This window comes from Argopecten irradians, chromosome 11 (assembly GCF_041381155.1).
Source record: "Argopecten irradians isolate NY chromosome 11, Ai_NY, whole genome shotgun sequence".
Lineage (NCBI taxonomy): Eukaryota > Metazoa > Mollusca > Bivalvia > Pectinida > Pectinidae > Argopecten > Argopecten irradians.
The window spans coordinates 31,132,919-31,202,740 of NC_091144.1; the positions used below are offsets into that span (position 1 = coordinate 31,132,919).

The 69,822-nt window shown below is 32.6% G+C and overlaps 5 protein-coding genes, 1 long non-coding RNA gene and 1 pseudogene across 6 annotated transcripts; 3 read left to right on the forward strand and 4 right to left on the reverse strand.

Moving 5' to 3' along the window:
- Nucleotides 1-1,035: 1,035 nt before the first annotated feature.
- Nucleotides 1,036-1,673, reverse strand: LOC138334566 (uncharacterized). Its single transcript, XM_069283218.1, has 2 exons — nt 1,490-1,673; nt 1,036-1,331 (listed from the first exon to the last, which is right to left on the reverse strand). Exons 1-2 carry the CDS (start codon nt 1,671-1,673, stop codon nt 1,036-1,038), a joined length of 480 nt encoding a protein of 159 aa, XP_069139319.1.
- Nucleotides 1,674-9,444: 7,771 nt separating this feature from the next.
- LOC138335294 (tetraspanin-33-like) lies at nt 9,445-24,148 on the reverse strand. Its single transcript, XM_069284315.1, has 7 exons — nt 23,396-24,148; nt 19,443-19,643; nt 18,811-18,984; nt 17,820-17,951; nt 17,361-17,405; nt 16,737-16,850; nt 9,445-16,048 (listed from the first exon to the last, which is right to left on the reverse strand). Exons 1-7 carry the CDS (start codon nt 23,474-23,476, stop codon nt 15,956-15,958), a joined length of 840 nt encoding a protein of 279 aa, XP_069140416.1. The 5' UTR covers nt 23,477-24,148; the 3' UTR covers nt 9,445-15,955.
- A 3,600-nt stretch (nt 24,149-27,748) lies between these two features.
- On the forward strand, nt 27,749-29,998 carry LOC138335795 (uncharacterized). The gene is made up of 4 exons (XM_069284957.1): nt 27,749-27,879; nt 28,290-28,483; nt 29,096-29,197; nt 29,630-29,998. Exons 2-3 carry the CDS (start codon nt 28,297-28,299, stop codon nt 29,152-29,154), a joined length of 246 nt encoding a protein of 81 aa, XP_069141058.1. The 5' UTR covers nt 27,749-27,879; nt 28,290-28,296; the 3' UTR covers nt 29,155-29,197; nt 29,630-29,998.
- A 15,811-nt stretch (nt 29,999-45,809) lies between these two features.
- On the reverse strand, nt 45,810-47,051 carry LOC138335306 (uncharacterized). Its single transcript, XR_011210257.1, has 2 exons — nt 46,575-47,051; nt 45,810-45,968 (listed from the first exon to the last, which is right to left on the reverse strand). It is a non-coding gene; the product is annotated as an uncharacterized lncRNA (long non-coding RNA).
- A 5,208-nt stretch (nt 47,052-52,259) lies between these two features.
- On the forward strand, nt 52,260-54,762 carry LOC138335295 (5-hydroxytryptamine receptor 1F-like; annotated as a pseudogene).
- A 350-nt stretch (nt 54,763-55,112) lies between these two features.
- LOC138335296 (uncharacterized) lies at nt 55,113-57,509 on the reverse strand. The gene is made up of 3 exons (XM_069284316.1): nt 57,377-57,509; nt 56,624-56,913; nt 55,113-56,165 (listed from the first exon to the last, which is right to left on the reverse strand). The coding sequence occupies exons 1-3, from the start codon at nt 57,397-57,399 to the stop codon at nt 55,447-55,449; spliced, it is 1,032 nt and encodes a 343-aa protein (XP_069140417.1). The 5' UTR covers nt 57,400-57,509; the 3' UTR covers nt 55,113-55,446.
- Nucleotides 57,510-61,987: 4,478 nt separating this feature from the next.
- On the forward strand, nt 61,988-64,901 carry LOC138335631 (integrator complex subunit 11-like). Its single transcript, XM_069284796.1, has 4 exons — nt 61,988-62,060; nt 63,902-64,013; nt 64,298-64,414; nt 64,767-64,901. The coding sequence occupies exons 1-4, from the start codon at nt 62,020-62,022 to the stop codon at nt 64,899-64,901; spliced, it is 405 nt and encodes a 134-aa protein (XP_069140897.1). The 5' UTR covers nt 61,988-62,019.
- The last annotated feature ends 4,921 nt before the right edge of the window (nt 64,902-69,822 follow it).

Genomic DNA, 69,822 nt, shown 5'->3' on the forward strand with positions numbered 1-69,822 from the left:
GTCACATGTAAGACAGTTTAGTGAAAATACTTTCTTTAATGTACCTGTTTATCTTACAGGATAAGTAAAACCAGGGCCTAGTTTCATGAACATTTCTTAACTTTAAGGAATACCTTAACTTAAATTTCCCCCATAGGAAAGCATTACAAAAGATAAGGAAAACTCTGAAGTTAAGGAGCCCTCCTTGAATCTAATGATTTCCAATGGAGAACTTTAAGATAAGGGATTCCTAAGGAACGTTCGTGAAACTAGGCCAAGGCTGTATAAACTCATTTAATCACTCTTCCAGGTTCAAATACTGGTTTTCAAATGGATACTCGTGTGAATGAAAACGTGACATACATATATCTCACGTGTGGCCGGCCGGGGAATCCGTTTTGGTAAAATTTGATTTCCTTAACGCTTATCAAATGAGTTCTATAATAATATATTCATTATTCCATAAACATACATGTAACATACGACGAAACACGGACATAGACAACTAATACATACTAGTATTACATATTACCAAAAGGTGATATCTACTTACAATTAAAGTTTCGCTTTGGTTCAAGTAACACATAAACATCAAATGTGAAATATGCGTCTGTGAGAATAACTTTTGGCTTTAAAGCGCTTTGATTCTACATTAAAACCACGTTATATCGCCACCTTCTGTTTCATTGCATTTTGGCGATGTATCGAGTTTGGCGGTATATCGGATTCGTCGTAGGATTTATCATGTGCACGTAACGCAGAGTATATATGACAGTGAACAAATAACATGAAGACGTACTCTCTATCAAAAAACATTATATTCAGCTGAAATACATGTTTATCAATTTGAACTTGATGATAATTGAAATTTCAACATCTTGAATATAAGATTATGATCACGTAGAATGATCATTCAAAGTCTCGTCGCAAAACATAGATAACAGTTACACATATGACATAATAGGAAAACGGACAGCAAGTGCTTATAGTCACATGCTCGACTGAAAAAAGCGTTGGTGGTTGTTTGCTTTGCCTTAATGTGACCAACTGATTGAATTAATTGTTGAGTTCAAAACATTTTTTAACATCAGACTCTGTTGTTAATTTCTCGTGTTCAAGGGAATTGACGACGGTGTCAATCGCCAGCTTTGCTTCGGCTACAAATGGGGGCGAGGCTAAGTAAATGTCAGTCTCGTCATCATCCCCATCAGGGTCATCGCTAGTGTTTGTGGTTACTGAGTTCACAATCTCACCTTCCTCGACCATTTCGCTCGGTGCTAATAGTTTGTCTAAGTCAACAAACTGCCTTACTGTCAGTCGCAAATCTGGATCTAGGTCCAGTTCGTCCTGAACTTTTTTTCAGCAAATTATGCAGATCTGCATCCGGGGTTTCTGGTGGCTGTGCATGCGCGCATGCTTCATCTCGAAGAAGAATACCGCTATGATTCCAACATTTAAGGATCGTCTCTGGCGATGTTAACAAAACGAACTGTGGTATCGAGGAACAGACTTGGGGGTTCCTTTTTGTCTATAAAATCGGCCAAATGTGCTAACTGCTTTTTCCGATAGTGACTTTTAAAGTTTTGAATGATTCCAGCATCGAGCGGCTGACGATGACTAGTTGTGATAGGAGGGAGAAAATGAGCTTTCACATTAGATAATTTAGGAATAGCATGGCTTGGAGCAATGTCCATGATCAATAGAACGTTTCTTCCCTGTTGAGCAATGTGTTTATTAAAGTTTTGTAGCCATTCCGAGAAAAATCACAGAAGTCATCCATGCTTTTTTATTAGAGCAATAGTCAACGTAAAGCTTAACATTGAAATTCTTGAAAACCCGAGGATTTGCCGATTTTCCAATCACAAATGGTTTATGTATATGTTTTCGCATGGTGTAGTTTTTATCAATAACAAAAACAGCACATTTAAAATGGGAAAAAAATAAAAGCGTATAGACAATAAAGATTTGCTTTAAAATAAAATCGATTTTGCGATATAACGTAATACTATGAAAGTCTGCATGGGAGGTCATGTAAAATAATTCGGGGAATAGCATTAGGTGTTCCGGAAATGTCTGTGACTCTTAACGCTCCGTTGGTGACATCTGCCATTGGAATATATGTAAAATACTAGTTATATCACAGTCACAAACCCAAACGCCAGTGTTAAAATACAAGACCAGCCGTAGGTAAGAAAACATAACGGCAATTACTATCGCAAAAGAAAATCAGGTCTAAAAAAGTCGACTGCAACATCTTCAAGGTCCATTTTAAGTAACGATTTCTTGTTATCAGTTTTGCACTTGGATAATATTTACCATAGAAAATATAATTTGTATATCCTTTTGGTTTATTTTATGGAGTAAGGAAGTAATCATTACCAAAGATTTTTTTTTCAAGTCACAACAGGAAAAATTAAAAAATTCCAGTATAAAAGAGAAACACAATACGTCTGTACTAAGTCTTTCAAAACCACACACGCACAGCAGACACGTAACACGTCGCATACACGAGAGGCTTCTCTTAAATGACCCTAACTGTTGGTGTAGTCAAGCAACCAACCTTCCAGTTGTGTGTGCTTGTTCAGCGTCGTTATCAGCATGATTCAGTGTGGTAGCACTATGAAAAGGGTAAAATACAAATAGACACAACACTAATACATGTATACCTCAGCCTCCCAAAGCATAGACACATAGAAGTTGAATACCTCTGGCTATCAATGGAACGGTAATATAAAAAACCAAATTAAGCATGACAGTTTTAGAGTCTGCGGATATCTTTCTGGACATTGCCATATACTGCTATTAGCAATTGTCCATTGTTATTATGAAACCTTATTATACAGGTACTTTACAGGTATACTGTTTGAAGAAGTTTTACCTAGAAACGTATAGATTTCGCGTAGGAGTATCAAAAGTGTCGACAGCAAATTATCCGAGTAAACAGCGCGTGCCTGATGAAATAAACATGGCTGACCAAAGGGTTAATGGCGAATAAATAGGGATTGATTCAATCATGATCTTTTTATTTCAAAATCGATTTCACTTTTAGCAACATCTTTCTAGAACATTAACGGAGAAGTGAAAAGTAAATTATACCGCTTTACAACCGGAAGTGAGCCGAGCACATAAAAAGGACGTATTGGCCTCCGTAAAGTTCTCGTGATGTCACGCGAGATGTCTCGGGAGGACAGAACACGTTCGTTATCACATTAAGTGAGAATTAAACGGTAAATTGTGAACAATTCTCTGAAGAATTAGTTTGGCAATATAGCAGAGCCCTCGATAATGGTTCTTTATAATACTAAGCGACAGGTCAAAGACTGTCCGTGTGACCGCATTTAGACTATCTGCTCTACATAGTGGAGACGACAGCAGTAACGTATCATAATGTCATGTGACTGTCGATCACTTTATTTTCGCGAGAGATATCTCGAACGCGAATTTTCAATATCTCGCGAATAATTTTAAGAATGAATATAAGAATGCACTTCATTGTCAATAAGGACCTTTGACCGCGAATTTATATATTTGTGAATACATTGAAAATAACAATGACGCTTACAATATAAATATTCAAATGTTTTCTTCAATAATGTGAAACTGATAGATAAATTAGCATGTAGCCATAAAGTGCTAAATATCTTATTTATCTGTCAGCGAAATGTCATTTAGATCAACTATATACCATATATAGTACTACCATTTAACAGTTCGCTTACGCTTAGACATTGTAAATCTCATAGACAAACACAAATTAAAATTTTAAAATGTACCATAGTTATCAAGTTATACATTATATTGGTAACATTACGTTGACGTTATTATCATTAGTTTCAAATGGATGAAGGATTAATTAGAAAAAAAAAAGAAAAAAAAACCTTCAGCAGTTCAAACCAATAACTACACTGTCGCACTGATTGACAGTGGTAAAGACTGTTGCACTTGTTAGAAACTAATTACAGGACGAACAAGTCAGCTCTCGGTAATAAAATCTGGTATTGCTCACACAATAATTACATCAAGACACAATTAATAATCCTTATTTTTCGTGAAAGCAATCGCTTTCATCGAATGTGACATTTTTTTCTGAATGAAAAATTCGTTTTCTATTACACTATTAAGTACAAAATGGTTTTCCATAAAGTGTAGAAATGGCCAAATTAATTATATAAAGTTTATAATTTACAAACTGTTTTTAACAGAAGCTGTGAACATTATATTTTGAATAAACATGAGAAATGTAGAATCCATGTAGAGGCTATCTAATATATCTGCCGGTTTAAAGAATGAATAGATCGAGTTACGTCCCCTAGCTTAGAGGACGCCAATTAAGTCATAATGTCATACACGCCATAGCTAACAATCCAAAGTTATCCTCAATTTATGTACTTCATAGCTAAAAAAAACTCTGTAATTTTGTGTCCTGCTGAAGCCCTAATAGTGGCAAAACCAGTTGACCAATAAAGATGAAACATTGAGGTTTCCTTTGCCTGTTATGATTTCACTTACCTTCTTTATTGAAACACATACATTACAGATTCGGAATAATAACACTTTCATTGCCCTTGTATAAAGGGAGACATAAAGATTGTTTCCCCTTGATCCCCATCATGCCTCCCTCATACCAGTGCAATACATGTATATCACTCACCTTTATGATCACTAGGAAGCGAAGAGCTATCCAACCATATACCTTGCTATATTAGCTTCTTATACATTCTATACAATAGTATAAACATGTATTGTCGTTAGGATTACCAAAGATACCCGAGTCACCCTACCCATGGTCAATACTATGTACAATATATAATATGTATTTATCAATCCGATACAACAAAGACAATGACAAGGCGGATAAAAGAGATGCGTAGCAGAACGTCTGAACTACTGGACCTCTTAAGCCACTTAGGGATTCACGGGTGTGATATTTAGGAAAATAAAGGAAAATTAAGACTAAGCGAATTTCTCACAGGCATCCATGTTTAATGACCGTAATACTGCCAATAAAAAATATTTAAACGATTCGTTCTTTCTATCGCGAGTTTAAAAACGATACTTAAATCAACTTTCTATCGTGGCTATTTTTTTCAACTTACATTTCTTCCTTTTTGTAGGTATCGAATCAGTTCGAGGCGATTAACTTTCGCATATTTAAGAATCGAATTATTTTCATTATATTTCCATGTCAAATAGCGGAAATAGATATGAATTCGCGAATTTACGTGGATCACATAATTAGCGAAAGAAAGTTGGTTTATAGAATTTGAATTGCCAAGTACTAAGTTGATAATTTCGCCAGATATTTCTGGAGCATCAACAACATAACAGGTCCTTAATGGATTTTGTTTATAGGACAAGACCAAGATAAACTAAACCACACACTGTCTGTTCCTGTATAAATACCCGCAGTTCCAAAATTACGTTTCTAACTATACATTAAATCTGGTCGCCCAGCGTTTCAATGATCGCTTTAGGTTTTGCCTGGTACTGTCATTTAAGTTTGACAAACCGCGACAAAAAGGTATCCCTTAAACTACTATAATTATTTTCATTACAGGCGGAAGGATGACGATATGGCTGAATTTTTCAAACTCTGAATTGATGGCTTTGAGTAGACGGCATTGCACAGTTCCTCAATAAAACAAAGGGAAGCAAAATGGACCTATGGACATTTACTCAGCTCAGAATTGAAGAGGCACAATAATGTACCAATTACTCATATACCAGGGACTGTTGTTTGAATTTTCATTCAGTAAGGCAATATCATTCAAACCTCAGCCAGACGGACGAAGGGAGGTAAGCGATCCAACACATCATTATCAAGTTCTAGTTGGTCAGGCAAGTATAGATTAAATTCCGTTAAGCTCTATGCACACTTCGTGATCCTAAATCGACTAAATTGGTACTTTGTTTCTGTATTGCTACGAAACCAACTTTTTCTAATGTCACAAACGACCTTTAATCACTGAAATGGTCGCGTTTCGATTAACATCTCTAACAATAGCATTTTTCGTTCTATAGAGAGCAACCAACTAAAAATTTTTACATAGACCACAATATTAAAGTTTTTAGTGCGAGTGTACTCGTACTATTATTTTCCTTGTTGGTCGTAGAGTCTGTGTACATCCGTTATACTGAGATTTCAACTGCGCACGCGATACCGGAAGTCAGTGTCTTATAACGTTTAATAGATTTCGCCGTGATTTAGTGACACCAAAAACATATATTAAGATATACTTGTCAGCTATAATCTACTATAGATTAACAACAGTGACATTTCAGAGTGCTAAACGCATATGTTTTGTGTAAACTTCAAGCGGCGTATCATACAAACTCTTGCAACGGTCACGATATTCTAAGCATCTGATCGACTTTGGAATTTCTGGAACAATACAATGCAATTCAGGTTTATATAGTCAATAAAAGAAAGTGACGAAACGGATAACTTTTAGTATCGGCCATATATTTAATTTATTTCACATAAACTTAAGTCCTAGGTGTACGTTGCACTATCGCTTACTAAACCCTGCAGTTGTAATTAATATTTATAAAATTACACAGCTTTGCGTGAGAGAAACAGAATAAAAACACACATTATAAAATATCAGTCTGAGTGTCTGAGCCCTAGATCTAATGTAACACAGAAAGACGTTCAAGCAAGACACAGGTAAGTCACCATGCGCATGTGTACAGAGACTGGACGGTGTTCTGAAACAAGTTTATCGCGTCAATATCAATATGATAAAAAACACACTTTAATGTAACAAAGAACTTCAAAGTAATTTCACATTTAAAGTTCTGATGAAGTAAAGGAAAGTATTTATTACAAAGCACCAAGGGCGTAAACCATCTCCTTGCAATAGTCCCAAGGATAATGAGCTACATACACCTGTTGCAGAGGATGATTTCGTAGAGGAAATTAAAGTTGTATTTCTTGTAAATTTTACTGAAACGATATCTCGTTTTAACATTTGATATTTGAACATGGACATGTATCTTGATGATTTAGCTCCCCAAAACCATATGTAAGCCTATAAGAAAGCCGAAATCTAGGGATGATATATTCCTGGTTTTGAATAAAACGCCTTCAATCCCCACCATGTTAAGTGCCTTCGGGTTATGTCAGAATTCCGAATCGTATCACGTGATTGACGTCCACACGTCCTGCACGCGGTGATCCAGGTAACTAGCGTAAACGCACATGTGTTTGTTGACGTTTTCTTTCTGGCTAATATGAGCAAATCGTGCTGATATACATATGTATGTCCACAGAGTAAGTATTTAAAACATCTAATTCACACATTGCCGTAATCCAATATGTTGTGTATTAAATATTGTAATGTGCGAGCATTATTTTCTTAGTAAATCCATTCTGCTGAGGTCGACCATATGTTTTGTTAACGAAAAATTGTTGACATTTCTCTTGGTTTCACAACTCTCGTGTTACTTCGAGATTGTCGCGACGATGTTCGGAAGAGTTCGGAATGATTCGGCCTCTTTCGAGCCTATTTTTCACTTAAAAAGATTTTTTACATTCATAATTAAAAATACTTCCAGTGCTGCAACTTTATAAAAAGTGGTAAAATTAGAAAGTTTAAAACCTAGACAAACTGAGTAAAATATGTATAACACTAAAACAGTTTTCACTATGGCAAAAGAGCGAAAGTAATAGACCACATAACTTTAAGGTTAGGAAGTATTAAGCGAACACTTAATGTCTAACAGACATATTTTAGTTTAATTTTTTTTTTATTAAAACAGCTAAATATTAGTTAGTTACTGTGTTCTATAATTAAAGTCATAGTCATTTAAAGATTTTAGCCATTTTGACCCCTGTGACCTTGAATGAAGGTCAAGGTCATTCATTTAAACAAACTTGGTAGCCCTTCATCCCAGCATGTTGCAGGCCCAATATGAGTATCCTGGACCTTCTGGCTCTTGAAAAGAAGTCGCTTAAACGATTCGACCTTTTTTGATCCCTGTGACCTTGAATGAAGATCCAGGTCAATCCTTTGAACAAACTTGATAGCCCTTCATCCAAGCATGTCAAGGGTCCAATATCAAGTCTCTAGGCCTCTAGTTATTCACAAGAAGTTGCTAAAAGGATTTTAGCCTATTTGACCCCTGTGACCATAAATGAAAGTCAAGGTCATTCATTTGAACAAACTTGGTAGTCCTTCATCCCAGCATGCTACAGGCCTAATATCAGTGCCCAGACATATTTTAGTTTATTTTTTTTATTAAAACAGCTGAATATTAGTTAGTTACGGTGTTCTATAATTAAAGTCTATGTTATCATATATAAAAATAGATAAATAAAATAGAGAAACAAGAGGCCCATGGGCCTTAACGGTCATCTGACTATTGGCACAATACAACATAGTCATTTAAAGATTTTAGCCATTTTGACCCCTGTGACTTTGAATGAAGGTCAAGGTCATTCATTTGAACAAACTTGGTAGCCCTTCATCCCAGCATGTTGCAGGCCCAATATGAGTATCCTGGACCTTCTGGCTCTTGAAAAGAAGTCGCTTAAACGATTCGACCTTTTTTGATCCCTGTGACCTTGAATGAAGATCCAGGTCAATCCTTTGAACAAACTTGATAGCCCTTCATCCAAGCATGTCAAGGGTCCAATATCAAGTCTCTAGGCCTCTAGTTATTCACAAGAAGTTGCTAAAAGGATTTTAGCCTATTTGACCCCTGTGACCATAAATGAAAGTCAAGGTCATTCATTTGAACAAACTTGGTAGTCCTTCATCCCAGCATGCTACAGGCCTAATATCAGTGCCCTTGGCTTTCTGGTTCTTGAGAAGAAGTCATTTAAAGATTTTAGCCTTTTTGAGCCTTGTGACCTTGAATGAAGGTCAAGGTCATTCATTTGAACAAACTTGGTAGCCCTTCATCTCAGCATGCTACATGCCAAATATTAGTACCCTGGGCCTTCTGATTATTGAGAAGAAGTCGTTTGAATGAAAAGTTTACGCACGGCGGACGGCGCACGACGACGGACGGTGCATGATGACAATACGTCATCCCGACTCTTTGGGTCAGATGACCTAAAACGTTTGGGTCCTTCTGCTCAAACTCCAGCTAGGTAAGTCATTTTGAAATAAGGTGCATTTTGCCCTAAAAAATCCTGAAATTCAAATATTTTTACTTATTCATTATCAAAATTGATATTTTGAACTTAAATTTAAATCTCAATTTCCAAAATAATATCATTGTTATTGTTACCTTTCAGAATTTTGAAATTCATAATTAACCAGCCAATCAGGGGCCGGGTCAAAATTATATCATGGACTCAATCTTGTATACATATGGGCTATTTCGAAGGGTTTTTTCCCCATTTAGTTGGTTGTTCCCTATATTCTAAAATCGTTTTTATCAGTACATGCACATGACTATATAATCTAACAGATATCTCGATCATATCATTTTCTGTACACAAAACTGAAAACTAAATATAATATATGATTATTTTATTACAAAATGTTCAATCTCATTTTACAATACAGTCAAATAGGACTGCCCTGAATATATCGTGGTTTATTATCTTCACCATTTCACAAAAGAAATGGATGTCAATATAAACGATAAATGTTACATTGAAAGGTTATGAAGCATTATTTTTTCAAACTAATTCCATTTAACTGTAAATCTTTTCGACCAATTAATTGATGACGATGATTTCTGGTTTTTTTTTTTTTATTATTTTATCTGAAGCTGATAAGGTCATGGATATGCACTTGGAGGAAAAAATCTTTTGGTTCTAATGTCTACCAAAAAACACAAATACAGTTGACACCAATACCCCCTATTGTTATACAATGTATGCAAATAGATTACAGCTTTGAAATCTGAATATTTATAAACTTAAAGATAAACTATCGGCATATCATACTTTTGTACATGTATGTACATGATATACACATTTGTATATCAAACAATGATATGGATATACACAATATGGTAATAAATGCTTAACTGGCATGTGGAATCACTGTTGACGACAACACGATACTTTGGATATGATACATTTAGAGAAAAGCGCGCTTATAACAAGGATCATCAAATGAAAATCCCATGGGTTTTTTTTCAAATGATTATTTATCATACCGTCAAAGCGCACAATTAACATATCTAACAACTTCGAGTCTATGTACAGAGAAGATTAATGGCAATGAATCAAAATTATGTCCATAGTGTTCTACATCCTTATTTTAATGAAGTTCCTGGTGCCTAAACACAATATGAAAAGCTTAACAATGACACCATTGTACCTTATCAATATTTATAGATATGCATAGCATTAAAAAACAATTTATGATCAGTATGACCTCAATTGTCAAAATTAGCTAGAAACCACACAACAGAAATAACCAAAACCAGCAGCTCTTATGTCATGGTTTGTTTTTATCAAATGTTGAACAACAAAAAATTCAGTAATAAATCTCAAATATCGATTCATACATTGTTATAATTTTTTAAGATAGAAATACTTCCAACTAAATTTCTTATTGAACTATACGCTAATGCATGACATATATATTTTTGTTTCAAAAATAGATAGCTAAAATAAATACACTAATATTAAAAAAATAATACTGGTAAATAAAATTAGGCAAGAATTGTGACGTTTTATGAATATGCAGTCGATATCATTGCTTCAACTCATACGATATTGAATAGTACTTAAAAATGACAAATTGATAGGTAATTTCCTACATTTCCAAGTATTTTAATTTGTTAAAACACGTTCTTCATACGTTAAATTGATGTATAAAGACTTAACTGTCGTTGTTGTCCTATCAGCGAACATGTATATTAATTCAATATTAATTCATCGAAGTACTTACTCTTTCAATATTTATAACAAAATGCACCATCTCTAATCTTGTAAATTACTTCGGTGGGTACTCTCATAATCTTCTTGATGTACTTCGCATAAATAACTGTATTAACTCATTTTTTAAATAAGCGAAAATCATTCTAAGATTCTAAATATATGCATAACCAATTTCGTAATAATTAGAGACAAAAAAGTACACAGTCTTTATATTCTTTCAGCAACACTGCTTTCATTTTGATCATTGTTTCAGCAACACTTTGCTTTCATTTTGATCATTGTTTCAGCTACACTTTAATTTCATTTTGATCATAAGTGGTCCCAGAATATTTTCTTCAAAAATCATATGCGACAACATAAGCAACAAAAAATATTTAACAGCAAAATATAACAATTGGTTTGGTATATTAAAAGTGCTGCAGCAATACCACTGACTTTTTAATATTAAACATATAATTAAAATCTAGTATAAAAATACCAATGCATGTGTGTAAGTGACAGAACCATACAAAACTACTCAAAATTTGCATAACTAACGCTGGACTAGATCAATTCTAAATGTTACAGGGACTTGACACCTCTCAATCACACGTAATGAGATGTGTCAAATTCCTGTGTATAAATATTAGTGTGATATAACTAACAAAAACAAATACAAAATTTGTACTTAATAGACTAGATATTAAAGCAGGTATAAGCACGCGTTATAAACAAAATTACCATTCGTTACTGGCGCTGAATAGACTAGTCAAGAATGTGTTAGAAAATGTCTAACTGAATACATAAGAATATATGTATTTACCATATAACAAGTCAATTTCCCGGAAATGATAATTTCTTATTTGGAACACCATTGGCGCAGTCGCAAACTTCTTACTCATAAAGTTTTACATATTGTCAGTAGATATTACATAACGGTATTACATATAATCGTACTGATACATCGCAAACCCTTATTCATTCTTATTAAAGATCGAGAAATTGTTGATGGGTAAAAACAACTGGCAATACACATATCCAATGAAAGACATTATACAAAATACAACATGTTAAAACCTTGTCTAAATGATCAGCAAATATCTTTCAAACTTTAAACAAAAATTACGACTCAACTATATTACATACTATATGAAGTCAACAGAGAACGGTTATCACCAGTAATTAGTCCAACTACCAGCAATACGGCACAAAGGTAAACATGCTTAAAACGTAACATCTAGCCCTATTTTGTAGAATATTGTCGCATAAAAAGACAAATTAAACATAACTTTTTAAAGGCCCACTACCAGAGCAAAACATACATGTTTCTTAAAAACATTAATAACATCAGAAAACATATATCGATGGCCTCAGATGAGGTTACAATACCAAACATATTAAAGCTTCCCTGCGTAGTGGAGATTTACCATCTGGCGCAATGATAGTCAACTACCGCGCGGTATTCAAGACTTGTTTTAAACATAAGACGACCCACGTTATAAAAATTAACATCTTATTTATTTCAATCAAATTGTTCAGAAGGTGATGATACGTGTAGTATTAACGGTAAGTTAATAACTTATGCGACTCTATAAAATTATCGATCTCGTTTTACATTCCCGTTTTAAAAACTAAAAGCCGTTTCGTAAAGGTAGTGAGCCTTTGATACATTTACATTATGTGAGGAAATATTTTCTCAAAAAAATACCTTTTCAGCAACGACACGTTTTCAGACTAACCCATCGCATTTGAAATTATTGAAGTATTTTCGAGACGATCTATATAACTGAGTTTAGGTCAGCATTTTATCGATAAGAATGTTTAGTTGAAACAAGAATAAGAAAAATGCTATAATAGTCAAAGAATCAAATTTGGGACTTAAGAATACTAGCTAAATGTTTAATATTATTTTTCAATCTTCACCAGTCAAATCTGTTCAGCCCACACGCGCTGAACTATATTTGTTTCATAATTTTCCAGACGATGTACATGGATGTTTGACAAGTTTTCTTTCAGCATGTGACACTAACTTCAATATGTTCACATTCGAATCGAAAATTTTTAAATTGAGGGACTTATCCCATTTTCATAATTTTCTTACTGTTTACATGCATCAGCAATACTTTTGTCTGTGAATGCAAATTAAAACAGCACAATTTTTAATCAGAATGATCAATATATACATGTATATAAAAACAATGCATATCACTATTCCCAGAATGTAAATTGACGTAACTTAGCGACATGTATATTATTCGACTGGCCACTGCAATATTGTAATCAATGGCAACAAAACACCATACAATATGATAAATATGCTGTTGTAGTAAAATTGTAGTCGTACAAACTACAGAATATTAAGTATGTTGCCAAAACTATGATAAATCAATACACCATGTAGCTGATCATTTTCGTATTAATAATATTTTCGATCGCGATTTCTCAGGTAACTTAATAGGGTAACAATACCTAGCTTTATCTACAACTGATGTAAACAAACACAAAGTGATGTACATGTAGGTGATATCTTCATCTAAATGATGCAATAACGCTCCATGCGTACAAGCTACAAGGTTATGCCGTCAAACAGTAAATAACAGTGATAAATAAATATGAATTAGGAATGAAATAATGGAACAAATGGTCTTATAAAAATGTAAACAAAAACAAGTATTTAGGTTGAAACTGGAATGTTTTTGACATTTTGATATATCATAATGCATCTATATTTAATGTAATATTTGAGGAATAACTGAAGATAAAAAGGGGAAAAATAAGTACTTGTACATAAACTCAAAGAAAAATATGTTCATCAAACAGGAATGAATGGTGATGCTTATTACAAAATGAACCAGCAGAGTATTCAATACTGAAACACTGAAGGGTGCCGTAATAAAATGCATATCTCTTAAAATAATCAACCAATGGTTTGAAAAATTGTGAATAAAGCTACAAAAAGAGATTCACGTAGGGAAGACACTGTTTTAAAAATAAAATTCAAACAATTCAAACCGCTTTCATAAAAATAATACTGAGTATATATAAACTTTAAAATCTCAAACAATGCTAATAGCTTTATACACTGTTCAAAGTAAAATGAACATCCATTTACCAATACGATACAGGAATTTGGCAAGAATCATAAAGATGATTGTGTTCTTTTAATGAATTTTCCATAAAATCAGTCCATGTGTAATCAATTTATAAAAGGATACATTCATTTATTTTGTCATACCTACGCACAGATAAGATTAGTATACAATGTATTGAGCTATTACAGCTTAAAAAAACAACAGAATTTCTATATATCTAGACTAGTTTGTCATATCTAAGAGTACTGTATGTGGTTATATTTTGATCTTTTGGCGTCCAACAATATTCTCTAAACGTGAAAATTAAGAAATTTGCTAATATTTTAAGATGAAAATGAAAATTTACATGAGATAAATAATTGTTGGTTCAGCACCGTTGATTCTGGGAATGTAAAAACACTTAATGATGGACATCTAAATTGAATTGAATTGATTCTGGGATGGTGAAAACACTTAAAGATGGACACCTAAATTGAATTGAATTGATTTTGGGATGGTGAAAACACTTAAAGATGGACACCTTAATTGAATTGAATTGATTCTGGGATGGTGAAAACACTTAAAGATGGACACCTAAATTACCAAATCAATACATCATTTATAATAAACCGATAAGAAATTCTTCATGAAAACTAGCGTATAATGTGAAGCATTATCTCATTTATATCAACAAAACTAAATCTATTTCAGATCCGACATGCACGAGAACAGGTTATTAAACTCTGGTTATTTTTTCTGAATGAACTACTCTCATTACATGACTGGACAGCGGTTTTCTGATCAGACGCTATTTTGTCGACACAAGATAATGTTTCAAAAGTGTCTCGTCGTGATAAACCTCCAACATGTAGTATAAATGAACCATTTGTAATGATGCATGATTAAGTTTTTTAAAAAAAAGTAGTAAACATTTTTTGATAAATACAAATTTTAAGCTACATAATTTCTTATTATGCAACTCAATCAGTAATGCTAAATGGTGCTTCTGCAGTTTTCGTTGACAAATATATCGCATTAAAGATGGTAAGGCTTTTACATGGTGATAATTTCATACAGTTTGAATCTTTCAAAATTGCGATAACTAGAAATGTAGATGCTTAAATGTTACGAAAAAATGATTTAAATACCAATGACTAACTTGAGAATATAAAGTTAAAGAAACTAATATTTTCTATGAGTTATGCTACAATGTACAACCTGCTAGTGACAATCCTTCTGATATATTCGAATAATTAATATGTAAAGATGCCTTATTCCAACCTTTTCTCATCACTGTTGTACATGAAGATTGTATAAATCAAAAATTAATAAAAATTATGATTGAATTATGAGTTAATTAATATCCCAAACGAATCGTTGATAGCGTAAAGTTTCCATGTATTTCAAAGCACTGTTTTGACGAAGTATGGTGTTCATAATTATACTGGAGGCAAATAAGTTGGTGTCCTGGACGACAGATCTAGTTTACTTTTTGAACAACTTATCAACACTTCTGGAGACTATTTCACCTTAAGGTTGCTTTGGTGTCCTAAAATATCAGCAATTTGATTCATGTCATAAAACCTTTTTCTTAAAATGTCAATGATACTCAGATAAAACTAGTCCTTTTCGCTTTATACAACAAAAAGGTAGAAGTACTTGATTTTGTGATGTAGAAAAGTAATGGTCAAACATTGGTATGTGTTGATATTCAGATCAAACTAGTCCCTTTCGCTTTATACAACAAAAAGATAAAGTCCTTGATTTTTTTATATAGAAAAGTAATGGGCAAACATTGGTATGTGTTAATGTTTCTGCTGCATCAACCTAGGGTTATCATATATTTACTGTACAATTAACTGCAATCAGGTCAGATGAACATTTGTGATTAGGATGTATCAATTACCTGGTCTTGACCACAGTCCAAAATGCTTTTCATAACACACTAAGAACTTCCAAATTTAAAAGCCTCCTGATTAGGTCCATGGTAAATGGTGGCGTTCATAGTGTCAGAACTGTATGAACTCCTCATCTATTATACCTGATTTAACATAACTTGTACATGTGCTGCTATACACTATTGATGATGTCCATGATGTGCCTGCGCCCATCTTGCTCTTTGATCCATCACCTGACCCTCCAATAGTCGTGAGAGGCAAATTCCAAATAACTGAAATACATAAATCAAATTTTATCAAATTGTCAATTTATTTCCCCCTAAACGAAGTCAATGGCTTTTCTGTCAGTCTGTCCGTTCATAGAAACATTTTGTCCGATCGACTCAACTTTGGTTGCTATGGTAACCAGGTCACTTAACACAGGCTTTGTAAAAAAGGTCAATAACTTATTAGCTTTTTGATCAGTTTTGATCAATTTGGTCAATTGGTGTAACATATGGACGTCTATAATTTGAAAATGTTCCAAGAACGGTTACTATGAAAATTTAATGGAGGAACAGTTAGTTGCGACGGTCAGAAATATGGGGTTATTAGTTAGCAATTAGCTTAGAGATCTGAAATGCTGTGTAGAGTCTTTATATTTGAGATGAGATAATGTCGGGTGCTCGGTAAAGCTGCTTGCCTTTCACCAAGCCGGCTGGGGTTCGATCCCTGGCACGGACGTGAAAAGGTTAGAGGGTCACCTGCCCGATAGGGGGTCACCTGCCCGATCATTTAGGTTTTCTCCGGACACTCTGGTTTCCTCCCACACTAAGACCCCTCACGGGCTTACATCTGGGCCATCAAGAGTGATTTACATACCGGTAAGTGTATAACTTGTTTCTCAATCGATGTAAAATAAATAAAGTTTACATTATATGTTGAGATAATATCTTAATGATTGTGTAAAGAACAAATTACCTGAGGAACAGCCAGTCCAATAATAATTCCCCCCATGACTGGGAGTTCCTTCTCGGCCAACCGTATCCCTGCATCCACACATCCAATGGTGTAGATAATAGAAATATCTCCAGACTGGTGGAAAATAAACATGAGTATAAATGCACAACTTGCAGTAATTTCAAAATATATTTTTTTTGTTGCAATGGTTTATTTATCTAATAGCCTGATGAAGTAATGTTTTGATTCATTTACATAATACATGTATCACCATTTTATCATTTCTTGACAAACTATCAAATTTATTTTTTCTTTATATTTTTTATAAAGCAATTGTCAGTGACAATTTTGATTGTTCAAATAGATAAATTTCAAGTTGCATGAATATTATAAATAATACAAAATATGATTTGTTATTTGGAGAAAATCCTAAATATGGACAAATGGATTTTCTGGGTGTTTTAAGATGCATGATTATATAGATTCATATAGAATGAAATCAATTGTAATGCAAGGAAATGAGATTTCCAGTCATATACAATTTAATACCATTCAGTTTTATCAATTTGAAGAAACTAAGAGGAGTTACTCCAGCAGATCAGAAAGAAAATTTTGAGAACAAATGAAAAGAATTGCCTCCCTTACCTCTTCTAAAACATCTTTCCCACAAAGTATATTGGGCACTCCAGGCTGTAAATCATAACGCACATTCATCAATACATGTATCTCAAGCCTCTGTGGCAAAAATACATGTGATACACACATCACATTCAACACTAAATAAATCAGACTTAATTGGATCAATAAATGAAAAAAATTACATGTACATGTAACTATGTCTATAAGTGGAGATTGTAGGTGATACTAATAGCTGGACGGGGATCGGGTGAGACAGACAAGAATAAACCAAAAGTACTTATCAATTTTCAAATTTTTATCTCCTTATGATTCAATAATCAAATATCAATGGTGATTTCTCACATAACTCGTCAAATTGAGAATATAAAATGAAAACTACTTATTTGGATACTTCTTGCTATCTACTTGATCAAGCGACTAAATGATAACATGAACAAATCTATTTTTAGTTACACCGGTTCCTACCGTGAGAACGTCAGGGTCTCTACAACAGGAGTAGGGAACACTACAGCGTAGTGGGCTGGGGTTGTCTTCTGTACAGTTAAAGTATTGATTACTATTCCAGTCTCGGTAACCGTTCACACCACAGCAGTATAACTGTAAGGTAGAAAACATCAAACTCAAAATATTATACATACTAAGATATACTGAAATATAAGTAAGGGGAGGTAATTAGTATTGTAATACAACATACATAGAACTCATAATTCAACATATATACCGTAAAGTATAATTGTAATTGGAGGTAATCATAATACATTGTATCATGTGTAAAGGGAGGTAATAGGTTCAAATCATACTTAAAATCGGCAGACCAGAATAAAGCAGTGCATAACTGTAAAGGGAGGTAATCGGTTAAAATTATACATAAAATCTACAGACCAACAAATAAAGGGGAGATAATTAGTGTATAAATATAAATTTAAGTAGTGTGTATATTAGTGTAAAATATAAATTTAAGTAGTGTGTATATAACTATAAGAGTAATTAAGGGGAAGCAGTATCGACTTTAAGGGGGAGATAATCAGTTTACAACTACAGCAGACTACTGACTCACAGACATCAAACTGTTTATGTTAGGGGAGATAATCAGCTTAAATTATATAAGGGGAGATAATCAGCTTTACAATTTACAGAGAAATAATTGGTTTAACTACTGTAAGATAGTATGTCAATAGATTTTACATATTAGAAATTCTCTACAGATCCTCTTATTGTACCCTTTTAAAACTATTTGAATATTTTTTTTTCTATTTTTGCTGATCATGAAATCATCCACTTATAAATAAAATTGATAAGCCTACCTTAATGATGTATTTCTAATATAAAAATTAAATATGTAAAGTGTTTATGAATGATTCTATAGAAAGTATAATCATTTTTCAAGCAAATGCTATGCTTATCATTTGATATAATTTATATATTATTTTACTAAGTAATGCATAAAAGTTGATACCCTTTCTTGTATCCAGTCGATAGTGCTCTGGCCGTCTGGGTCATCCTGGTAGCGTGTTATCAGATTTTGTTGAAGAACATCGACCAGAATTTGTTTAACTTTGTCCCTGAACACAAATGCTAATACGGCTCCCACAACCAGAAGTAGGAAAATGATGATCATTGTTATGTAGTACTGAAAAATCACACAATACAATCAATGGAAAATCACACAATACAATCAATGGAAATGGTTGAAAATGGAAACAAAAAGTTTAGTATTCATTAAACTGTAACCAAATTCTAGTAGTAGACAGATGACATATAACTTTAATTAGAACTATTTGGTTGGTGTAGTGATTAAGCTACATGCCGTCACTTAGCTAGAAGGAGAGTGTGTTTAATTCCCAAAACAAACATGAACTGCTCTGGGGTCATCCGCCCAATCATGTCACAGTTCAGATTCCTCCCAGCCGAAGACATTTTTTTTCAAGTGATAATGTAAAATAAAGAAACTATAATTTTTCAATTGGAGTAGAAAAATCAAAGGAGAAAGTTAACTGTCAATTGTATCTGTCATCAAAATTATATTTACATAATATGTACATCCATATTGCCTATAACATTAAATGTTTACTATATTTGAATACTTACAAATTTGAGAAGACAAATATTTTCCCTGAGAGCACCAATACAGCCAGCATATCCCAGGATAAAAATAATGAAACCAATGATGAAGAAGATGACAGAGAGGTCAAATATGATATCATACACCGTCTGGACTTCTTTGTGATAGAAACGATTCTTTTCGATAAAGGCCCACACTCCAATTCCGATAAGTACCCCACCAAATAACTGAAAATGTAGGTTGTAAATAGTAATTATGAGATTGTGTAATTACCACATTGAAACAAAGAACCTTTTAGAGTAAAATATATATGTATTGTTACAAATAATATGTTTATAACCAAGTAATTCACCATGTCTCACTATATAGCATAATTAAATTCATTGTGTTTAATTAACTCTATATCATATTTTGGTCACGGGTCAGTTTTTGTTCTAAAATGCCTTTTTCATCAACAAATTAAAAGTACAATGAAGATGATTTAATTGGCAAGTCCTTAATCATTTTATAATTAAAGTCAATCCTGTCTGTAATTGACAAACAAACGGACACAGCAAATATCTAAAATGTCCTTTATAGACAGGTGTCTTTATACAGAGGTCAGTTGTATATGATTGCACCAAATTTGGGTTGATGTGACCAGCCTTTATTAGTATTATAAATCAGCTACATTTATATATATATATAAAGGAGTATTTTTAGTAGGTTTGACTGTACATGTATTAAATGCTACTATGGGTGAAATTATTGAATAATATTAAAAAAAGTTTAATTGATAGATGGGGAAAATACCCCTTATTTCTTAAACTTGTCTTATAAATTCCCAATAGACTCTTGCATTGGCTGTTATTTTTTTTTTTTTTTTTTTTTTAAGATTTAAATAGATTGACAATTTAATTATAAAAAAATGCCTGCTCAAATATAGGACAAGAAAAATTTACCTTTAAAATTGAAGAAATATAACTTAAAGTAAAACTAAAGTACCAACGAGATTATTTAATATATCAATAAAAGTTAAGAAATGTTAACCAAGGGAACAAGATCAACTTTTATAATGTAACTGATGACTGTTTTTGTTCCTTTTTGTTTGTTCTTTTCTCTCAACACTCTTTTCTAAACTTTTAAAGTACAGTCAGGTATCCTTTATACAAAAGTATATAAATTAGGGTATATAGAAACTGCACAAACAGTCTTTGACATTAACTTTTTCACTGCTAATCATAGTAAATCCTAAAATTTTACATGTCTGCCTATTCAAACACTAGTCCTAAATAACTATACAGATGTTTTGCTTTATCATTTCAGTCATCATCAGTATACTATTTTTGACCCAAAATACAGTCTGGAAGCGTTCTCAAACACAAATTCTAACAAAATAATGCATACGGACTGAAATAATGGCATACAGAATGCACTAAAAATAGGTTGAAAATGCAATTGACCATTGCAGATCAGATATAGTATTTTATAACAATTATAATTGAGCAGATCGCCACTAAGTTCAATCGGACTAGTTCATTACAATTAGCACTAGTCGTGGGCATCAGACTATATATATATATATAGCTAGTGCTTAAAGTCACAGCTGTGCAAATGGGGTTGATAACTTGAGATGAGTCTGTCCATTTAGAGACAGGTGTACTTTATATAGAGGTGTGTCTTTTTCAACAGCACAACAGGTTTGATTGTACATTTAAAACACATTTAGTTAGTTACTGGTTTATAACCTATATGACTCCACCTATTGCTTGGCTTTATCTCACCAAAACAAAATGAGTTTATCGTTAAGTCATCACCATGTGCACCTTTTCAATCTGTCTACAGGCTAATTCATACCTATAGGCGTAACGTTATGTCGCATGACTGACCAGGGTTTAAATTTCTACAGGCAACATCAATTACCTCGAGGCTAGTGTCTTAAAACTGTTTATCCTAACTTGTAGATATAAGCATACCTATGACATTTACCTTACCATGGATATATATAACTCAGTAGAATAACAAAGTCTATTAGACTTTATTTACATATAAATTAATTTTATAATACTAGGGCATTGCAATTTTCATAAGTCACATAAAACTTTTGAGCATTTACATAAATTTATAATATTAATTATCTTATTTGTTACCAACATGTACAAATATGAATCACATCCTGAAACAGCATGCAGTTGTACTTGCCTACTTTAAATACTTTAGCCTACATTCTGTAATTTCCTTCCTTTTAATGACAATGTAACATTATACTTACATCCGCAGATTTTTATTTTTAATTGCAATAATCTTGACAAAGGCTTAATTAATATACATATACAGGCACTATACATCAGTAGTAATACAAGCCAATTTTCAAGTACTACAATTACCCATTACATGCAGACTGAATTTCAAAATTTTGCAGAAATTGGTTATACATTTTTATAACTGGGCCCCTAGAACTTAAGCAGGTGCTCATTATATTTATAAAGTATATCATATATAGTTGCTTAAGCTTTTTTTTTTATTCAGGCCTAATATATTATATATTTTACAAGAGTATAGTATAGTACTACAGGTAACTAAGAAATAAAAACCTAGCTACTTCCAATGGCACCTGCGACATCTGGTAACATTAATATTTAATGTTGATCCTAGATGTTTTGCCGCTTTTGGTGTATTGACAATCCTTGGTTTGCATATGTTATAATACACATAAGAGCTAGATGCCATAATCATGTTTCACAAGTAGCACCTGGATGCCAATATATACACTAAGTACAGTTTGTGTACTCTTGCCAAATAACCAAGTATATCTATAACTTTTTTAACTACTTGTAACTTTAAATATATAATCAAACCTGTCTATTGACCACGCAAGGGACAGAGGAAAACAATGGTCTTCTTATTACCAAGTGGTCTTAATACACAGGTTTGAATGGTGTTAAAACTGGCCATTTGGAACCCTAGAAAAGCTGATCATTTTAACATGGTCTCTGTAACTCAGCTCAGGTAATAATATAAGTTACCACTAAGGGCAATAACTAGCTTAATATATATAAATGTCTCTATATTTGTAGCTGTTGATCGCTTATTAACTTTTAGTTGAGTGATATAATGTTGTACTTAAATATCACTCATTCAGCAGACTGTTTTATTGCCGCAATACTTTTTCAGCTGATGTCTACCAGAACGTCTCTCTCTCTTTCAGCTGATAACATTAATGATAAGGTCTCTTTCATTTCAGTGGTCGAAAATAAACTTGGTCCGATGGCCCAAGGCAATAGATAATCTGGTTGGTCTATGTAAATCTTATCATGTTGGCCCTATTGGCTAATGGCTATGCAATTTGGACATGCATGCACTGCCAACTCAACTATATATGGGACTCATACTTTTCTTTTAGTCTGCGTCTGTGGAATGTCCTGACTTCAGTATGTTTTTAGCCAAATGTTTGACCAGGATAAAGAAAAAAAATGCATCATGAAAAAACTGTAACATTAACAGTTTACATTTTTTTGTTACTTCTCAATTAAACACTTAACGTTACATTTCATTTAACAAGTCAATATGTGATAATAAAACCAGTCTATGAAAAACATGACTGGGGCCATATAGAATTTTATTTCTCTGGTGACTGATTGTCTATAGAAAATTCACAGCCACTTTCAAACACTGATTTCACCCATCATGATCACGAACAGCTGTACTATCATCCTGTATGTCAATTAGGCCTATCACCAAGCTGATGATGATATTATTGTTTACAAACGTGCGTACATGCATATATATTGTAGCATATAGTGGGAAAATATATGATTGATTTACTGATGTATCCAAATTCCCTGTTTCCGTCCAACAAATTTCAAAATAATTATGAACAGTAACGTAGGGGATAAAATTTGAAGAAAAATATTTCAATCCAAAATACAAGTCTTAGTACATAAACAACAGTGACTCACCGTAGTCTGAGACATAATGAATTAAGATGATATGGACTTACCCAGCATCCAAAGTTAAAGAAGAATAATAGATATTTCACTAGTGCGCTCACAAAGGTGTCTTCTTGGCTGCAGCAAGCCATTTTTGAAGTGAGCTTCTGGCAGCTTTCAGAAGATGACAGTCGCCATCAACGGTGTTACATCGCTTTTCACCCCCGGAACTATTTGTTCTGTGGATGCAAATTGTGCCGGAAGTAGCAGCATCAATAACATCTTTAAAGATGCATGGTCGTGCTTTTAACAAACCACAATCTTAATAATTATATTACAATGGATGACAGAATGTACTTTAACTAATGTGGATGTGAATTAATCATTTAACATCATTCTTTTTCTTTCTTTTTTTTTTTTTTTTTTTTCAAATTTTGTACATGTACATGTATATAACATTAACAATGAGACAACACCAACACATCACACTATACACACAAACACACACACACTCACATATACACACATACAACTCACATACCCTGATGCATTCATACACCCTCATACTTTCTTACTAGAATATTTAAATTATACATGATAAGTTTATTATAATTACATATAATTTTTGTCTTTTTGTTTTTATTTTCATTCCTTCCACACACACTTTTATTCAGGGGGGAGACAACATGTTACATTTACAGGAGAGAAGTTAGGAAAGGAAAGAACAGTCAGAAACGGGATGGGTGGGAGGGTAAGAAGTGGGGAGAGGTGGGGAATATATGTTGCCAGTAATGAAATGGAATAATTAACAAGAGATTATTCATTAAAGAATTATACTTATATATTGAATAAATGTGACAATAATCTGGAACAGACACCAGTGTACCAGTATCATATACTTGTACTGTACGTAAATCATACACTGTATATAATAAGAAATATCAATGTAATAGTAACAGCTAATGGATTAATGTTTGCAAGTATAATTATTGACTGCTGACAACGAAGGAAGAAGGGGGGGGGGGGGAGGAAGATCTACCAATGTCAGGTATCATCAGACAATGTCTAATTCGGGTCTAATGTAATTAAGTTTTGCCATTTCCTCCATTCCATTGTAAATTTGTCAACACTTTGTTCACATTTACCACAAGCAATATTTTTTTGAACTTTATGGTAATCTTTTATTGAGTTAATTAATGTTGAAATATTTAGAGTTTTATGTAAACATTTAGTTTTGTATATATATTGTTTAATAAAAAAAAGAAACTTCATTATCAATTCTGGTATTAATACCATTCTGATTAATAAAACCGAATAGCAAAGCCTCCTTATTTAAAGCAAATGGAATACTGAGAGTAATAGCAAATTCTCAAATCTTATCAAAAGAATCTTTAAAGTTATATGTGCCGTATTTTTCATAGTCACGAATCAAGAAGAGCTTTTGATATGTTATTCAACTCCAAAAGTTACCAACATTTTGAGAATTACAATACTTTCAAGTAAGGTTTTAGTTTTAGAAGTACAAAAGAGAGCTGAAAATGATTTTTGGCAGTACTGCCAAAAATCATTATTAACATCTTCAGTGTAGTGAAATGAGTTCATACGGTCAGACAATGAAGCCATATTGTTGTCCACAATTTCATTGCACATTTTTACAGTATTATTAGTAATTGTAAAGTGATTTCTGAAGGTATGTCTCCATCTAAACGTGTATATGGCATAAAAAACAAGAGTTTCACAGTGCATAACCTATTTGTTCCAACTAACGTTTATAAGGCATTATATTTGTTTGTCTGTCCATTTGAATGATTTTCACAGCTTTATTCATTAAAACTTATGGTTTTAAATAGACAATTGAAGAAAAAATAACATGTCAAAATTTTCGGCCAGTTACGGCACATATAACTTTAACTTCCCTACATTCCCATAGAATATGTACGATTGTCTCCCTTTCAATGAAGCAGAAATCACAGTATGGATTATGAACAAGTCAAACTTTGTATAGGTAGGAGTTAGTTGTTAAGACATGGTGATTAATTCAATATTGTAACCACTGTAGCTTAGTATTTTTTTTGTAACAGAAAAGGGAAGAGAATATATTTTCTCCCAAGTATCATGGTTATAATCAAAATTTAAACCCTCATTTAATTTGGGAAGTTATTTGACAGTTGTTTCCTTTAATTAAGTACATTATGAAAGTCTTTGGAACCCTTTTTCTTCCTTAGTATTATTTCAAGGTGTAATGGAACAAATGGATATAGTAGTGTTTCAAACGGGAAATGGAAATTGTTCAAGTACTTCTTTGTCTTAGTAATAAACCCATGGTATTCCAAAAACAAATTGTTATTGCGCCATGTTTAACACAGAATTCATTAAATGAAAAAAGGAACAATCTATATTGTATTTCAATAGATCATTAATTATCATTATTCCCTTCTCAAACCATTTCCGATAAACTACTGCTTTATTTCCAACAGATAGATCATTGTTAAACCATAATGGCGTCTTAAGTAAGGATTGGCTACTCTTTAACTTATCTTTTGTTCTTAAATTATACCATGCATTAAAAACATCTACCCAAAACTGATTTTTGCTATTTATTTGTTTTAAATACTCTTTGCCAGAATTGGCCAATAAGTTCAAGCTTATATCTGATTTCAGTATACTTAACCACTTACTCTCCGACATAAAAATTCTTCTGATCCAACTTATCTTAAGAGACTTAATATATGATGATAAATGAACCATTTTTAGCCCACCTTCCTGGTATTGCTGGATTTTAACGTGATTCTCAAAAAAAAAAAAAAAAAAAAAACAACAAAAAAACATAATATGCTCCACCGCCGACAGAGCATAAATGATATTCATCACTTGAACAATAATTGACGTTTTATCGTGTATATATATGTCTAATAATAACAAAAAATAATATAAAATAATTTATTTTGCCTTTGGTGCATGCGCAATCAGTACTTCATTCCATATAGGATATAGTGCCACGGATTTTTTTCGGGATGCAATTAATTATTTTTCATATTTTTAACTTTAAGTAAAATTAGAAGCTCAAACTTTTCAATGTTGGTAATGGTGTAAAGTAAGTAACTTTTGTAACAGAAGAAAAATACTAAATCGTCTGCTCCTGTTTTTGATAGTGAAAAAACACCATTTGTCGGCGGTGGAGCATCTTTAATCAGACAAGAGAATAATTTAATTTACATCAACTGACTAAATGATAGCTGTTATAAGGGAGGCAATCCGTACAGTACATGAACATGTACCGTTACTTTGATAAAGAAACATATACTGCAATGTATGTTTCTGAAGACAAACAACAGTATCAGAGACATCTAAATCTCAGACAGTGTTAGCAAAATTTATTAGAGGAAATTGATTACTCTGTCATTTTTTTCCCAATCTAGTACTCTAACAACGCGCTCTTTAATATCATATAGACTGGTTCATGCAGGTAACTGATTATGGATGGACCCCTCTGATTATGGAGGGCCCCTGTACATGTACATGTGCCTAGGTTTTATTTTATATAAGCTTACCATTAAATATTTATAAGAAGGAAAATTTGATACAAATGTAGCATCATTTGTTTTAAAGATACTACACCGTTGACGAATATAATTTTTCCATATAAAAAACAGGAGCAGATGTATTAGTACTTTTATTCAGTTAAAAAGCTACTTACTTTAAACTACCACTATTGAAAAGTTTGAGCTTCTTATTTTATTTCAAGATGAACATGGTTTTTTTTTTAAATTAATGGGTACTGCGGAAAAAAGTTCATAGTACTATATGCTCTATATCATAAAGTGAAGTACTGATTGCGCATGCACCAAAAGCAAAACGAGTTAATTTATGTTGTTTTTTTCCCCCATATATTTACATGATTAAACACCAAATATTGTTAAAATCATGAGTATATCGACCGTTTATGATCATCGGGCGCGGTGAAGCTTTTTTGAAGATAATGTTTTTTGATATATTAATGAAAAAAAATATTTCCAGTTTTAAATACATGTATATATGCTTTTCGGAAAAGGGAGGGGGAAACCAAGATGAAATTGGTTATTTTCGTGCTTGCATAAATCACTGAAATATTGTAATCAAAGAAAAAAATTGCGATAACACACCAATAGCACTGAAAATGACAGATATATGAACAATCACCAAAATGTTATATCAATAAAAAATACAGAATTAAAAATAAATCAAACTACACCTACTATTAATTTTAATGTGTGGCCTTTAAATGGCCGTCAATTTAAGAGTGATACATGTAGCTTACCCTTATGACATGAGCGCAGAAGTCTGGGGGCGTTTTAAAATGGTCAGTTTGACACCGCCGTTCGCACCTATATACAGTATTACAGAAATGGTGTACAGATTTGGGTTACTGGTCTATTACGGAGCGTTGCAGTGACCAGGTTCAGGAAGTACTGACCACCATATTACGTGCTATGACCACACATACTTCCGTTACTTGAGTATAAATCGACCCCACTCACAAGCACAAATCAGTTCTGATCTGAATTCACTACTCAAGGTAAGTCGATCTCTTCAGTTAGAGTGAACTACATATTTTGTTTCTTTGGTAAACGTTATATTTTATCATTTTTACAAATACTGGCCGGTTATACCTCAAATAGATTTTTCATGAAATATAGTATAAATCTTCATGTAGATATAACACAATTTCAAGCAGGATACACTCCAGATAAATCGTGACACTATGCCTTCATGTGATAGCTCTATATAGCATGAAAATGAAATCAAGTTCATCTTACTTATAACTCATATCCGAGAAATTTCAATTCATGCTGGATTCACTTCATCAGCCAATCAGGAGTGACGATACAGACAGCGACGTCAATTTTCCACCACTTTTTTCATTCAATGAAAATGCTCGTTTCAATCAAGATTCATATTATATCAATTATCTATTTCTTTTTACAGCTTCAAGATGAACAAGTGTATCGCCCTGATCCTCATCCCATGCCTGGTGGCCTACGTTGTTGCCATGGGTTACCCCGGATACGGAGGTGCCGGATATGGAATGTCAGCTTACCCTAACCCCGGATACGGTCTGAGCAACTATTACTACCAATATGGAAACCAACAACAGAAGAAGAGCTCCAACTTCGCTCTCTGTAAGTGTTGCTTTTCTTCAATCGTCTCAGAAAAGACGGAGTTGTAATTTATAGCTGAAGTTTCAATAAAAGACATAAAATTAGAATTTAGATAAAAGGTGGTTGTGTTTAAAGCTAAAATTCTAATTATACTCCTTCAGCCATTCCAACCATGTTTTCATTTGGCTTTTTTCAAAAACCAAAAAGGATAGGTTACAGTTAGTTTATTTATTGGATTAATAAAATACACTTAACACCAATATCACGAAATGGAGTCAAATTGGTGATATTTTATTGGCTTCGTTATAATCCTACTAATATCTTTAATTCATTGACCAAATGTTCGATATTGTTGATGTTAATTTGATGTGAAGTCGGGGTAAAGGAAGAGTTGGGGTTATTGAAACAATAAAATGATAATTCACTGTCTTCGATTTCCACTATTTAATGTAGTAATCTTTATAGACATAGCAATCGGAAAGGAATAACTTTACCTGTGTGAAAGATTTTGACTGGCCAGCTCGAGGCTTGCCGATTGCTGAACAGCCAAAATTATCCATGAGGTATGGGAGATGTATGAGATAAAAACAGTATGACCACCGAGTGATTTTGTTCACATGTTTTTGTTTACAGTGATCTCTGGACTGCTGCTGTTGTTTGCTTTCAACATCACCGGAACTCTGACTGGTTAGATGTAGACAGATGAAGATCGGCGAGACACTCATTCATGTTAAGGTAAGCACAAGCTTTAATGTTATCAAATGTTATCAAATTATGCAACTTTTTTTTTTCAAATATTAAAATACACACTCAAAAAATTACATGACCGATTCTTTCTATGTTTTGAGGTTAAAGTTTTAATCTAATCAAATTTATGCAACATTTTGTTTTGTTGAAAAAACTAAAATACACACTCAAAAATTACAGGTTCGTGTCTAGGTTTAGGGGTTTAAAACTTCAGAGTTCCAGATCAATATCAATTTTAAATACAATGAGCTTAAATTAAAGTTAATCATTCTAGTGAAACATATTATCATTATTAGTAATGCTGTAGCATTATTTTTTGTTATAAAATGTATTATTGATTATTATTAAGTTTTTCAAATACTTACCATGTAATAACAATAATAGTAATATATAATAATGATTTGTTTTCCTCTATTTCAGATTCGACACAGGGAGCAAACATGACTCTGTGCGATGTCTTAATAATTGTTACTGTTATTGTTGGTATTTATTAAACGTTCACATTCTAATACCGGCTGTGTCGTCATTTATATAAAGATAAGATATCCAATTAATTTTACAACTTGATGTACATCGTTACACATCGTAGTAAGAACGAAGCATGTTGAGTCACATTTCATCGGTAAAATAACAGAGCAATGATAAAATAATCCAAAGTGCAATCAGACATTAAAATATAAAATTAGATAAAATTGTTTGAATTTGAATGTTTTACACTACGAATGCATAACAGATACGCATTGTGGGTTTTTGTTGTTGTTGAAATAATAAAACATATTTATTACAATACTTATTTGACGTTGCTATTTTCATTAGTGTTCACTAAAGCGTTTAGTCTACCAGACAATTTTTTCATCTACACATGTGTTGGTTGTATAGTTCAGAGCTGAAGTTTCATCAACATTGCTTAACTTAAAGGAATTCATTAATTAGCTTTATTGTAAAATCTCCTTTACAAAATATTGTGTTATTAATCGGTTAAAACTTATTATTCAATTTGAAGAATTGAAGAGAACACGGATGATAATACGAAACGAAAACATTACAAAAGTTTAGGATTTGTCCTTATACCTTCATTAATGCTTCTCATGGATCATTTTTAGGTTTAGTAATTCCTACAGTAAAGGAATATTGATGGAACTGGGCGAAGCCTGTCTAATAAGCAGACGAGAACAACGTAATGTGTAACAAATGGCCGTATATCTTAGTAAGAACATTTTTACATTGTATAAGAATAATAAATCTTGCTAGGGAATTGGTCAGAAAATGTTCTTTTGATGACAAAAATATATTGTAGAACAACTGATTTTGATCACGTTATTGCAAGAACAAATTTGCAAGCACAAACTCTCTGGCACAAAATGCGCCAAAATAGAATCACCGCTAGTTTCTTGGTCGATAAGCCACCATGTTTTACTTGTTAGTTGTGATGACTCTAGTCACGGTCAAGGTATTTTTAGGTTCATTTTTTTCTCAATTAATCATAATTTATTTGCATGGAAAGAACAAAGACGTAGATGAGGTCTCACTTACAAATCCTTTGTAAGAATAATTTAAATCCATCATACATGGTATCTGGAACTTTCTGAAGGAAATAGATGTTCAAGCGATGTTTATAAGATTGATGGTAAAACCTAGTAACTGACTGAGAGTTAACGAGGGGAAGGAACTCTGGTAGGTCAGAATGTGATTTCTAAAAAACAAAAACAAAATCACAACTTGCAAACTTACATAACCAATCAAACGACTATCCGAGCGACGGAGGAAAATGGTGTTTATAACCAGGTGGCCGATATACAAAGATTGAACTGTGTTGGATTTTGTCATTTGGCACTCTAGTAGAAACGTGGTTTTATAAGCAGATATGGTCTTCATACAGAGATGGTCTTAATACAGATATGGTCTTCATACATAGATGGTCTTTATACATAGGTGGTATTGGTCTTCATACAGATATGGTCTTCATACAGAGATGGTCTTTATACAGAGGTGGTCTTTATACAGAGGTGGTCTTTATACACAGATGGTCTTAATACAGATATGGTCTTAATACAGATATGGTCTTTATACAGAGATGGTCTTAATACAGATATGGTCTTTATACAGAGGTGGTCTTTATACAGGGATGGTCTTAATACAGATATGGTCTTAATACAGATATGGTCTTCATACAGAGATGGTGGTTATACAAAGGTGTTCTGTATACAGACGTGGTCGTTAATGTTTTAGTTTTATACATATTCAGCTATGCTGTAATTATTGTCTAAATTTTGTTAATATACGTAGTCAACGTGAGATGTATGTGCTATTGCCAAAAATGTGTTTGTAGACCTTCCACCACTTGTCAATTTCTCAAACAATCTTTGTCAAATCTATCGCAATTGGTGCACATGATATTCCTTATAAAAGCCTTAGCATAATACATAATAAAGAAACCTCCAGAACAGATATTTTAAATGACGAATGCATTTCATTTGCGGCAACATAAAATATGTCCAGAGGAAACAAATAACAAATCCCCATATCAACATTTATTTTTGTATGATTGTTGCTAAATAACCCTATGATAGCAGTTTCCTCCTTAGCGCAGTGCATATGTACTTGTTTTGGAAATGCTTAATGAAAAATACATTTAAGATATTTTACTCAGGGACTAGGTCTACTATCATGCTTTTTTAGGAACACTTAACAATAGCTCAAAGGCCACTCTACAATTGTAAGAGATGCTTTACATGGTTTGTTTTACCTTGTGTAAATTATCGCGTAATATATCTTTATTAATACTGAAAAAATAAATAATTCATCGACGTGTCACATATTTTTAAACATAGGACATTCATTGTACATGTACATGTTACATTGTTAAACAGTGTATGATTTATAAAGTGCCCAGTCAGTGTTTGACTTACGAGGCACAACATGTAGTCTTACTTATTGTTAAAAGAACGTTTCCTCATGAATAATAAAAGTCATCTGGAATCTACCGTTATATTTAACTACTATGCCCACAAATCATGTTCCTTGTATCAATGAACTTTGTTTTCTCAGGTAGTTGAATATATTCAATATACAATGTACAATGTATTACAGACATTTGCAGAATAAGCAATATACAAGTGTAAATATTGCCCTTGCTATATCCTTCATTGATTCTCACAGATATACTGACAGCTATTGTCTGTTAAATCAAATATTGATAATGCCAGTCTAGTTGTTTAACTGCTTTGTAAAATTCAAAATAGAACCACACCACTCTACGTAATATACGTTATTTTTATACTAGAATATCGGAAAATTGTATTGTGCAGTCGGGATTTGAAGCTGTGTTTTAGTCAGTTTTGGCTTGGTCGTCCTATCCAGGTATTTTAGGTTGCTGTAGATCTTTCCCGGTTACCTTAATGTTAACTTAGAATTTCTTTTTATTAATACATTGATTGTTTACGTTGATAATTTTATCCCCATTGTTAAATCTAACTAGATTTCATTTTATGGTTAGTCATTTTTTTAATTTTTAATTGACAATCGTACTCCCCATTTATATTAAACTAGACTTTTAAGTGAACAGTCATTTTGTTTTCTTTGAAAGATGCTCCACCGCCGACAGAGCATAAATGATATTCATCTTTTGAAAAATAAATGGTGTTTAATCGTATGTATATATATATATATACATGTCTAATAAACACAAAAACTAATTAAAAATAATTTATATTGCTTTTGGTGCATGCATGCGCAATCAGTACTTCATTCCATATAGGATATAGTGCCAGGTATTTGTTCAGGATGTAATCAATCATTTTCTATATTTTTAACTTGAAGTAAAATTAGAAGCTCAAACTTTTTAATGGATTATTGGTGTAAAGTAAGTAACTTTTGTAACTGAAGAAAAAACTCAATCATCTATTCCTCTTTTTGATAATAAACAAATACCATTTGTCAACGATGGGGCATCTTTGAATTTTTAATTGACAACTTCACCCAATTGTTATATTTAACTAAATTTTTAAGTGAACAGTTGTTGTTTTTTCTTTTGAATTTTTTACAGACAATTCTATCTCTAATGTTATATTTCCAACATGATTTTTAATATGGACAATTCTTGCTTTTTTCTTTTAAATTGTTAATTGAATGTTTCCCTCCCATTTTTATATGTTTAACTAAATTTTACATGTATATATATATAATATTCCACGTGTTTTTCTTTCAGATTATTAATTGACGATTTTCTCCCCATTATTACATTTTCACCTTTATTTATAACATGGACACTCCTTGTATAGTTATTAACGCCGTTTTATTATATAAATCAGCAAGAACACAGCGTAGATAACAACAACGACCACATTTCAATGAATTATGTGAACCATGCGTCCATATTAAAATGCATGTGTTGGTTACAATTATGCACATAATGCAATTTTTTAGACATAAGGATGTCTAATGACAAATATTAAAGCCATTATTATGACACGTTCTCATATATTGGCGTTTACCAAACCTAGAAGCATATTTACCTCATCGAAATAACACTTTTATCAAATTACGCCAAATGATAATGTTTATCATGGACTATATGCGTACGTATACAATGCTTTATGATGCCCGTTTTCAACAATTGAATACTTTTCTGTCATTATGGTGCATGACAATATGAATTGTAAATAAAACTTGGACCAAACTCAATCTCGTGTACTAATTAAAGTAAATACAATGTGATTTAAAGTGAAGGGGTTGTCGAGGGAGACGTAATAATTTGATATGGATTATACTTATAAACTAATATTTAAAAGATCCTTGATCTCTCGTAACTTTAAGATGCTTCAACGCCGACAGAGATATTTGATACGGAATCCTTTTTCTAGACATTAATAGAAACAGGTGTCCGTCCTTCTTTTCGGTGACATGGTGAATTCTGCCACTGAAATCCCAACAATAAACGATGATGTCATCATTTCTATTTTGACGTCATCATACAATAATTATATTGTAATCTATTTGTACGCAATTAAGTTAAATAAGGATACTCCTGCTTTCCGAATCATTTTGAATTTTCAAGAAAGCTTTGTAATGCAAAAGTTATTTCCTGTGCTATAGCTGTGCGAAAATATTTTTTTTTTCTTCAGCAATTTATTGAAAACATTAGGGCTTGCTGAATATAGTTAAGACACAGAACACACAACCTAAAACAGTATAAAATTCTTGTTTTATGCCATATGCATGTTTAGACGAAAACATAACTGCAGATTAGGATAATTTTACAATCACTAAAAAAATTCTAGTCAAATTGTGAAATGAAACAGTAGACTACAACATCGCTTCATGGTCTGACTGTATGTACGTATGATGTAATTGTAATGTTTTAAGCAATACTGCAAAATATAATTTTTAACTCTGATCTGTACTTGTAAAATTAAACGCTATGCATTATAAGTATTGTAATTTTCAAAATGTTGATAATTTTCACGGTGAATAAAATATTCAAAACTCTTCTTGATTCGGGAGTATTAAAAATACGGCACATATAACTTTAAAGTAAAAAAAAGTGTTATATTTATATTTCAGTCAGTGAATGTAATGGTTAATTTGGCAAATTCCGACGGAAATACTTATTTTTAAAGCGCAATGTACTGGGTAACACTATGGTTAATATTTCAAGTTTACATATGACAAAATTGTTAATCAGTTTAAATGCATATCAAATTGGCGACGCTTATATTATTCAATTTGGTATGGACTGTAATATTAGTAAGTGTTTTGCGTCATATTTAATGCCTTGCAGCACTATTAATACTATCACACATTATAGTGTTGGTTAACATTATGAGATGATTGACAGAAACATGGGTACATGATGATGTAAATATCGCAAATCAATAAGCATATTCAAGCATGACTGATTTTCGTTCTAATCGACAATGGATTACGTAAATAATCTGGTAACCTTATGCGAATAAACACTTCAAATGCAAAAGCCGACAGGCTAAGGCGTTTGCCAGTAGTCCTAGAATTAGAAAGTTATGTGGAATATTAATGTTTCCCAAAATCATCTCATGGAAATGCTGACATTTCAAATGAAATTAAAACACAACTGCTCACAGGTTATCAAATATATGCAAATATGCATAGTGAGTTCAATAAAACAGAATCATAAATTCGATAGACGGAAAAGCTTGACAAGTAACATGTAGTTACTGCCACGAAGAAATCAATTATGATAGAATAATTGTATATGTCCATTTTAGTTTAGAACTATCTTATTTGAAAACAAAAGCAAAAATCAAATGAAATAGGGTACAGGTGATATTGCCAGAGGTTATAATCTTTATATAAACTGAATATAAACATAACAAACATAACTATTACTGTTTAATCGATGTGGTACACAATCTCCATATACCATTAGATATTTCATTTATAATTATAATCTAAATGACATGATCAATAGTAAGGTTATATATAGGGTTATAATTTCAATTACGGTGTTATTGGTACATGTACAAAATATATGTTGATATAAAATATGAAAAAAAGTATTTAATATATAACACGATCCCATTTTAAATTACACATCATTTCGACTTGAATCAATACTAGGAACTGTTTTCAGACGTCAGTGAGTGCAATGTGTTCCTGTGTTGGACTATACATCGAATGTTTTATCAAATATCAAATGAGATCAAATGAGAACAAACAAATTCCAAATTATATAAATATATTTATATTAGAAAAATATCATTTAAAATATATAATTGTTTCATTTAAAAAAAAGTTTAGTTACCACATCTTCTATAAAACTCATTTTCGCTTGAAACTATTTTTTTTTGTTAATGCGCGGACGATTGTATCTCACGAACGTTAATCGCCGCGGAAATAACATATAATCGCAGATTCTTTAAAATTGACAGATGTTTAACGGGCCGACCTTTGTTATATTACCATCAATTTTAGAAACGATTTTTCATTAGTTAGAAAACAACTCGTAAAATGTACAGAAATATGTAACAATATCGTATTCACAATGTGTTTAATGATCCAAAAGATTATTATTTTTGTTTCTGTTCGTTAGCTATACACAAAATAAACATGTAGATATTTCAAGCATATTGCACAATCATGTTAAAGCTGTTTCGTATAGGTTGATGCTATACAAATATCAGACGGAGAGGTGTAAAAAATAATTATTATTATTTGAATTTGGATAAAAAAATTCCACTTCAATCATTTTTTTTCATAACAAGATATGTCTCGCAGACCATATAACATCTCTTGTTTTTCAATAGCATAAAAGTGAATGCGTGAATCATAATAATAATCCTTTTAATTCTCACATTAAATCTATAAAAGGATTCCGTGTAAAGTTATCACTACCAAACGTAAATGTGTATATGTACTTGTAAGCCTAAATAATATTAACATTTACTGAACCGATCATTATTGACTGGTGAAAATGAGAAAAATATCATTTTTGTCACAAAACAACATTTTGATTTATATCATAAAGATACAATTACAAATATACAACGAATATTTACAAAATATATTCGATGACGAAAACCTTGTAAATAACAAAAATCTACTGAAAATTGTTGATTAAGCCAAACACACTTATTTTGCCAATGATAACAACATTTAAAACATAGTTTCATTTCTAATTAAAAAAACTGCACTGCGAACTCCTTTCACTATCAATAAAAGTATTTTTATACATACATTTAACGATAGGAACGATATCAAATGGATAAGATTATTAATGTACATAAATCTCTTCGTTTTATTTTCAATTTTTAATTTGTTATGCCCGATAAGCTGTAGTGTAATAGGAATAACATCTATTTGGATTTATGAGACCGATACTAATCACTTTAACACAGTAACCGGCCTTAGGGCTTCTAAAAGTATACTTTCAGACACGGAAGTTACTTAAAGTAGCATAATACGCGTTTATATCTCCCCTTAAGGGATACTATGATATCCATTCATGAAAAACTCTAACATTATCTAACTATGCATCTTCCGGTAAGGCACTATATAAGGGTAGAGGTTTGAGAATATTGTCAGAGCAAGTCTGATCTCCACACAGCAAGGTAAGACATTTACTATTTATCCTATTGGAACATGGAAACATGATCACGTATATTTTACTCTACATTCAATCTTCACGTGTTCTCAGTTATTTTATGGATTTTAACAACGATTGATTTTTATATGATAATTCCTATCATCACTCTACTATTTTTTACTATTTGTTTTTAGATTTCTTTTCTTCCTTTCTATCTATGAACCTTTTTTCAAATGCATTTCAGGTCGGTCACTTAAAATATGATTCTTGCAATATTACTGTTAAAACATCTTCTAGACAAAGGAGAAAGAGCATAATGATAGCTTTTATGAAAAGATTCAATATTATATTTATCTTACATTTGTTTCATTTCTTTTAACAGCTTCAAAATGAACAAGTGTATCGCCCTGATCCTCATCCCATGCCTGGTGGCCTACGTTGTTGCCATGGGTTACCCCGGATACGGAGGTGCCGGATATGGAATGTCAGCTTACCCTAATCCTGGATACGGTCTGAGCAACTACTACTACCAATACGGAAACCAACAACAGAAGAAGAGCTCCAACTTCGCTCTCTGTAAGTGACACATGCTCTTTTTATTGTTTCTTGTGATAGTTTGCTATAGAATATGACGTGAATTGAAACATGAGGGTATAGAAGAAAGTAGACTAAATGTAGAGAGACTATAAGCAGTCGAAAATGTTGATGATTTGAAACTCTTTTCAACTTTAGATGTACCAACTTTATATATATATTTCTAAGCTGTGTGTCGGCTATGGTTCGTTTGTTCTAACTGCAGTCCATTGATTCACGCATATGTTCCAACATCTAGTGTTCATAAGCACGAAATTTATAGTGTATATGATATCAGAACATGTTAGATACATATGGGAATGTATTATTTGATATATCTTTATTTGAATTGTAAATTAAACAAATATTCAAAATTCAAAACAACCATTATAATTATATATATGTTTGTGTTACACAGTGATCTCTGGACTCCTGTTGCTGTTTGCTTTCAACATCACTGGAACTCTGACTGGTTAGATGTAAAAAAGCGAGGAGATCTACAATGCACTCATTCATATTATGGTAAGCATTATTCGTATTCAAAACATGTATACTATCTTCAAATAGTTAGTGTCGTTGGTACTTTTTCAGAAATTTTAAACGTAAAATGAATATTTCATTGCCATTAAACGAAAACCAAACAAACGAAAATAATAATGAAAAATCTACATTCCAATTACTATTTTTACAAAAACATTAGCAGCTCACTGCACAGTCATGTACTTCCTTACTACACGATCAGTATGGGTTTAAATCTACTTGTTGGAACTTATTTTTACTCATTTCATTAATTTGTAGATTTAAATTTCAAAAATATGTATTTCAAACGGCTAAACTATTCATGACTGATCTGTTTAAATGTGAAATGTAATCAGACTTGTTTGTAAATGTAGTTAATGCCTAATATACTTTAATAAAATTCTAACGAGATTTATTTTATTATTTTCAGATTCCATACGACAGCCAAACATAGATGTAATATTGCGCGATGTATCTGTATTGTTGTTATTGTTGTTCTATTTATTATTTAAATTAAATATTACCAAAAAATGTACCTCAGTTTTTGTTCCTATTTACATTGCACTATACAGTACACTTAAGTCTGTATTTCATCCCAACGAAATGTTGCCCACAATACCATGGGTCGTGGATAGTTTCTTAGTTTAGTTGAAGCATATTTTATTGTGAAAACAAAAGACAAAAGGATCAGGCAAAAGTAATTACAACTTATAAAAGCCTTTTCCTTACATACAACGACGAGACAAGAGGCAGTAGACCTAGACAATATTAATAATATTAATTACTAAATTTACGTTTTCATTAAAACCAAAATCTTTTGCTGGACTTTATAAATTGATGCACGTGTCTAAAAATACTTTGGTTTATTTGATCAGCATATAACTCGCTGCCACATAGTAAAACTTTCAAACTTACATCAACATTCAAGTATCTCAAGGTATCTAATAAAATAATTTTGCAATTCAAATACTTATTACATTGGACGAAAAACGAAAGGCACTCCCATGCATATGACCACATATAAAATTTGGACTGTTAGTGAGGTTTACGGGAAATAAACCGAAATTCAACTGGCTATATCGATGTCTCTTAACTTTGTATGTACAATATATGTAATTCTGTCACCAATATTGTGATAGGCTGGACAATTTTCATCAGAATTACGCGATATCTATTTTTTAAAAGTTGCTAATGAATGTGATGATCTAGTTGCTTCATCCAAGTCATTCCATATATGAAGAAAAAAGGCATAAAAGAATATTTAGCTAAAGAAAGACTGTAAAGAGGAATTCTATAATTGCTGTTAGTTCTTAAAGCATAGTTATTAGTATCGCTGTCTTTTGGAGGAAGAAGTGAATGGTGCTAAATTATTTTCGATTTTGTAGACTACAAAAAGTTTTCTACTTTTGCGTCTCTCAGAAAGTGTCTCAAGGCCCATTTCCGAACATAATTCTGAAACAGTTACATATGGAAGTAAACCAGTAATAATTCTTGTCGCTTCACGTTGAGCTTTTTCTAGTTTTTAATAGACTCTAATACCAAACACCCATCCAAAAGCTTACATGCATATTCTAAAATTGGGGTAAAATAAAATATTTGTAAATACGTAATAGAGCATCTCTTTAGAAAATGAATTTTAATTTCCTTTACTGAATGATATATAGAGTTCAAGTGATTCCCCCACTTAGCATTTGAAATAATCATTACACCAAGGTGAATGTTTGTCCGTAAAGTTTAATAATTTATAAGATATGGTGAGACAAAACGTAAAAATGACTGCTCATGATTAATACATAAAGCAGCATTATCCACGTAGTACATTAAAAGGGTTCATAACACAATTTCCCCTGCTAATAAATTGTGTATTAGGCTTTATAGCGCCATTCTCCGTGACTAGAATTGACGATATCAGAAATCCGTGTAAAATTGATGAGAATTCTAAAACATCATTAATTTAGTATGAGGTGTAGTACGATACATTAAAAGCTACCCAACAGAATAACTTCAAATTCCACTTTCAGTTTAGTGTTTTCTGTTACACGTCAGATTAGGATTTTAAAACCTTAACTTAATCCTCTATATATTATTAAAATGCCCCGTATCGCCTGACTACGTAGCATTATTTAAAATCGATATAAAACTCTTTTGGCCTTGTATTTCAATTTGAGAAAGGACATTGATACGAGTGCTACATTGTAAAGGTAATACACACTGCTGTGCTGTCATGACATTACCAGTTACCAATACCATATCAACCACCAAAATTACAATTTCTGTATTTCGTTACTATTGCAATTAACGTACATATTTTTAGTGGTAATTGTATTTTCGCAGCTTTTAATATTTTATTCACCACCAAATTTACAACAATTTGAGAATTACATACTATTTTAGTTTTAATTTTACAAATTCAACTAAGAGCTGAAAATGATTTTGAGCAGTATATTGTCAAAATCAGTATATTCATATCTACTGTGCAGTGAAATGAGTATATACGATCAGACTATGAAGTCAAGTTGTGGTATAAAAATTTCATTTTACATTTCGACAGTATCATTCGTTTCGTTATGTGATTTCTACCGATATTTTTCCATTTTAACACACATATAAGGCATAACAAACAAGAATTTTATAGTGCATATATTCTGTGTTGTAACTAATGTTTATAAGACATCAGACAGGTTTTTCATTCAATTTGAATTATCTTCACAATTTAATTCATCACACATGATGGTTTTCAATAGATTACTGAAAAAAAAATATGTAAAATGTTTGCCCAGTTACAGCACATATATAACTTTAGACAACAGTCACTTGTTGAGGAAATTTTATTAAAGCGTTAAACTGTCTTTAGTTTCTATAGATGCCATGGGAAGATAGTTTAATACTTAGATTTAGATTATTAACTCATTTTGAGGCTTTTGCATGAAGGATGTATTCTTTTGAGGTTTCAGCCCCGTTGAAGTCTCTTTTCGACAAAGATCAAAGAGGTTATGAGATTTTCAAATGCAATCTATCAATATCTGTAGCAAGTTGCCAGTTGGAAATTATGTAAAAAAAATACAGTTCTTTTCTAAGAAGACTTTTTTAAACAGGAATTTTAAGAAATGACCCATTTGACGGCCATTTTGATATTGTGACTTTTTTTTTTCGCTTTGATTAGAGCCACAGTTTAACCATTTTTTTTTTACTTATTTTTGTTTTACTTAAACCATCACTGTGCCAGCATTTTTCGCTGTATCAAGCTAATTTTTGTTGTTAATCTTTACTAGGTTTGTGGTTATTAAAATATTGAACATAAATGTGTGAAATGATACACTTTTGTCACTTTATTTTTACATTTAATGGTAGTTTGAGCACTTTATTTATCTTTTTTGCTGTAAAATATTGAAAAATGACAAATATTTTAATGGGGCAAAAAGTAAGCACACAGACCCCCCATTTCTGACAGATTTAGAAAGAACAACCCTTTCCCTATTGATATGGAAAATATCGACAATAGTTTTAAAACCAGAACTTTTTCTATTAAGGGTTTAATTTGGCAAAAATGGCTGAAAATGGTGCATTTTGTACCTTAAAATTAATGGGCAGGGGTAGCATATGTTGTTATTCTATGGAAAAATATGTCTTGTTAATCATTACTTGTATATTTTTAAAAAGACGACTACTGGACAATAAAATTTTGCAAATATCCATATATATCAAACACCTGATTAGGAAATTATGGCATTAATCTCTCGTGTGTATGGTCAAAACGGCAAAATTCCCATAAAATCCAAGATTTTGTCAACTAGGTATCTTTGAGTGACAATAGCTCAAAAACGAGCACACGGACATATTTTTTCTTCCATTTTCTTTTATGGTATGAACTCTTATTTAAAAAATCTATATGAGAAAAAAAGTTTATTACAAAAAAATTATGACTTCTCAGAGGAGTACATCCTTAATACTGTTTAAGTTAGACAAGGAAAAATGTTTACCAACGACGATTTAATCCACAAGATGGAACAGCCATTTTGACGGTGATCAGTTGACGTAACCATGTCAGCATAAGTGACGTCATAACTGTCACGTTTTGGGTGTCAGTTATTCCACCATAGACTTCATTTAACTTTAGTTAGTTTATATAGTAGAAGTTGCAAGTGAATATAAATCTTTATATCAATAGAGTATCTAGAATTGCATGTGATACTTATAACGGCAAATAGATGTGATAAATGAAACCAATGTTTTATATTTATTTCTAAAGAAAAATCAGTTCATATCAACCGTTAATCGGTAAAAATGCATACATTGGTGCCAAAAAGCATTGGAATTTAAAATATCATATAGGTTAAGATAATTAAAGCAATGGAGTTTAACAGCGAAGTATAGTTTATTTTCTAATGCTGAATATTCTCCAAAAGTAGAGTTTACAGTTTCCCTCGATTACTGTTTATATGGAAATAATAGTCTTTTGGTGTAAATGTTTCAGAGCATTGTTATGTTTTGAGTTTGGTAAAGAAAATAACCATGATACGAGTATTAAGGAATGATAAGCCGTATTGAACAACAATATTTAATTGGCATAAAAATGACGTATATATGATCGAAACTGAAACGAAAACCTAGACTCATGATTTGTGATAAATGACGTACGTTCGCAGTTAAAATGGTAGATAAATTACATCACTAGCGTTCATATTTATAGGTATTTTTACCTTATCTTTCATTTCCATGGTTTTCGCTCGGTTTTGATTCAAACGTGTAGCATAATGTTAAAGCCAAATAAAGAATTATTGAGTTCATTGAAATGTGGCATCGTCCTTTTTATTATAGGGTGCTGAGTCAGTAGTGCATACCACCGAGGCAAACATTGTCAGGAGACAAACCAGTGGCCACATTTTCTGAATGTTAAGTGTAGACATGATGTACGATGAGTAATGTGTTGATAAGTTCCAATAAAGGGAGATAATCAAAAACCTTCATCACTGAGGCCAGATTGGCTAATGATAAAGTGTACAATATATATCCTAATGATAATATTAGTTAATTTATAATGCTAAAACACAATGGGACATTAAACATCAAATGATGCATGCTACAGACTAACCCAAAATTTTCTTATTATATAGAATAGATATAATAGTGTGAATTGTTTTCGAATGAGCTTGCCAATCAATCTTAACAGAATACTCTTACAAGCATTATATATGATGTTTCGACCATTTGAAAAATGAGTCATTATAGTCTAATCCAAGTGCATTTGGTCTTAGTCGTCATAGTGGTAGTCTTTATAAATATTTTGATATGTTTATATTTTATTAAAATTCAATGTAGACCATAAGTATCCGAAAATACATAACAGAGACTAAAACAGGTCAGTTTATACCTAGGCCTTTAAGTGACAAGTTTTATCAAAATCATAAACCGACATTCAGATCTAGTTTTGGTGCACTGATTTTATTTTAAAAGATATACCATATTCAATATGTTAACAACATATATTTCAGTCTTGTTTGGTCATTACCAAAGTAGTTTTGTGATTTTATGTTGATTTCCGCGATCGCACACTACATTTGTATTTTGTAATCTTTATGACATTAATTTCTTTGTTTACGGTTCGGTGTTCACATCGCTATAAATGACAAAATGTTTTCTACTCCCTTATATAAAAAGGAAGAACACAAGATGAAATTAAATATTGCATCACAGTTTCTCAAACACAATACCTACAACCGGACCCCTTAGTATACTAGTGATTGGATTATGATTTCATTTCAATATTGTTATATGTTACACATATTTTAAAATAGCATCTTTAATATAAGGGCTTTATTTTCTTAATGTTCGTAAAATAAATATTATGACATTTTTTTTAATTTTAAGACTTTTATAACGATATTGAGCAATGTGAATGAGTGTGAATAAGGGATCTCCGCCATATCATACTTATATTTGCTACATTAAGAGCACATTAAGAAATAGAAGGCTTATTACACTCATTACATATGTGTAATAGTGTAATATTTTTCCCAACATCTGAGTCATATGAAAATCTTTCTTTCAATTTCGCTGTACCTTACACTATGGATAATAAAACTTAAAATATATTAATTGAGATTAATATTTTTCTATTAAAAACGTGAAATCAACATACCTGTCAACAAAACTAATAGTATGAGAAGTGATTCTTACTAGACACGGAAGTCTAGACCTAGCCACTCCACGTGACGGTAGGAGAATACCGGCCCCTTAGGGAGTCATGGCACGTACCCACGACCTGCCCCTAATATTACATAGGGTCGGTTTCTTCCTGTACCTATATACGGGTATATAAGGGCCCGATGACCAGTGATAGGCAGAGCTAAACTGATCTCCATACAGAAAGGTAAGCAACCTTCTCCTACATAGAAGGATCATAAAAATTCAATAGGGCTAAATATTTGATCTGATATGAATAATTAACGGACATATTGAACATTTTCTAATGCGATTTGTATTTGCATCTAATTCAAGATAAATCGTTCTAGTTAATATATTTACCATGCTTCTTTATACAAAAAAATTGTTTCATTTTCAATACTTTCTATTTCTTATATGTTATGATACTTGATTTGCTAAGTTTCATTTGATATTCATTACACTTCTTCGATTTAATGGTGTTTATGTAATTTTCTATGTCAATATCACTCTCATTTTATGTATAACTTTTTCGTGCGTTAATACAACTTAAATGAAATGTTAATGCATTAAAATGAATTTTCCCCCCATTTACAGCTTCAAGATGAACAAGTGTGTATCGCCCTGATCCTCATCCCATGCCTAAGTGGCCTACGTTGTTGCCATGGGTTACCCCGGATACGGAGGTGCCGGATATGGAATGTCAGCTTATCCTAACCCTGGATACGGTCTGAGCAACTACTACTACCAATACGGAAACCAACAACAGAAGAAGAGCTCCAACTTCGCTCTCTGTAAGTGACACATGCTCTTTTTATTGTTTCTTGTGATAGTTTGTTAAAGAATATGACGTGAATTGAAACATGAGGGTATAGAAGTAAGTAGACTAAATGTAGAGAGACTATAACTTCGCTCTCTGTAAGTTTTGTTTTAATCTGAATATTGAACATTCCGACGGAATCAACGTTCAGTTAATGTATGTGTAGTTATAAAAAATACATTATGTTAATAGGTTAGCATCATTATCAAAGTACTCTTATTATCAAAATTACTAATTATCCTGTAATTTTCCTAAATTAAATTATTTTTTTCATCTGATTTAACAACCTGAAGCTTTTCCAAGCTTTAAATTAATTAAAACATCACAAATTTCATTAGAAGTAACAAGTAGATAATTTAAAACACTATTAGTTTTCAACTGTAAAATAGGCACTTGCTATCGTCAATTATTAGTAAACCTACAGAAATATTCATTTAATAGATTTGCCTTGTCTTTATCATCTACAATGTTACCCCCACTAGCTACTGCTGGAGCTGTAACACTCGAAGTACTGGGACCATTCTCACTCCGACTGGCTGCTGCACTCAACGACATGGAACCATTCTTGTTCCTTACATAGGGGCTGGTAGAGAGCCTCGAGGGTCGCTTTCCCTTACCCCGCACGACTGAAACTCAAATAAGGACATATAGAACACATGTCGACATTATCCGACATACAAACATGCCCCTACATCCTCGGTAACTCGGCATTGGACATTTACCTATCAGCGTTAGCATATATAACGCCCGGGGCACCGAGGATGACAACACTTACACATGATCAAAGGGCAGCAACTCCCATCAACGACAATACCAAAGTCCAAACACAACTTAAACGAATTAATTATCGCCACTTACATTAAAAATAATGACGACTTACAGTCTGAAAATATATCATGATACGAATAAAAATAGTAATACTCAAAATCAATACCTAATTCATGTCTCCGCTAATGCTAACTCCGTTTGCTATGAACTAGAAGTGCAAGATTAATTCTACAATAAAATAAAAATACCGAAATAAATTCCGGTATGGGATAATGCAGTAAAATTCCGGCAAAATATTAGCGACGATGCCAGGAACAAGACATTTCTTTTTAAACGGTGTTAACAACTGGAACCGGGACGAACACGTGTTCGATGGTAGGAAGGCCATGGCCGCACCATGCGGTACGGCTGACCACACGATATATCAAAATCGAACGACATCCGCTTCAATAGATTATACAAACCAATTCTGTATAACAGACACACAAAGAATGTCCGTATGAACACTAAATTACTGCTGGCACCACAAAACTTCAACAAGCGATTTTTTTGGCAAACAAATCTATGGGAGCAAATATTGTGCACCTTCCCTGTACGTAAACTAGATTAATCAAAGTACTGAAAGTACTGCTGCGGTAAAACTTCTGGATGATAGGAGTTGATTCGAGTGTTAAAGATTGATAAGTCAATGGTTATATTATCAGTATAACTGCAAATTGGAAAACGATCCAAAGAAAACAGGACTTAAACTAAGGCTGAAAAACTAATACAAATAATTGTTTTTTATTTGGTCGTAATAATTTACCACATTGATTTATTTTCTCACATTTTGTACAGGTCCAGTTATTCTAAATACACATAATGCATTTCAGTGCAGAACCTTCAATCAAAGAGGAAGTATTTATGTTGTCAAGTTTATATAAAGAAAAGTTTCAGCATTATGGTGACTTGTAGCTGCAATATTGTAGCCCAAAAGACTTATAGACAGAAAATGGTGTCGTCTTTAGAGCTACAATTGGTGCCTAATTACCGCTAATGGAGCAAATTAATGATTATGCAAACCATTATTAATCATTTGTTTGCATTTTATCGTACTTGTTTGGTATCGCTTACCTACTAGGCAATAAAACTGAACCACATAAAATATCAAATTCTCATCAAGGCATCATTTTTTTTACATATTCATATGAAGATCTTTCTGAGGGGAATTTATACGGCGAGTCCACAAATTGTGAATTTGACGTCTTGTGACCTGTACGGTAGATATTAAGAATGGTAGTTATGTTTGTTTTGGACAAAAAATAATATGTAAATGCATGTATACGCATAAAAAATAATCGGAAACCTACAAAAAAGTATGAAAAACTATGCCCGAGTGATTTTCGGAGGCAGTGCTCCACTACGACACATAGGGACCAATTCGTACCCGGCCGAAAGGTATAGTAGGCCGGGTACGTATATTCGTTCTAAGGTGACTTGTAATGTCAAATTAAATTGATTTTTTTTTTAAAAAATAAACAGGCATTCTTCAGATATCAAGAAAAAAACTTACTGGTTATATTATATAAAATCTCATATAATGTTTAAGCGATACCGTACACGTATTTGACCTTTAATGACTAATATGAATGACATCAAGGATTTCCTTTTTTAACAAAAATGTATCTAGCAAGTTTAAGAACACCATACTATCTATAAGTACAAAATTTAATGGTTCTCAGACCGTGTAACATATATAACTAACGTATATTGTCATAAAGGATGACTTTCATGCTTCATAACTTCACGAATACTACTTTGGCAACATATCAGGGAGAAAGAGGGGAAAGAGAGGGAAAGAGAGAAAAAAAAAATCTCTGTCAGCTATCAGCTGATTTTACCGGTATATGCTTTATCAAGTTTCAAGTACATGAATGTATATATATTAACTAAAGAACTAAATAACCTGAGTTAATTAACTAAACGACATGTAAATGGCACGAAGGATGTTTTTTGTCAAAACATGTTAATATTTTTTCTCTATGTCTATCAAGTTTGTAGTACATTACAACATATATTCTATCAAACGGTAACGGCACGAGTTACCTAAATGACAGATATTGTCATCAGTGTCCTTTTCTAACTACAATTTGTAAATATCTTCTTATTAAAACATTATGGAAAGTTGTTCAGCAAAAATTTGGAGCAAGGATAGGTCCAAAATTCGGATCGCAAATTCACTCAGAAATTTTACTTTGACATGATAATTTACTTTGAAATTTGACTATTGGTTCCAAAACTGTTTTCATAAGGCTTGAACATGATAATTTACTTTGAAATATGAATATTGGTAGAAAAAAACTGTTCTTATAAGGCTTGGTTCAGAAGAAAAACATAATTGTAGTATATGAATTAATGAAGGATAGTGACACGCTTACTTTTTTACTGTTTTGATGAATTGATACAAATCTATCAGATTAGTACTAATTTTGTGGAATATCACGGTTTTAGTATCTGCTATCAGAGAATACCTGAATTAGGCTGACTCTGAAATATGTCAAATTTGTTTCCTACTTACATTAAATATTTCATATTGATCTGTAACAACGTAATGAAAAAATAACATACTCCTACCGGGAGGAGAAGATGGGAAGACTTGATTAGTTCAGTCGAATCATTTGAAATGGGTTGATATTTCTAAAATTTCCTTTACAGTAACGAAAATTATAAGCTTCAGTGGTTTCAATATATATTATAGCAGATTCACTCAGCAGCAATTTTACTTTGACATGATAATCTACTCTGAAAAAACATTGTGTTACAAATTATATAAGTACATTTGCCTAGTACAGAATAGTACGTACATGTATTACAATTTCAGTTATATTTAAACACCTCCGAATTTTTTCATTTAATTTGCATAAACAACCAAACGATAAGATTTCGTTATAAAATGACACTTAATCCTCTAAAACAATAGAACAGCCAACTCTAGATCACTGCTTATTGTTTTGATATTTTCCAAAAGAATTTATGATTTGTCCTTCCTTATATGTACATATTTTCTACTTGTCAAATTTTTGAAATTGATATCTATATATTATGTTTCTCTATACAATGTATTTGTCAAAGAGAACTAATAAAGAAACTTGATGTGGTCATGATCAATATGTATCACACCTTCACGCTTGGCTGCACACTGCTACAGATACGAAGAGATGTAGATGTATATATGGGGTGGTTATCTATCCTTTAATCTTTGAAATATTTTTTCTCGAAAACCCAGCTCCCTACCGCTCCGAACCGCTGTAAATGAAAATGTGTATGAGCAAGGGACGTCAGAAACATTATATAACATGTGTTGAGAATATGTATAACAGTATTTACATTAAAACCTATCTATTAAAACCACCCAGTGGTCCGAGTAAAAGTGGTCTTAATAGCGAGGTGGTCTTAATTCTGAGGTGGACCAGGTTTCTTCTATGATCATGACGATCAAGAACAGAAACTCTGTATCCTAGCTGACGGTACATAATATATGTACTGTATTTTTGTTTCAAAATTGAAATTTTATGAAAAATGCAATATACATGTATATATAAATGTATATTATATTATATATATATATTTTATTTTTTTTGTTCAATTTTTTGCATTTAACACATTTACAAAATACATGGGACATCAACATAACCTTGACATGACATTATACATTACATTTATATAAAAAAACATAAGAAACATAAACATAGCATGCTGAGTATGTACATGTACGTGTGGGGAAAAAAACCAGTTTGATATATTTTGGTAAGATAAATTTGCAAATTACTATATTTGATCAATTAGTTTTGTCGATCATTAGAATCTTAATCATTATCATATTTTAATGCATGCGTATCTAATCAAAACCAATAATTTAAAATATTTTTTAAAGATTGATAAATTAGGGACATATAATGACTATACCATTTATTTCTAGAGCATAGACATATTTTTTTCATTAAATTAAGTTAATGGTGTGTGCTTACTTAAATCTTAAACTGAATTTCAATGAAGTAATTGTTGACAATCTAAATGAAATAACTTTTTCTAGACATTACTTTCTATTATGTTTTAATTATAATTCAAATACATATCGTTAGTTTAATCAGAGATTTAGATAGTTATTAAATTATCTATGTCTCTGGTTTAATTATCACATAGTATACACCTGAGGTAAATGAGAATCTATGTGTTTTAAAATTGGTATTGATCTGTGTAAATTATTTTATTAATATTTACGTAAATCGATTTTAATTACCCGCCATGTGCAATGATTAGTCAAATAATAACTTACGATCACAATCGGTAAAGTGTTTGAAAGGACTACTGTGCATAGTCAAGCGTACTTTTAACTAATGCAAAACATCGATTGTTTACCGCAACAAAATTAGATGACACATCTATTGAAATGAGATGATTGACGTACGGTACTTCATAAATATCTGAAATAAGATCAATATATCTCATACATTAAAGAATTTTAATTCCATTGGCGTTACACGTATGAGAAAGAACTGCCTAAATCGTTCGATCTCGCCACCAGAGCTATCGAAAGAACGTTGCATTACTTGTGGTTTCGATCACGTCAACTGCCGAGTCACAAGTATGCAAATCCGACTGGCGATATAAACCACTCTCCTAGTACAGGTAGATAATCTGATTAATTAGGTCGATGGAAACAAAAGACTGAACTGATGTACCTGCGGGTAGTTGTTCACAGGGTTGCTGCGTGCGGGAAGGTGGAGGCACAGCGACGTTGTGAAAGGTACACATGTGACTGTGGTCATAATCAAGATGCGGTCATAGTAGGACCCGTTTAACTTTAGTGGTCGTTGGGACTATTAAAAATGGTCGTAAAAACGGAAATACGGATAGACCCTCCCGCCACCGCCACAGCGCGTTGAAGATGAGCTTACATACTCGTGACCAGAATTGTCATCGTGATCCTCGACGCACACTAACCACCATATCCATCAATCATCCACTTCCCATATCAATTCCACAATATCCGGAAGAGACAGCCAAACCCGCCCCCCCCACCCCATCAAACACACCATCCTCTCACCCATCGGTATGAAAATAATGGGGCCGTAATAGTGGGATGTTCGTAATTTAGTGTAAATGCTATACAATGTCTATGTTTGGAATAAACTTTTGGAAAATAAAAATAAAATAAAACAAAAATAAATATAAAGAAAAAATAAAGAATATTTTCAAGCATGGTGAATTAACAACAAATAAAAATATGAAATAAAAAAAAAATGAAATTAACCTGCCGACGATAAGGGTTTGAACCCGGGCCGTCAGCTTAGAAAGCTCAGGACTTACCACGACACCACACTACCTGTTAATTGCCTTGGGAATATTATTAAGTTACTAATGAAATGCAGTTCACTATATTTTCTTATTTTCTTCGCAATCCACTTAAAATGATATTGATGCTGCTGAATAAGTTTACAGAATGATTCTAAACTAGTTTATATTGTATCTGGGTGCAAATTATCAACTACATATACCACAAATGTGTGGTTATTCAGTTTATTCTTCACGACACCAGCCGGGGGGGGGTAAAAAGCTAGTTCCGGAATTGCGATACCAATACTGGTAAAAACCAAGTTTTTACCGTAAAAAGGATTTTATTCACCTCCCAACAGGAGAGTTCCACTGCTATAGAAGGACAGGGGGCGTAACTCTTTTGTCTTCATCTGATAAACTGAACTAATTGAGAGACCATTAGTTCTTATTAGTAGCATATTCCTAAATATTTATAACCATTGGTCCCAATGGTGGATTTACCATAGAATACCACAAAATATTTTCCGTTTCCCTGTCTAAATCATACAAACTGGAAGCATCACATAATTGGCGATCTCTCCTTCCCCGCTTGTATAACTAAAAACTCTCAGATTCAGTAATCAGCGATGGACGAGTGATAAAAAAAGGGTTCTACCTTTAAAGGGACAATTCAGTCTAACAGCACATTAAAATTTGCATATATACCAGATACAAAACAGTTCTTTAGTTGGTTTTACTGTGATATGCCATAGCACACTGTATTGAAATGTATGTGAAATGTTCAAACTCACTTGTTGTCCGCCATTACACATTGTGGTCGGACGCCTTGTATACTGAGCCCTTGCCCTTGCCAGTGTAGTAAAGCATTTTTTTGTCTAGAATTACTCAAATCGCTCTTACAGTAGTGTGTTTACCTTATTAGGTGCATGTTCATGTCTAAATATTATTTCACCAACTCCTCAGTGGTTCTGTGTTGCATTTGATTAAAATACACGACTTTGGCTCGGGTATGGGTACAGCATACATGCTATACCTGCTTAATCGTATCGATCAACGATTTGGAATTTCAACGGTATTATTCATAATACTTAACAATGTCGTGGAATTTGAAAATATTTCTTGTTATATGTTTCATAAGGAATATGGAACTATACATTTATGTCATATTTTGTTTCGTGGTTATGAAACAGAATTAGCCTCATTGAATTGTCCCTGTAACCCTTCAACTATATCATCGAGTTCGAGATCATTTCTTTGTAGCGCTTGGTACTAGGCGTAGTATTTTTTTAAATTAATTTATCATGACTTTCGCTATCCTTTAAACTGTTTCGTTTTAGAATGGCTATAGCTTTTAATAAATCGGGAAGCACAAAGTAAATAGTCTTACCGTGTACTGTAAATATATGTTTCAATACGGAAGAAGGAATTTATTATGTCATACATGTATATATACCTGACGCGACTTAAATAATTACGCCTGATATGACTATAAATCTAGTTCCTGGTTTAACCGCTAGTGGGTGGGTGTTTATCTGACGTATTATTCTTACATAAACAGTGTAACGACAAACGAAATAACTTATCGTCAAATACTTATTCATTTTTGTCAACATGAACTTATCCACGAATGTTACATTTTCGTTGGAGGATGAAGATTGGAATGAATTTAAATCGAATGGTATCCCCATTGTTGTGTTTTTGATATGCCTGTGTGCAACTGGAACTGTTGGAAACATGCACGTATTCCTGGTGTATTTACTAAAATATAAAGTCAAACATATACAAGACGTTTATCCTGTGTTTAGCCGCCGTGGATTTCCTAGGATGTATACTCGGTATACCGATGTCTCTTTACATCATCATACACACGTACTCTCTACAGTCAGCGGCTTTCTGTAAAGGTGCCAGGACACTTAGCTACTTTGTTGGAGCATACTCTCTTCTACTTCTGGACTGTATCGCCATAGAACGTTATCGGAAGGTGTGTCAAGCCACACGTGCTCAGTTCACGTTAAAGATTACCCGTGTGATATGTGCTTCATTGTGTCTTCTTGTGATAGCGGTGATCATTATACCCGTTGCCATTATCTATGGCATCAATGAGAGGATAACTAAAACTCATTCACTCATTGGATATGAATGTACAGTTTTAGACCAGTACAAAACCTCAACGCTCATAAAAGTATACCGGGGGTTTGTCTTTTTTGTTTTCGTGGCCCTCTTGGTCATTGCAGTGGTACTCTATACTTTGATCGGAAGAAAAGTTTATACTCATAAAAACAAACTCAGAAAAACTGATGAGGTTTTGGCAACCGAGCCTCGCGTTAAAGAATCTAAACTAAGAGATGTCTCACTATCGTCGGCAGATGATGGCAACAAACATGGCAACAGGCAACGCCAAGACAACGACTCTGGAGTTATTACAAGCGCTGTTTCGACACCCGAAACTTCCAAATCTAACTTATCTAATGAAAGTCATGCTACGACGTCATATCCCCATGGCAATTTTGTCCAAAGCAATGCCAATGAATTCAAAAATCAACAAAAAGCCGGAGCAGAAATCAGAAACCTTGATACATTGAAGAAAAAGAAACGAAAAGCACTTGACAAAAGTATAAACCTGACTATGATATTTCTTGTTGTTTCAATAATATCGTTTGGGGGTTATCTCCCCTATCTTGTAGTCACGTTGATTCGGAATGTAAACAAATCCCTGTACCAGAGCTTCACGGACAATTTTGGAGCCCTTGATCTGTTCATTCGCTGGGATGATTTTCCTGAACAACGCCATAAACCCGCTGGTGTATGGCTTCATGGACGGCAAATTCCGGAGAGAATTAACAAAACTGTATGGTCAACTTGTGTCTCACTGTTCAGTATATAGAAAGTGAATTTATTTGACGTTTTGATAATGAATGTCAAAGTAACAGTTTACGAATAATTATTGAAAACAAAATTTTAAAATTTATTATGGATTACTTATATTTTGTATTTTATTCAAAGAATTAACTGATTGCAGTAATTATATGAATAAACCTGGAACAATTCTGACACTTCAGAATGTAGCACACTAGAGGAAATTCAAGGTAACAAAGCAATGAATAAAAACTATTTAAGTAAGAACGGCTATTGTTATAGTCATTAAATGAAACAGATTAAAGGTATGACATTTTTATTTATTTGGAAATATCTAGGAACCTACAAAACGTGATTGGACACTAATCACCATTATTGTAAAGAGTGTTACAAGGATCTCGAAATTTTAGATACACACACGAAGAAAATAAATTAACCAAGGAAGTTAATTCGAAATTGTGTTACAATGCAAATAAAGATGATCAATCATTTTACGACCATCTTCATTCACATATAGAGATCAGCAGAGTTTGAATACGATATGAATTTATTTAAGTATTGATGTCACTATTTTTAACTTCATCGGAGTATGGAAGAAATTTGTTTGCAAATTGTGTGAATCCGCGTACACTATAATCTCGGATTTGTTCATAGTAATAGTATAAAGCAAAATAAATCTGCCAATCAGTAAGTCGGATTTATTATGAAGACAAATACAAATTAATTATAGTGGTATGAAAAAAAATGAATCTGCCAATAAGAAAGTCGGATTTAGAATGAAGACAAATAAAAATTAATTATAGTGGTACATGTATGAAAAAACGAATCTGCCAAGTAGAAAGTCGGATTTAATGTGAAAACAAATAAAAAATAAATATAAAAAACAGAACTATATTAAAAACAGGTGTCTTCCAGTCAAATGACGATGTCTGGCATGATGCATATTCCTCATAGACTTTATTGTACCGTAACTTTAGCAAGAGTGTAGCTAAGCTAAATGATGAGGAATAGACCTAGTACATCTGATAGACATATGTCTGCTATGTCACATCATACTTAGAATTTCTCGACACTTGCGAAATCAAATCCTAACTTTATTGAAATCAAGAATTAATTTAGTTGTCTGATCAATCATTTTATTTTTCTCTTATACTTGCCGTTACATTAAGCCATACCACTGTACCGAGGATAGAAGACGGACGATTTGTCCCAGGTTGGTCTCCACCCAGGATTGTTCGGGGTGCCATCATTGAAATCATAACGCTCAAGCCCGGCTAACAGTTTAGCTTCTTTTGTTGCTGCAATATCTGGCATCGTATCCACAGCATAGATATGCTTCCGGTGTTCGGTATATGGATTTCCGGTTGTTGATCTGAACACTATATTTTTCTGGGAAGGCCAATGAGCGGTACTACGGAAATTATCATATGCGAATTTCTTTGTCTTGTAATCCTCATCAGTTGCCCAAATGGCCGGTGCCATGCAGACAAAAACGACAAAACGCCATCTATCTGAATTGCTCCTGCCTCGTTTTGGTAAAACAGCGTCATGGACCGTACGTGAGTCCCATACGACCATTCCGCCCTTCGGAACCTCAATTATCCTTTCGGTGCACCCTTGTTCTTTATACCAAGCAATCCATTCTTCCTTTAAAGGGAAGAACTCTTCCTCATTTGCCTCGTCTTCGAGGACCATAGCGTCAGGAAAAGCTTCCTGGAATATGTCGTGATAAAGATGAGACTTTTCAATAAGTCTCAGACAATGATCGCCCTGAGTAGTCTCCTCCAAGTATACAGCTCCTTGATAACAATGTAATCCTTTCCTCGTCTTTCCTTGGTCAAGGTAAAACCAGTTTGTATCCTCACTTCTGTACTTCCCTCCGCCTTTTTTAATGGCAACAATACTTTGTATCAGTGATTGCTTTCATTACGAAAATTAACTCTTTGAAGATATTTTCATGTCTATCCATCAGATGCATAAAACACGGTTAATTGTTCATTGGAAACATGCTTTAAAACTATCAAAGCAGATAAATGAGATCATTAAAATGTTTGATAACCATACATTGTGAGCCAAGCTATTTTATTGACCTCAACCGGCCAGTTATCGATACTTCAGTCCCTTGCTTTTTCTTCAACAACGTAGCTTATAGTGAAGTTTGTTTAAAATGTGTTTCGTATAATGTTATCTTCTTGCAATCTCATAACGTTAACATGCATCGAGGAGGATAATGTTCTCCTTTTTCTCAACATCACGCACATATTACTGAAAAATAGTACTTATCTATTTGAACCGATTCAATATTTCTGAGCTGTCTCATGTGTTTTCCGTCATACATTACCGAGTTCCGGTGGTATCCCTATGGCTATGCCATCCATACTACAAAGCAGCTTTTCTGTTCTCCACAAAGAGGCAAACACAGGCTTTGATTTTAGTCGAACTCTCCACGTGGCATCGAAATGACCAACTCTGTAGTAGTGCATCAGCGAGTCATGGCTGAAAGGGGGGTCGTCTCCAAACTTCTCCACCCATTCTTTGTACTGTCGGGTGTAGCTAGCACAATCTTCTTTTGATACCACTCCCGGAACAATGGAGTAACCTTTTGTCTCGAGGTCGTGTGACAATGCACTCCTTGATAGATTAAAAATGTATATATGTATATATTTTATTTTAAAATATCACTAAATCTGATCACTTAAATTACCAGCCAGACATGAATCCTAATCTTCATTCGTTTACATTTGTAACAGTGTGGTTTTAAGTATTCGCCCAGCTTCGTGCTTACAGGCCAAAATCGGGTATACGAAAAACGAACAATTGTGGATCTGCATATAATACAAACGTCTACTTAGTATACAAGTGTATATCAATCTTAACTCATATGCACCAGGCTAATCAACGTGAGACTTGACGCCTTCGGAAGATCAGAACTACTTAGGGTACTTAGGCCATATTTCGTGAGAATTCTTTCGCTTTGACTACCTTTTCTTATTGTGTTGGACACACTGTGAGTAGGTTAAATGTGACAATGAGTCCTATCTGTTATAACAAGGGTAATAGTTATGTTATTATAAAGGCTCTGTAAATTTCATACCTGTCCAGGGCAGTGGTGTCCATGTTCACAATGATGATGCGTCAGGGTTCTGTGACAATTACACCTACTGTTATCCACGTAGTAATATAATATACACATTATCTTATGTAGCGGATACACAAACTGTTATAATCTATAAGGATATAGTCCATACATTAGATATTCATATCTCATATCAGTCTCTACATATGTATGTACCTGTATGTATCTGCACAGACAGGCCTAAACTGTACAACTACGGCGTCTTTTTTGTTTATAAATTATTCGCAACGTCTTTGTTTATAAATATAAACCTAGTATAGTTGGGGTATGTCTGCTGATCAGATTTACTCTGTGCATGTTTCGTTGAGATAAATGCGACCTTTAAGCAAATGGTAGGTTGAAATACTCTTCAAAACCACATACGTACTCACCACACGCTATTTTGGTTTGCCGTTGTCAGTATAATGTGACCGGGTGGGGTGTATTGCTTGGTGTCTTCGGTGGCATGCTTCAGTGATATAGCACTATAAAAAGGGCAACAGTTCCACTATACAAGAAGACACAACACGAATATACCGCAGTCCTCCCAAAACATGCACCTCGCACAACATACACGCAACACACCGAAATACGTGGGAGGCCGTCCTTACATGACCATAGCATGTTAATAGGGACGTTAATAAATCGAGACAAACCAAACAAAACAAACCCACGTTATTCTGAATTATTCTATCTTCCATTGTTTTATATACTTATATACATGAAGGTAATCAGACCTATTTGGAAGATTTACATAGAGACAGAATAGATTAGGATTACCCACACATACTACATATATAGCATATAACAGAATATTGTCCAAATAAAAATCCTCCATTTTGAGGGAAAAGAAGAATAACCTTTATTGACACTCTTCCATTTTGAACACTATACAAGCTCAGGATGAAGAATAAACGTTTCACTCCAATACAATGGTAGCGAATGAAACACTATGGACGCTTTAGAACCATGAGAGCTTATCTCAAACCACAAGAATTGACACAATTGATATAAATAAGGTCCAAATTGACATTACAAATATATCAATATTAAAGTGGAGGAAGGATGGAATTTGGAGTGCATGCGCAGTGCCAAGGTAAGAAAAAATAAGGATTAAATCTAAAATTGAAATTCGTGTGGTCAAATCACAATGAAGTTTTTATACGAAAATCTTAAACATTTCACCTTTTCCTTTATGTCACTGAAGCGTCCATATCATGATCAGCCGGTTAAATCTCTTTAATCAGTTTCCAAAAAAAACTCTCACGAGGAAGTCTTATTTACATAAAACATGATGGAAATCATTTGTTATGCAGTGACTTTTAAAACACATCCATTCAACATCAACATATATGCATTGTACATGTACTAATCTCCCGTAAAAACATCATCAGTATATATATTCAGAGATTTACGCCACATAATCTAAGTCTGTATCAATGTAACGTGACGCTACCAACATTCGAATACTTTTTGAAGATAATTGTAAAACATTTCTAGCGTGTCCTTGAATCCAGGTTTGTTTTTATTGACATTCCACCAATAGATGGCTTCAGTTTTAATTCCGTGATATATTTACTTGTCAAACCGTGCAGATATATACAAATAGAGATCTTTGAAGCATGCCTTGTCGGTCAATCCTCGATACTCTAGCTATATAGGAGTCCGATCACTGATGATCTCTACACCCCCTGGGACTATCCGGCATAGTAAAACTGGAGCCAGCTGAGAGAAAAACTCTGAACCAATCACAGGCAAGCAAAAAATTCCTTTGAAGACTACAGAGAGCGACTCTCAACTTCAAAGCCACGCAGTCAACCACGGTGTACCGTAGTACGGTTTCTTACCTGTTCTGTTCTGTTGCCTCCAGTTTTACTATGAGGTAGGCCTAGTCGAGGGGTGTAGAGATCGAAGGTGATCGGAACCCCTGGAGTATCGAGGATGGGTCCAGCCCTGTGTTTCAGCAGGTTTGAGTACCCAAAACAGATCGCCCTCCCAAATAAAGTTTGATTGACAAATGCCGTAAACATCATAAAAATGATTGAATGCGTTTCAAAGTTCAAATATTGTTTACATGTAGTTCATTTAAGTCACATTTCTGTCAAAAACATCCCGTTCAGCAATTGATTTTCTTGTTTTGTAAAATATCTATAATGTTTTTAAGATTGTCGCACGACGTCATTTCCCGGAATTTTTCAGAATTTCATTATTTTCATTTTCAAAAACAGATAATAAACGATTTGAAAGCAAACGACTTATGGAAATTACAGTTATTATTCGGGACCATTTTAATAATTTATACTCATGGCAGTTTTTTTTGTTAGTTAATAGATTGTAAAAGGATAATTCTGTATAACTTGTTTTAAGATTGTTTTGTTTTGGATACCGTCACGTATACGTTCTAGAAATAATTTTAAATATTTGTAAGAATTTTATTAATCAATGATTTATAAATAAAATCTATATGTTTATTGTTAGGTAAATAAGACATTTAGCCAGTAATTATACTTGTAATGTATACATTTATAATAAATTTAATCGTAAATGAATGAGTAAATTGTCAGTACTATGCTGTACTCAGTAGTATTGTGTGCTTCCGGATTTAAATTTTCCGTCAATGTACACATGTGATTCTAAAATTACACAATCCAATATGGCGGCCTCCATGAAAAGTAAAAATTGTGATTTTTGAGCAGGGTTAACGTTACATTCTCTAAAATGACGGAGATACGAGTTACACCATTAGGTAAAAAATTGTATTTTTTGTGTGCGTTTTAATTGATTCGATTTGTGTACTTGACAAGTGGTCAGGATAACTAAGCAAAGGATACATTGTACCTGTATAAGTCACCACGATCTGACGATCTGGATGTTTTTAACGTAGTACCCGTTAATGAGTTTCTATTGGTGGTAAATCTATCTTAAATGCATTATCAGACACAATTCTTATTTTATAGTTTATATACGCTGATTATGTAATGTTTAGTTTTAAGTAAAAAAAAAGAAAAATAACAAAAAATGTCAATTAAGAGTTTATAATTTCGGTGGATAAGTCTTAAATGTTGCACATCTTTATCATAAGATGTTAAGATCTTTCTCTTATCTATTTTTCAGGTGCTGGCCAGGGTATGTAGAACATTGATCTTAAAAAAAGATTGAAGGTCATAGTGTAACTGTATACAGGGCTCTGATTATTTGACCTGCTAATTACTGTATACATAAAAATTCTAGAAACCAACATGATCTGAATCAGTACATGTAATTTCTAACGTTACGTATTAATCATAGACTGAAATAACCTCACATCCAATACTGTATATGCCAAAACTTTAGACAGCTTCAAAAACTCTCTCTCATCTTCTAAACTGTAAAAGTCATTGAACTATGTTTTTAACCCTATTTATTTCTATGTCACTTTTTTGTGGCTATTTCCTTTTTTTCTGCAAGAAGTGTATTATTCTAATTGTGGATAATATTTGTTTTCTTCAATTATTCTCATTAAGATTTAAAATTTTCACTGCAATTTGCTCAATCACCCATGGCCAAGCTATCAAAATAGCCGGTAATGTCGACTAGTGATACACAAATGGCAGAATTCGAAGCAGAAGAAGTATACAAATGTAACGGTTGTAGTGGAAAAGATATTACCATCTGACTGATTTTTCAGTCGGAGGCTTTAAATTTCTACTACAACAGCTAACCATTATTACATTGGTGGGGATCTGATTTTCAAGTAATCTAATTTAAAGATCTACAGCTGTAGTTACACTTTAATTCAAAGTTGCATGATCAGATCCATCCAAGTAACATAGCACAGATATAAATTGTAAAGCACTACAGTATTATAATATATATGTAATATTTTAAATTTTTTATTGTAAAAAATTAAAAATTAATGAAAATTAATGAAAAGCGATGAACAGGATATATTAATAAAAAATAGTATAACAACAAATTTTGTAAACCTTCAGATGTTGGTCCGTAGCTGTATTTTGCTTTTCTATGGCGGTAAAAATGTCATGCTGGACTGTGGAATGCACATGGGCTACAATGATCGAGGTATGTATGTAAAGTTATTGGTGTTCAGAATGGAGAATGAAAATCCTAATTGTCATATCATTGATCTTGTGTTGTTGTGCAAAATTATTTCTTCTAAATTTTACAATTAACTTTCAAAACTTTGCAAGTTATAAAGAAATTAGATAGACAAGATATTTTTTGAAAAACAGTGATCTTTTATAATCCAATCATAAGAATGTCCTTTTACTTAACAGTTAACTCTAGTATATGTATAGCTATCAATGAGGGTATTACATGTGTAATAAGCATATTTTCACATTGTATCAACTTCAACAAAGAAACATAAACCTATTTTTATTAACTTCTTCTGGAACTATAGAGTACGAAGATGTCCTATCAACTTCACAGGAGACAAGGTTTACAGACTGTATTTAGAAATAAAACCATTTTAATTTGATTAAAATGGAATATGATAGAGCGGTTAATTACCTTTTAGCTACTTTTGCATACTGTAGTCAAATGTACAGTTATAAGTTATTGTATATTTTATTTTTGTTTGATTTAAAAGCGCCGGTTTCCTGATTTTACCTACATCACAAAGGATGGGCAGACTGACACAGCACCTGGATTGTGTAATTATCAGGTAAAGAGAAACATATATAGAAGGCACATTTCCACGTTCTTTCTGTCTTGAATCTCTGGTGATAAAAACTTATTTAGTATAAATTATACTATGTAACATGGTAGTTTTGCCGTGGCATCGTGCGTATAAAACTATTTATACAAAAGGCTCTATCCTCCTAAACCCTTGAGTGAATTTACATCCATATTTGGTGTGAAAACATCCTTGGGGGAAGGACAATCATATTTTATATAAATGAGATAGGTCCGACCCCTAGGGGCAGAGGGGCGGGGCCACAAAAGGGCAAATTTTCTTAATTATAGCTTTTTTAAATCCTACTTCCTCCTTCATCATATTTGGTGTGAAACAGTCATTGGGGAAGGACAATCATATTTTATATAATGGACCCTTGTTGACCCTAGGGCTTAGGGATGGGGCCTCAAAAGGGCAAATTTTCTTAATTTTAGCTTTAATATCACTACTACTCCTTCAGTCCTTGGATGAATTTCATCCCATATTTGCGTGTGAAAATTCATTTGGGAAGGACAATCATATTTTATATTAAATGAGTCTGGTCTGACCCTAGGGGCTGAGGGGTGGGGCCCCAAAATGGCAATTTTCTTAATTTTAGCTGTCCCAATTCCTGTTTCAGGTTTCGGTCTCCGATCTCAATGAAAAAATTTGTCTATAAAGGTTTTAAATTGATGCCGAACAACATACAAACATTTTCTTAAAGATTTTTGGTATTCCAAGATGGCCGCTGGCCTACTTCCTGTTTTAAGGTTTCAGTCTCCGATCTCTCAATGAAAAATTGGTCTATAGGGGTTTTAAAGGTCCACTACCTTTCCGAAACGGCTTTTAATTTTTAAAATGGGGAATGTAAAACAAGATCGATAATTTTGTAGAGTCCTAAAAAAAATTACTAACTTACTGTTAATACTACATTTATCATTTCCCGCCATCGTCCTAAAATACCGCGCGGTAGTTGACTATCACTGCGCCAGACGGCAAACAGCGAATTGACTCTCCACTGTTTTCATATATTACGCAGGCAATCTTGCATATGTTTGGTGTCGTAACCTTATTTTAGATCATCGGTATGCATTTTCTGGTGTTATTAATGCTTTTTAAGAAACCTTTATATTTTGCTCCGAAAGGTAATGTGCCTTTAATTGATGTCAAACAACATGAAAACATGGCCCTCTTGTTTGACTAAGTATTTGCACAACATATCATGATGAGTTTTCCTTTGAGTAAGCAGAACCTAAGTCATAAAGAGCATTTGCCATTTCTTGGTACAAAGTTAAATATTTTTTTCTTCTCTGGGAACTCTGAAATTTTATTCAAACATCAGAAGTGTGGTTTATCACGTGATAAAAGGCCTTAAAGACAATTAAAACCAAACCTTATTCACCTGACCTTATTATAACCTTAAAATAATGTTTAAAGATGGTCCATCGCTGACAAATGGTATTTTTTTCACTATCAAAAACAGGAACAGAGGATTTAGTATTTTTTTCAGTTACAAAAGTTACTTATTTTTCACCATTACTACCATTCAAAAGTTTCAGCTTCTAATTTTACTTTAAGTTAAAAATATGAAAAATAATTAATTGCATCCCGGAAAAAATCTGTGGCACTATATCTAATATGGAATGAAGTAATGATTGTGCTTGCACCAAATGCGAAATAAATTATTTTATGTTATTTGTTGTTTAATTAGGCACATATATATATACTATTAAACACCAATTATTGTTCAAATGATGAATACCATATATGCTCTGTCGGCGGTGGAGCATCTTTAATTACTATAAATGTCACCAACTGTATTCTAATTAGTTCTTCTCTAATGTTCTCAGCCACTTTCACCTGGACCACTGTGGCGCCCTGCCTTACATGTCAGAGATGGTAGGCTTTGATGGACCAATATACATGACACATCCAACCAAAGCTATTTGTCCTATTCTCTTGGTAGGTGACACTTCAAGTTATAGATAAGTTAAATGAAGACTGTAGAAAATTATTGGTATCAGAGGAATTTCAATTATCATATACTTATATACCCATCAGATATTAACTGACAAAGGTACTGTTTATGAAGTAAATAATCAGGAATTTTTTCATACAGTATAATCTACTTTCCACCTCTAGCTCCCACAACAGTCTGTCTTTGCAATTTCTTGTATTGTAATAGTTATTTATTTAATTTCTATTGTAATAGTTATTTAATTATCTATTTATCATTTATATTTCAGGAGGATTACAGAAAAATTACAGTAGAGAGAAAAGGAGAAACCAATTTTTTCACGTCAGAAATGATCAAAACATGTATGAAAAAGGTCATAGCTGTCAACCTACATCAGACAATGCAGGTCAGAGTTGTCCTCCTTCATCAACAAGTTCTGAAAGTGATATTTCTCACTCCTTCTCAAACATTTTAATATGAAATTAATGTTATCTTTGATGTCTTTTGTAAAATATTGAGCTGATCAATGTTTTAGAACATGAATTTAAATGTCATTATAAAGACTTTGCCTTTTGTACCAAGAAAATCATATTGCATGTTCCTTTTTGTGATCAAGAATGCATATGGTCAATGCAAGTAATGGTATATATAGCTAAATTCTAATGCATGTAGCAGGGCAAAAATTGTCTGTTCACCTCATAACCAATGCCCAGTCCTGTATATTTGTACTTTATTTAGTGTTCAGTTGTCCTAAACAGGTTGATGATGAGATGGAGATCAAAGCATACTACGCTGGCCACGTACTCGGAGCAGCAATGTTCCATATCAAAGTTGGACAGCAGTCTGTTGTGTACACAGTAAGTTTATACAGATTAGCTGAGAGGGGGCTATGATTTTGTAAGTTTGTAATTTGTAAGTCATTTTCTTCTTTGTTTCTCTGTATAGAATGTTGCAAATATTTGTTTCATGTTTCCACAATATGGTGTTAGGCTCATACTAAACAACGTATATAAAATGCATCATATTGTATTGAATGAAATATATATTACAAATAACAAATCCCCATATTAACATTAAATATTTTTGTATAATTGTTGGCTCGTAATTGTAAAATTACATGAGGTCTGACTAATTACATTTCTGAAATAATTCTTAGGACTTTTTTTTTTTTTTTTAATTTTTTATTTTCGAACATTTTACACAGTATATATAAATGGACACTAACACACAAACACTTGCATATGCACTCATTCACAATACTTAAAAACATCAAATTGTACGTTATGAGACATCCATAAAAACATATATTTACCATTAATAGCAAACCATAACGCACATATATGCATGCTCTCACTCTCTCTCTCTCTCTCTCTCACACATACACACACACACACACTCACATACATACAGACAGACAGACAAGACAGACAGACGGACAGACATACTAAAGAAGAAAGATAAGAAGGAAGAAGAAAGAAGAGGGAGGAGGTACCGTTACACATACACTATATTATAGTTTAAATATATTATATTAAATAAAAAAATAAATAAATTGTTCTGAAGAATCGTGCTGATCGGCTACATAAACCGGTTAACCCTAACCAAAGATAAAAAGAAAATTAAAGTAAGTTAGCAGTAGTAAAATACTAAGTGAAAGACTAGGGTAAAGGTATATACTTAAAGGTCTAATAAAGGTTTCCATTTCCTCCAGCCTATTTCAAATTGCCTTTTAATATGGTCACTTTGACTAAAAAACATATATTTTTGAACTAAAAAATTATCCTTAATTACATTAATAAGAGCATTGATATTTAAAGAGTTGCTAAGACATCTGGTTTTATAAATGTAATGTTTCATAATTATCAAAATTTCATTGTCAACAGAGCTACAATTTTGTAAAACTATTCCAAAAAGAAATGAATCTTTATTATATGCAAAAGGAATAAACAATAAATCTAATAAAGTTTCAAAATTTTGAAGCAGAGTTTGCACCTCTTTGCATTCCCATAGGCAATGTATAATTGTCTCCCTTTCTATATTACATAAAGTACACATTGGACTAGGATTTATTCCTATCTTATGAAGGAAGGTATTAGTAACTAATATATGATGAATAATTCTGACTTGAAACCATATCAATTTGGAATTTTTTGTTACCTTAAATGGAAGAGTATATATTTTTAACCACATTTCTGTATCAAAGTTAAAGCTCAAATTCCATTTTCTAGTACCTGTTGGAGTTGTAGATGGAGTTATGATAAACCTATAGAAGTCTTTCACACCCTTTTTGCTTTTAAAGAAAATTTCTAATAATTGTGGTATAAAAGGGTATGAAAGTTTCTCTGGTTTTATTTCGAGATTTCTTAAATAGCGCTTTATTGACAATATTAGTCCATGGTATTGTAAAAAATTAGTATCTATTCCAAATTTTTGTATAAATTCGTCAAAAGAAAGAAAAGTAAAATTGTCAGAATTTTTCATCAAATCATTTAAAATTAAAATACCTGACCTAAACCAATTGGGGTAAAAAACAAATTTATTATCAATTTTAATATCATTGTTGTACCAGAGAGGTGTTTTGAGGATACACTCTTGTCTATTTAGCCTCATATCTTCAGAATAATTTAATTTATCCCATGCTTTAAAGACATCTTTCCAAAATTGATTACGACATCTGGATATACACAATTTTACATAATCCTTCCCACAATTATATATCTTATTTAAATCTAGAGTTGACTTGAGGATCAGATACCATTTGCCTGAAGACGAAAATAATCTTCTAACCCATCCTAACTTTAATGAATGGATGAAAGCATACAAGTCAATCATCTTAAGCCCACCATCTGCATATTTTTGAATCATAACATCTGATTTGATCTTATGGCATTTACCATTCCACAAAAAATCGAGTAATAAAGAATTTATTGTAGCTAAATATTTTTCTGGTGGGTTTGGTAGGGTTATAAATAGATAGTTAAGTTGCGAGATCAATAAAGATTTAATAACATTGATTTTCCCAATTGGAGTCAAGCTCCTCCTCTTCCAAACAGTAAGAAGTGACTTGAGTTTTACAATTTTTTTGTCAAAATTCATTTTTGGTATCTGATCTAAATCAACTGAAAATTCAACCCCCAAAAATGTAAATCTGGTTTTCCCCCACTGTAAATTCAAATCTGGCCTATATGTTACATTACTGTATTTATAGCTCCCTAACCATATAACTTGTGTTTTACTAGTATTAATATTTAAACCTGAAATTTTTGCATAGTTATTCAACTCAGATATAGACTCATTAAGAGACCTCTCTGACCCATCTAGTATTAAACCAGTGTCATCTGCATATTGCACGTTCAAAATTGGTACATTATCTACATCAATGCCTTTAATATGATTATTATTTCTAATTCTTGCAGCTAGAACTTCTGCACATATAATAAAAATGTAGGGAGCTATTGGATCTCCTTGACGACAACCTCTTTCTATACTGATACGTTCCGATAAATTTCCCCCTTGATTAATTGAAGAATATACATTATTGTTAAATAATTTTAACCACTTTCTTATTTCTGGTCCAAAGTTAAAATAGTTAAAAACTTTATCAATAAATCTCCATGAAACGGAGTCAAATGCCTTTTCGAAATCTACTAACATCAACATACCTGGAATATTTAAATCTTCAACATATTGCATTACATCATACACTGTGCGGATATTTTCACCTATATACCTACCAGATAAAAAGCCAGTCTGATCTTCATTGATAATTTTATCTAAAACTGTTTTGATTCTTTGTGAAATTACCCCTGAAGCAATTTTATATGTAATATTTAAGAGTGTAATTGGCCTCCAGTTTTTTAAGAAGTGGCGTGGCTTATCTCCCTTGGGAATACACACAATAATTCCATGTCTTTGGGTAACTGAACATTGACCTACTAAAAAACCATGATTTAAAGAGCGCACAACAAAACTACCTAAATTACTCCAAAAAACTTCCTCAAACGTTATCTTACCCTCTAAGCTATCTGACTCAGTATTATTTAATTTTGGAATATTACAATTTTCTAAATGTACTTCTAAGTCAACGTTATCAGTCTCCCTAAACTTATAAAGATTTTCATAAAATAATCTTACTTCAGACAGGACTTCCTCTTGTTTAGTTATAATATCTCCATTATCTTTTTGTATTTTAGGTATGATCTTAGAAGTGAAATTTCTGTTTTCTAAATTTAAAAAATATGATGTTGGTTTCTCCCCCTCCTCAATCCATTTTGCCCTTGATCTAATTAGACTGCCCTTAACTTTTTTAACACGTACAGCTTCCAACTCCTTTCTTAATCTATCTAATTGTTCATGGTCAGGATCAGTTTCCGCCTCTAGTAATTCAATTGAAGTCTTAAGATTATCCTCAAGTATACTAGCTTGTTTTTTCCTAAAAGATGAATATGATATAGATCTACCCCTTATTTCCATAAGTAATGTTTCCAGAAATAATTGATCATTTATTAAAAACTGTATATCACTGTTAGAAATATTTTCAATAGAATTAAAATTATACACAGGTAAACAGTACTGCAGCTTGACCTCCTCAATACAAGTTTTAATCATTTCCAGATATTCAGATTCAAATAATAAAGAGTTGTTAAATTTCCAAAGTCCCTTCCCTTTTTTAAATTCATTCAAAGTCAAAGATAATGTTGGAATAGAATGGTCAGATCTATAACCCGGTTCAATTCTGGACCTATTAACACTAGAAAGAAGAGTTTCGGATATTAAAAAGAAGTCCAGTCTTGCTTGTTTTATAGGATTTACTTTTCTCCAGGTATAGCGCCTAGTAATCTGGATGGTGCTCCCTAATACCGATATACACAGATTGAACTGTGTTGGATTTTGTCATTTGGCACTCTAGTAGTGGTTTTATTAAGCAGAGATGGTCTTTATACAGAGATAGTCTTTATACATAGTTGGTGGTTATACAGAAATGTTCTTTATACAGACGTGGTCGTTAGGTTTTAGTTTTATACATATTCAGCTATGCTATAATTTTTGTCTAAATTTTGTTAATACATGTATACGTAATCAACGTGAGATGTATGTTCTATTGCCAAAAATGTGTTTGTATAGCTTCCACCACTTGACAATTTCTCAAACAATCTTTGTCAAATCTAACGCTATTGGTGCACATGATATTCCTTATAAAAGCCTTAGCATAATACATAATAAAGAAACCTCCAGAACAGATATTTTAAATGACGAATGCATTTCATTTGCGGCAACATAAAATATGTCCAGAGGAAACAAATAACAAATCCCCATATCAACATTTATTTTTGTATGATTGTTGCTAAATAACCCTATGATAGCAGTTTCCTCCTTAGCGCAGTGCATATGTACTTGTTTTGGAAATGCTTAATGAAAAATACATTTAAGATATTTTACTCAGGGACTAGGTCTACTATCATGCTTTTTTAGGAACACTTAACAATAGCTCAAAGGCCACTCTACAATTGTAAGAGATGCTTTATATGTTTTGTTTTACCTTGTGTAAATTATCGCGTAATATATCTTTATTAATACTGAAAAAATAAATAATTCATCGACGTGTCACATATTTTTAAACATAGGACATTCATTGTACACGTACATGTTACATTGTTAAACAGTGAATGATTTATAAAGTGCCCAGTCAGTGTTTGACTTACGAGGCACAACATATAGTCTTACTCATTGTTAAAAGAACGTTTCCTCATGATTAATAAAAGTCATCTGGAATCTACCGTTATATTTAACTACTATGCCCACAAATCATGTTCC

Coding starts and splice junctions, on each gene's coding strand:
- LOC138334566 (XM_069283218.1), bottom strand. CDS start 1,673: ATGGACATTGCTCCAAGCCATGCTATTCCTAAATTATCTAATGTGAAA. Junction 1,332..1,489: donor AGACAAAAAGGAACCCCCAA/GTCTGTTCCTCG, acceptor GCTGAAAAAAAG/TTCAGGACGAACTGGACCTA.
- LOC138335294 (XM_069284315.1), bottom strand. CDS start 23,476: ATGGCTTGCTGCAGCCAAGAAGACACCTTTGTGAGCGCACTAGTGAAA. Junction 19,644..23,395: donor TCTTTAACTTTGGATGCTGG/GTAAGTCCATAT, acceptor CTACATTTTCAG/TTATTTGGTGGGGTACTTAT. Junction 16,049..16,736: donor TTGGACTGGCTGTTCCTCAG/GTAATTTGTTCT, acceptor TATGTATTTCAG/TTATTTGGAATTTGCCTCTC.
- LOC138335795 (XM_069284957.1), top strand. CDS start 28,297: ATGAACAAGTGTATCGCCCTGATCCTCATCCCATGCCTGGTGGCCTAC. Junction 28,484..29,095: donor GAGCTCCAACTTCGCTCTCT/GTAAGTGTTGCT, acceptor TTTTGTTTACAG/TGATCTCTGGACTGCTGCTG.
- LOC138335296 (XM_069284316.1), bottom strand. CDS start 57,399: ATGGACACCACTGCCCTGGACAG. Junction 56,914..57,376: donor GACACCACTGCCCTGGACAG/GTATGAAATTTA, acceptor TAATCTATCAAG/GAGTGCATTGTCACACGACC. Junction 56,166..56,623: donor AGGGATACCACCGGAACTCG/GTAATGTATGAC, acceptor CCATTAAAAAAG/GCGGAGGGAAGTACAGAAGT.
- LOC138335631 (XM_069284796.1), top strand. CDS start 62,020: ATGGGCAGACTGACACAGCACCTGGATTGTGTAATTATCAG. Junction 64,014..64,297: donor CTATTTGTCCTATTCTCTTG/GTAGGTGACACT, acceptor TTTATATTTCAG/GAGGATTACAGAAAAATTAC. Junction 64,415..64,766: donor ACCTACATCAGACAATGCAG/GTCAGAGTTGTC, acceptor TGTCCTAAACAG/GTTGATGATGAGATGGAGAT.